This window comes from Mesoplodon mirus, assembly GCF_964341445.2.
Source record: "Mesoplodon mirus genome assembly, chromosome: 3".
Lineage (NCBI taxonomy): Eukaryota > Metazoa > Chordata > Mammalia > Artiodactyla > Ziphiidae > Mesoplodon > Mesoplodon mirus.
Genome location: NC_138978.1, coordinates 293,604 through 360,531, shown reverse-complemented (window position 1 = coordinate 360,531; position 66,928 = coordinate 293,604). Strand labels below are relative to the sequence as shown.

Below are 66,928 nucleotides of genomic sequence, written 5' to 3'. Positions count from 1 at the left end.
CTTCATGGCGCCGCCAGCCTGGTCTGAGAGGGATGTTCCCGCCGCCTGCAAGGGGGAGGTGTGAGTGGCGCGCTGGGGTCTCTGTTGAGAGGTTGGGGGCGGCTGCAGGCCGCCCCCCCAGCCCCGGCACCGTGTCCTGTGGGGGCCGTGGAGCCCAGGCTTCCTGGGACTCTGCTGTATGGAGCCCAGCTTGGCCGCAGGCACCAGTCTGTGTTCCCACCCATGTACAGGGCTCACTGAGGTGGTGACTGGTGGGACCAGACCCCCCCCCCGCCCCCGGGGCTCTCCTGACTGTCCTTCAACACCGGCCGGTCCCCCTACCCCGCCCGGCCCGGGAGGGGGCAGGTCTCACCTCCTCACCCAGACCTGCCAGGGACTGTGATGACAGAGGTCGGGGCCAGGCCCTGCTGGGGCGACAGACGGGAGACAGGAGATGAGGAGAAGAGAGACGGAGAGGACGGACAGGCTGGCCGCCCGGGGCTTCTGCGGGCAGGTGGCCAGGGCTGAAGGGCCCGCGCCCGGCGCCCGACTCCGCGCTGCCCGTCTGGCTCTTCTTCCTCCTGGTTTCCGCCCCTAATGGGAGGTCATTAACCACTTAGCTCTAATTCCCTTGGAATGTGCCGGGTCCAGCTGGGCCCTGGCGCTGGGAGAGCAGGAGCAAAGACACGGGGGGCTGGGGTGGGCGGCAGCGGCTGCTATAGGCAGGTCCAGGGGCACGAACTGGGGCGGCCCTCAAAGACGCAGGCTGTGCTGCCAATGCGGACAAGCGGCCAGTGCAGGGTGAAGCCCCCAAAGGCCCCGCCCTGGACCCAGCAGCATCATTTTCTCTCAGCCCCGTCATCTCCTGGAGCCGGACCCAAACTGGGGTGTTTGCTAAGCTCCCTGGGCCCTGGGCCCTTACAGTCACACCCACCCAGTCTGAGCAGGGGCTCCTGGGGTGGGTTGTAGCAGCTCTTGCCCCTCAGGCTCACCGGGGGTTCCGGGTTGGGGGCCTGGGGATGGGGCTCTTTTCCCCGTCCTGGACTCTGGGTTTGGAGCTGGGCTTTGGGGTGGCCAGCACAGCGCTGGGAGACCTCAGCTTGAGCCCTGACCCCGAGCCCTGCTCTGAAGCAGCGGCAGGTGCTGGGCTGACCCCGTTGGCCCTTCTAGGCTCACTTCCCAGAACCTCTGGCTGACCCTTCTGCTTGCGGCCGGGCCTGGGGACTTGCTGTGCTGGGGGCTCCCGGGAGGGAGGACGCTTCCTCCTGGGAGCACTCCAGCCCTGGCTTCCCAAGCCCTGGTCCCCGGCCATAGCCGGGCTGCTGCTGACTGCCCCTCCCGGCCCTGAGGCTGAGGCAGCCCTGGGGTGCTGAGAGCAGGTGTGTCCAAGTTGGGCCAGAGCCAGGTCAGCACCCTCGGCCTGCTGTCCAGTTTCAGTGCAGACGAGAATGTGGGTCTCTGGCTCAGGGCAGTTCGAAGTTCTCTCAGGTCCGGGAGCAGCTGCCGGCCCCCCCTTTCCCCCCACTCCGCCCCGCAGGAGCTGGCAGGGGCAGGGATGGTCCCTGGTCCCCTCTGCGGGCTGCGGATGGGACAGGGGAGGGGTGAGGCCAGCAGGACAGGCTGCCCACCTGGCCTGGGCTGGGGCTCCGGGGAGGGTGAGGCCCTCAGGGTGCGGCCAGGACACGCCGGCCCTCTGCAGCCTTTTGTGGCTGTCTGTGGCCAGTGCCCAGCTTTGGGTGTGACTCCGTCCTCTCAGGTTGGGCCTGGGCTGGGCACAGGGATCTGCTCCAAGGGCCCCTTGGGCTGCCTCTCCCCACCGGGGCCCCTGTCCTTAGCCAGCCCAGACCCTCTGACTCCTGTGACCTGGGCCAGGACCCAAAACGGCCTGAGGGTGTGTGGGTGTGGGGAGTGCAGGGGGCCCGTTGGGACCTGGGTGGATGTGTCCTCTGTGTGGCTGTGCACCTCTCCCTGGGTCTGCATGTACCTGGGCCCGCCGTGCTGACCCCGCGTGTCCCAGTGGTGGCTGTGGTGGTGACTCTGGGAGCTCCGCCCTGACCTGTGGTCCAAGTGGAGCTGCCCGTGGTCCTTGGTGTCTGGGTGACACGTGTGGGGGTCTCTGTGTGTCCTCTCTCTCCACCCTGCGGCCTGCCTGGGCTTTCTTGGCAGAGCTGAATCACCAGGACCCTCGGGAGCAAATACAGAGCAGGTGTCCAGGCCTCGGTGGCTGGAGACCCTGGCTGACCAGTCCCTGAGCTCAGGAACAGCCATGGTCAGGGTCCTTGACACTGGGGAGACCCGCTGGCATTGGTCCAGCTGGGGAGGCTGTCGTGCTGGACAGTCGGGCTGGTGGCCGCACAGCCATGGACGCCGGGTGGGGAAGGGCCACTGCCCAGGGACTGGAGCTGGACTCACTGGGACGGCCGGGGACTCTGGGTGATGGGGGAGGGGAGAGGGGCTCCCGGCCCCTGTCCTGGGGCAGAAGCTCCTTGCGGGCAGCAGGGAGCCTTATCTCATCCGAGGCCTCCAGCCTGCACTCAGTGCTCTGACCTGGGACCTGGCTGCACCCGGGGGGCCCTCGCTCGCTGACTGGGCTCGGCCAGCGTGCCCTCTGGGCTCCGTGTTCAGGCCACGCCAAGCCCTGCATGACCTCGGGGCCCTGACCCAGGTCATCGAGGTGCTGGGTCTCCGGCCCAGGGTGCCTGAGCTCACCCAGGAGCTGACGCCTCCAGCAGCCTAGGGCCTCCCCCGGCCCAGCCCTGGAGCCGGGTGGACACAGGCTGGGGAGCCCGCCTGGGTATTGGCAACTCCCACACCTGGGCCTGTGCAGGCCGCCATCAGCGCGCCCGCCCCTCGGTGCATCTGCCGGCGTGTCTTGTGGTGCACGCGGGCAGGCCTGGCGGGGGCCGGGGCCTGGGGACCAAGGGCCTCTGTTCGGGAGGATTTGGGCGCAGCCCTGCCATTGGGCAGTGACTCATGGGCTCCTCTGGCACGATGACATTGGTGTTGCAACAGCTGGCGTCACACGCACACCTGGGGCAGTGGGGCAGTGGCCAGGCCAGGAGAGATGGCCACCTGTGCCCGCAGCCCCTCCGGGCGGCTGGTGGGACCCGGGCGTGTGAGAACGGGACCGAACAGGAAGGGGCGTCACGGGCAGAGCTCCGCCTCTGAAGCGAAGTGTCTCCAGAAGCAGCCCCTGCTGCTGCCCTGCCGCCCTGCCGCCCGCGCCAGGCCCTGCAGCGGGATCGGCCTGGCCTTCACCGTGAAGGCTGCTCACTCTCGCCTCTGGGGCCGGAGGCGCAGGCTGGGGTCCGTCTGGGAACACAGTCAGAGGGCCGGACACGGTGACCCGGCACTGCTGGCCGGGCTCGAGCCTGGCTCTGGCCATCCGCCCGGCACTCTGCGCGGGACGGGGCGGGCGGCTGTAGCCGGGGGTGACGGGCCCCCTCGGGGGCTGGGCCGCCGAGACCCTCAGACGCCACTGGAGGGAGGGGCCGGGGCTGGGGTTTTTCCTTCTCGGGTCACCGGGCCGGGTCAGGCCCTGGGTTAGTGGGAAGTGGGAGCTGGACGAGGGCCCTCCCTGGGCGCCTGTCCCGCCGGCAGGGCTGTGGAGGTTCAGCGTTTAGAGGACAGAGTCAACCACTGTCCGGTCCCCACGGTCACCCTGGCTCCTGGCTCCTCCCCAGCCCTGAGCGTCACCCAGCACCGTGGCCAGCTGAGCCCTGCCCGGTGGACCCTGCTGGCCGGCCAGCAGGCATGACCCGGGGCCAGCGGCAATGGGGCACCAGCTGTGAGCCCAGGGCATCGTGTGGTGGGAGGGTCCCTGATGTCCTGCCGAGTGGCCAGGTCAGAGACGGCCCCCTGCTAACACCCCTGTCCCCACTGCCCAGGCCTCCTAAGGTCCAGGGTCCAGCTGCCCACCTGGCACCAGGGCCCCCTTCCCAGGGCGGGGGGTGTGCTCTCGGGTAGCTGCCATCTCTAGGCGCCAGTGGAGACCCCTCTGTAGAGACCCGTGACCCTACCACCTCCTGGGTTCCCCCCAGGCCCCCACTTCCGTCTCCTGGGCACACCCCATCAGTCGGGTGGCGTTGGCTGGACGGGGGGTGCCTGCTGGGGCTTGGGCCGGGGGCCGTACCTCTGCATGGTCTTCTGACCTGGCCGACTGAGGCTGACATCCAGAGTGGGGTCTGGCCCCGACACAGGAACTGCTCACCTTTCCTGATGTGACTCACTCCTCGCGTCCTGTTCTGGGGCTCCAGGAGCCGGGAGGGGTATCAGTGGAGACTCGGCTGTTGGCCACCGGCCTCCCCTGGGACTCCCACCAGAGCCGGGCCCTGGGCCGAGCCGGTGCTGCAGCCACGGTCTGCGGGATGTCAAGGTCACACTGAGGGTCTTGCTGGTCACTGTGGCCCGAGCAGAGGACTGAGGCTGGCTGTCTTCCCCTCCCCTCCTGCTCTCCTCTCATCACCCATCCAGGGCCCCACGGCAAGGGAGGCTCAGGGTCCTTGGGGAGGAAGGGTGGGGTGGGTTCCCGGGACCCCCAGCCGAGGAGGGACCCTGGGGACGCGTGGGGCGGCCGGTTGCTGTTTGCTCTGGGAGATCCCTGAAGCGGTCAGCGCCGTCGGAGGGGTCGCCTGGCCACAGTGTGGCCATGGTGGGCAGTGCTGCCTCTGTGTGAGGCCGTGAGGTCTGAAGGGGGCTGCTGGGGAGGGCTGGGGAGCCAGTAACACATCCACAGGTGGGGCGGGGTTGGAGGAGGGGGTGGGGGGCGGAACCGAGGTGGGGGGCCTGGGGGGCGCCCGCAGAGGCCAGGTGACAGGTGAGAGGTCTTCTTCCAGCTTCCATGGCTGTGGGGACGGTGACCGCAGGGGAGACCCAGGCCTGGGGGCCTGGACAGGTGGGCGGGGCAGCCTTTCACCGCCTCCCTGGACTCATGGTGGGAGAGAGATGTCGGCTCAGCCCAGAGCGTGTTCATAAGAAGGAAAAACAGCCCACGCCCTTCCTCAAGCCCCAGGAACCAGAGCGCAAGCACCAAGGAACGACTGGATGTGACCTTGACCTTGGGGTTCTCTGAAGTTGCTCTGGAGGGGGGCCCGCTGGGGGCCGGGCAGCTGGCCTGCTTTAGGCCTGTCTGCAGCAGCTGCTGTGGGCTCCGTGGGGCCCTGGATGGCAAGGGTCAGTGGTCTCATGATGTGGACAGGGTGCCTGGGGCAGGGGGCCCGAGAAGAGGGCTGGCCGCCCCCGTGAGACCCTACGGATACGGGGCTGCGACCCAGTCCACAGGGGCTCGGGGGGCCCGATGGATGGAGGGAACATGGGGCCAGGCAGATGAGGTACAGGCTGCGGGGATCCTGGCACAGCCACTGAGGGCCTGCCCCCAGATGGCAGGGTCTGTGCTGAGCCCTGGGAGGTGGCGGAGGCTGGGCTCAGCCAGTGGCTGAGGGCTCTGGAATGCCCCGGCAGCGCCCCACCCAGCGCCCAGAGTTGGGAGGACCGGGCAGGATGTGTCGGAGCTGTGCTTGTCCACAGGGAAATGGGGTCTCCCACAGTCTGGGGCCCGCAGCTGAAATCCAGGGCTCAGCAGACTCTGCGACTCTGGGTGGAACCCCTGCTGGCCTCCTCTGGGCCTCTGCTAGGGCTGGCCACCGGGGCACTTCTGGGCTGGCAGCTGCGTCGCTCCGGACTCTGCCAGTCGGCACAGGGCCTCCCCCTCCCTGGGTCTCTGCTTCCTCTTCCTACGAGGACACAGTCATACTACAGTAGGGCTGCACCTGCTGTCCTCATCTTAGTTACACCTGCAAAGACCCTACTACCCAATCAGGCCACACTTGAGGTCCTGGGGCCTGGGACCTGACACGTCTTCTGGGGGACACAGCACAGCCCGTAGCCGGCCCCTGAGAACCTTGACCACAGCTAAATACGGGCCCCACCCAGGCAGGTGGGTGGATGGAGAAGGTCTGAGGGGATGGGGACACGTCCTAGCAGGACCCACACGCAGCAGCACTTCGTATCCTGAGGCTGCCACCAGGGAGGCCTGGGCAGCCGCCCAGGCCCATCCAGAGGAGCCGGGGCTGGCTGGGCATGAGCCGTGGCTTCCGGGCACCCAGCAGCGCCAGGTCTGCCTCCCGGGAGGCGTCTTCCAAGCAGTTGGGCCCAGCAGGCGGCAGGCAAGGGGCTCCTGTTTCCCGGGTCAGTCTCACCCCGGGGGCAGCACAGACCCCGACACAGCCAGGTACACAGGTGGAGGCCGAGGAAGGTGCGAGGCCGGGGGAGCGGTCGGTGGGTGATCTGGACGGGCCTCCCCGAGAACGAGGAAGGGATGTTGGAGTGAGCAAGAGCTGGCGGAGGCTCAGGGCAGGAGTGAGCCTGGCTTGGAGGGCAGAGGAGACTGCAGCCAGGAGCCCAGGAGAGTAGCCTGAGTGTGGGGAGGTGACGGGGGGCAGGCAGCAGGGCCAAGCACAGCCCACGACGTGATGGCTCAGGCTCCGGGGCAGCGGCTGCAGGTCCCCCGGTGCCCTGCTGGCTTCTCTCTCTCTCTCTCTACCATCTATTTAGTTTACTTTTTGGCTGTGCCACGCGTTTTGTGGGGTCTTGGTTCCCCGCCCGGGAAGCCCTGTTGCTGGCTCCTCCTGCCCAACTGCCAGGCTGGGCATCTCCTGGGTTCCCTGTGGGCCCCCAGCAGCCCCACTGCTCAGTGGCTGGTTTGGAGGCGGTGAAGTGGAGCCAGCATCTTAGGGGCTCCTGCATCGCCCCGTCCCCATGTCTCCCTCCCAGACTCAGCAAGGGGCTTTGGGCACAGACCCCCAGGGTTATGGCTCTTCAAACACCAGAGGTCTTTGAATCTGAATGTTTTTCTTTTTTTTTTTTTTGGTACGCGGGCCTCTCACTGTTGCGGCCTCTCCCGTTGCGGAGCACAGGCTCCAGACGCGCAGGCTCAGCGGCCATGGCTCACGGGCCCAGCCGCTCCGCGGCATGTGGGATCCTCCCAGACCGGGGCACGAACCCGTGTCCCCTGCATCGGCAGGCGGACTCTCAACCACTGCGCCACCAGGGAAGCCCTGAATGTTTCTATTTTTATCATGTGCACATGAGGCTGGGGGACATTCCCAAGGCCAAAACTTACTGGCTAAACCTGGTATATACAGCAACACTGGGGGGTGGGCAGGAAAGGGAAGACACCGCCACCCCCTGGGATGTCAGGGGCTGTCTGAGCGCGTAGGGACAAGGGGACAGCTGGGCCGCTGGCTCTTCCCAGCTCCAAATTGCACACCAGCCTGCACTGTGGGGTCCGGAGGCCGGGAAGCCCCAGCACTGAGGGCAGGCGCACCTCTGGGCTCACTTGAGGGGAGCCGAGGGCCTCTTTCCATCCTAGGGTCTCTTCCGGCAGCCGTGTGTCCTGGGTGAACCCCTGGCCTCCACTGCGTCACTGGTCCTGCTAACTCAGCCACACCAGGTGGACCCAGGATTTGGGGGGTCTGGAGAGGGCCCACCTGTGGCCGTGTGGCAACCCCAGCAGTGCAGTGCCACAGACCACCCCCCACGCCTGGGCATCCTGGCAGGCACTGTGTCCTCTAGGTTCTTGGGCCCCACGTTTCTCTATTTTATTAATTAGTGATATCGTATCGTATTTTTAAATTAAACTTTGAGTTTTGGGTCCCCATGGGCTGTTCACCACTTGAGGTGTCCTGTAGCCTAAATTCCCCCAGAAAACCCAGTTCGGTGGTCCGACTTCCCATCCCCTAAGGACCTGTTGCCTCCTGAACCCGGGACGGCCTGGGCTCGGCCCCGGGTCCACAGGGCACCCATGCCCAGACGGCGTGGACTTCATGGCAAGTGCCTCAGCGGGTGGGAGGTGCAGACCAGGAGGGCTGCCTGGGAGGGGGCGCCGTGGCCGGTCCACATGCAGGGGATGGTGCCAGCGGGCAGGGAGGGTGAAGGCTTGCCCCCCCGCCCCCCCCGGCCAGAAGAACCTGCCGAAGCAGACAGGGCAGGAGCAGAGAGGCAGAGGCTGGAGGAGGGCAGACTCCTCCAGGCTGGTGGCAGGCTGGGCTTCGTGACGCCCGTGTGGCCCGTGCATGGGCTCCAGGACCACAGACGGGGTGGCTGTGGGTCCCTCTAGGAAGGGATCCTGGCCTTCAGCTCCAACACGCTGTCTGACATCTCATCAACCACAGAGTGGACAGGCACCGTCAGCCCAGGGTGTGTGAGATGTTCTGAAATTTAACGTTTTAGTTTGAACGGTATGAAATTTCCACTTTTGTAGGTCAAAACTGGTTGCATATTGGCACTTTCACATGGTTCAACTAAACGCTAAAGCTCACAAGTGCCCCAGCCCCAAGACAGGTGCCTGGAATTTTAGACTTTTTACCAGGGGGTCTTGGACGTCGGTGCCCGGCAGGGATCTGAGGATCCAGCGGCTCTGCCCTGGCCATGTGAGCCTCTGCACGTCTTCCCATCACTCGAGGCACCTTATCCTGTTCTGAGAAATGGACATGTGTGCCCACCAATTCCTCCGATAATGCCGGGGTTCAGACAAGACATCCCAGGACCATCATCCCAGACGGTCAGCAGGAACTGGGTCCTGCCGTGGTCAGCATCCCTCAGCACTCACCCAGTGGAGGGCAGGGCCCCATCCTGCTCAACCTGGTGTCCACAAACCTTCAGCCATGCAGTCAGTCCTGGCGCAAGGCCCACACCTCATAATCAGAGCCGGGTCAGAGGTTGGGGCCTCTGCTGTCCAGCCCCTGCCTTCTCAAGGCAGGAGAATTGTGGTCAGGCCACCAACCACAGGACCGCCCCCTTCTTTCTGGCCTGAGACGCAGAGTTTTTATGTATGTTTGTATGTATGTATGTATGTATGTATTTTTGGCCACCATGGGTCTTCGTTGCTGTGTGCGGGCTTTTTCCTAGTTGCAGCGAGCGTGGGCTACTCTTTGTTGTGGTGCGCGGGCTTCTCATTGCGGTGGCTTCTCTTGCTGCAGAGCACGGGCTCTAGGCACGCGGGCTTCAGTAGTTGTGGCACGCAGTCTCAGTAGTTGTGGCTCGCGGGCTCTAGAGCGCAGGCTCAGTAGTTGTGGTGCACGGGCTTAGCTGCTCCGCGGCATGTGGGATCTTCCCGGACCAGGGCTCGAACCCATGTCCTCTGCATTGGCAGGCGGATTCTAAACCACTGCACCACCAGGGAGGCCCCTGAGAGTTCTTGATAGTCTTCTACCTTTAGACAAAAATAACCAAACCTGTCACTATGGACTGACTGTGCCCCCCAAATCAGACGGAGGCCCCAATGCCCTGATGCAGTGGCGTCTGGATCAGGGTGAGGGGGCCCATGAGGGGATTAGTGCCCTGCTAAGAAGGGACAGCAGAGCGCTCGCCCTGGCTCCCCCACCACAGCACGGCAGGAAGGTGGCCCCCCGCACACCAGAACGAGGGCCTTGACAGAACCTGACCACACCGGCTCCCCGATCGCAGGCCCCCAGCCTCTAGAAGCCACAAGAAAGAGCCGTCTGATGTGTAAGCCAACTGGGCCAAGATACCGCTCCTAAAATCCACAGCCTGAGAGGGCTCGGGAATGGCAGTTAACAGGTGAGTCAGAGACTTGTGCCCTCCTGTTCCTAGTGCCCCAGAGCCTGGGCTGCAGGCAGGTGGCAGCACAGCCCGGACCCAGACAGAAAATGCAGAATTCTCACACCCCCAGCCTGAGAAGGGCTCCCCATTTCCCGGGAGCCACTTTATTTGACTTCTGCAATGACCACAGTGCTCAATTTTCACATTTAACGGGGAAAAGAGGAAGCCCCAACCTTCTGGGGATGTGCAGGGGTGCCACGAACTCCTGCTGTCCCCAAGGGGACATGCCACAGCAAGGCTGTCTCAAGACAGACTTGGGGAAACCTCGTCAATGCTTCCAGAAACACTTGCCCTGGGCGGCCGAGAGGAAGCCTTAAAGAAAAGTGTTTTTAGAGAGAGACAGTGGGATCGCCTTCCATGTAAACAGAAAGGAGGTGGAGGAGCTCTTCCATGTCTCAACTCGTAAGCAGCAATGGGTCCACAACTCAAGTTGGAAAAACTGATTAACCCACAAATTCCAAGTTCTCGTAGAAAAGTCCTCTCTTAAATACCAAAGTATATGAGACCTCTCCACTCTCAACTCAAACGCTTATCTTCGCAAATTCACAAAATTTATAAATAAATAGCAGGCAAGTTCTGAATTACACATACCACGAATTCACTCCAGACAAACATACAGACCAAAATACCATGAAAGCTGACTCACATAAAACGAAGTTAAATCCTAGACGTACATGTGACAAGGGTTACCAGCAGGAGACGCAAGAGGTGGCCTAACCGCATAAAGCAACAGTAACTTCTATAAAAGCTGTTGGGTTGCACCACATGGCGAGTCTCCAAGTGCCAGGGCCCAGTTAACAGTGGTCACAGCCCTCAGCAGATGCAGGTGGATGGTCAGTACAGTGGAGGCAGGACACGACATTGTCCCCAGCCCTGAGGGGTGGGGCATTTTTCTTTGGGGTCATGTCCTGCAAGTCCTGTCAGCTCCATCCTCTGGCTCCTCGGCGCCGGCCTGGGAGAGGACAGTGAGTGGTCAGGCCCCGCGGGGCTGCCTGCTGACTCGCCCACGTCCAGGCAAAACGCTGAAATCCAGGGACAGGACATTTCTGTCTGACAGGATGCTGGCCCCAGACGCAGAACAAGATGCTCTCCGGTACGCTGTCACGCATGGGCGCTTAGCGGAGCCGGGGCTTAGGAGCTGTCCACTGCTGCCTGGCATCTGGCCCGTGGTCACCAGGTAAATTGGGTCTTCTCGAGGGCCGGCCTCATGCTAACGACCAGCCAGAAGCTGTCAGCTTCACCAGTGGAAGGCCGGTGGGCGGCCCCCAGTGACTCGGTCCGGCCTCCACGCACCACCGCGAGCAGCAGAACGGCTGCGCAGTGTCGGGAACCGGGCGTCCCGGCCCTGCTTGGGGCGGTCAGGGGATGCCCTCCTTCCGCTGGCAGCACTGCGAGGGTGGCGCCGACCAGTCGTAGACGTAGGACAGGCGCAGCTGCACCTCCCTCTTGCACAGGCGGCCCTCGCGTGCCAGCGTCCGGTGCTTCTCTAGCATGTCCTCCAGGCTCTGCTTGTGCGTCACCAGGTACTGGTTGTTGCAGCCGCGGGACTTGTACTCGGTGTCGAAGCGCGGGTCGTGCTCGCGCTGCACGTCCACCGGCGCCAGCCAGGCGCCCAACGACACGTCCTCGCTGTGCCAGGCACGCAGGTACTCGCGGCTGAGGCGCAGGTAGCGCACGAGGTCGGCCGAGAGCACGTAGCCGCCGCCCAGCGCGTAGGGCAGGTAGTAGTCGCAGAGCTGCCAGGCGGCCTCGCGCCAGCGGCCCCCGGGCCGGACGCGGCCGCGGCCCGAGAAGAAGCCCCAGTAGAGGCGGCGGCGGCGCGCGGGGTCGCGGGCGCGCAGCTCGGCCAGCAGCGCGTCCAGGCGCGCGAACGAGTCGTCGTCTGCCTTGAGCACGAACTCGAAGGCCACGTGCTCGTCCAGCCAGGCCAGCATGGCCAACACCTTGGCCGTGAGGTTCTCGTACGCGTCACGCAGCGCGGGCAGCAGCAGCAGGTCGCCGTGCCGTGCCTGTTCGCGCTCCAGGGCGCGCCGCTCGTCGGCGCCCAACCCGCCGGTGCCCACGGCGAAGCGCGCCCACACGTCCCCGGGGCCGCCGCGCCGCGCCGCCAGCCATGTGCTGCGGACCACGCTGCGCCGCTCGGCCGCCCGCGGCGCGCTGGCCACCAGTACGGCCAGAAAAGCGGCGGCGCGCGCGGGGCCGAAGGCCGCGGGCGCGGCGGGGTCGACGGGCCCCTTGCAGCGCGCCAGGTAGAGCAGCGCGGCACCGCCCAGCGCCAAGGCGCTCAGGCCCAGCGCCGTTCGGTGCCGCCACGCGCGCCGCAGCAGCTTCATGGCGCGGGGAGCGCCGCGGACCGCGCCGTCGGGCTACGTGGACCCGCGTACGCTCCTCATTGGCCGCCCGGGAGGGTGGTGAGGCCGCTTCCGCCCGGGGGAAAGATGGCGGCGCCGGCATCGGCGCGGGGAGGTCGCACCGCTCTGGGACCCGCCTCTTCCCGGAAGAATGATGGCCGCGGCCTAAGCCGTGGCCCGTGGGAGGCGTCGCGGGCGCTCGGGTCGCGCTCGGCGGATCCTGGGTGCGGCGAGGGAGGCCGGTGAGTGAGGGTCCCAGGACGTGACAGCCCCTTCCCGGCCCTGGGGCGGCGGGAAGGGGGCGCGCCGCAGGCCGACGGGGCCTCGGGCGGCCGGCATCTGCTGCCGGCCGGGCCCCTCGGATGCCGGGGTCGGGGGTCGGTGGAGCCGGGTCGGCGGCCGCGGCCCCGCTGTTCGGGGAGTGGGGAGGGTCCGAAGTCCGGGTGAGGCCCGGGACACCCGGCTCGGCCCGGGGCAGTCGTTGCCAACGCCGTGTGCGACTCCTGAAGCCGAGGACGGAGCTTTTAGAAAAAGCGTTTGCGTTTTAAAGACAGTGTTCTTACTAGTTTCACCAGAGCGGGCACCAGGGCTGTCCAGGAGTCCGGGATGGGTCCCCCAGTCAGCGGGGCAGACCCTGCTCTGAAATCTCTTCCCCTGGGGCGGGAAGTGAGCGGCTGACTCCTGTGCTCACCACGGTACAGAAACGTTGTGAATGGAGGGGAGGAAGTGCCCGACCTTCTGATGCCTACACGGTTATTTGGGGGTTATTCTTTGTGCGAAACACCATGTAAATAACATTCCCTGTACTGCCCATCAAGATAAGCAGAATGTGGGATTGACTGTTCTTCCCAGAAGAAAAGTCCAGTCTGTTCGGTGTTTATGGCCACCAGTCAGCAGAGTGGCGTTAAGGCCAAGAGGAAGTTGTCTTGGTTTGCTCGTGGGCTTGGGGAATATACGCATCGTGGCAGAGAAGAAAGGCCTGCTGTGTGGACAGTGTGATGGGTGCTGGGGCGGTGCCCTCAGAGAGGGACAAGTGGGAGTTCCAGTAAACATGGTTCAGGGGACGGTGACCACGCAGAGATCACAGCTGGTGGGTTCTCATGGGTGTGGGGAGGGTGCAGGCCCTCACAGACACGGAAAGAGGGACGAAGGCCGCCCTTCCGTGAGAGTTGCCCCTCCAACGAATGAGCCAGCTGAGCTGGGAGAGCAGGATCTCGTCCAGGGGTCCAGAGAGCACCTGGGCCCAGAGGACCTGAAACCGACGGAACGCGTCTCGGGTGATAGTAGAGCGAAGGGTCTTCTGTCTCGGCGCAGAAGGAATTCACGGAGCAGCAGAGTGACAGGCAAGGAAAGAGTTTCTTGCTGTAGGACGCTTGTGAGAGATGCAAGCGGGCAGGCGGGGAGCTCTGCCCTGAGAACTAAGCTCCATTTTTATAGCCAAAGGAAAGTGGGCAGGGGAGAAGGCCACCTTCTTCCTCATTCTTGAGTAGACGTCACCCTTCCATCACCAGTTCCTCCTCCTTGTCGGGCGGGGGGGTTTTCTTGTCCCTGCATGGTCAAACTGGGACTGTCATGGCGCAGTGGAAATGAGCAAAAAGGCGGTAACACACACTAAAATATATGGTAAATCATCTCAGGTTTCAGTACAGCATCACCTTTTCCTTATATTTTTGTTTTTAGCTTGCCCAGAGGAGCGTGTCTTAGGAACCGTTAACTTACTGACCTTACTGGTCAGGATGAGGGTCTCATTCCACCAGTTTATTGTCCTGGGGCATGACTTGTGCTTATGTTGCCTGGTTTGTTGCTAAGCAAGCCTGCTTGGTTTTGTGGTTAAGCAAACCTGCTCTCTAGAGTGATCGTTAACCTGCAGGGGTCTCCCATACGTTTTCCTTTATTTATGATCCCTTAGTGGGATTAACTGTTTAGTCACCTGCTTTGTCCCTTTACTCTGTCCTTGTCAGACGGACTGAGGTGTCCCCCTGCCAGGGGAGGTGTTGGTCGGGAGCATGCAGGGTAGAGAAGAGGCACCAGAGAAGCAAGTGGTGGCGTCTGCCAGCCGGGGAGAACCTGTGGCCCTGGCCTTGGGCTGCGGTGCTAGCCAGCACAGGTGCCTGCTTGGCCTGATGGAGGGCACCGTGGTTCGAACCCCTCGTGCCTCACCTTGGACACCACCCTGGCTTGGGGGGCTTCCCTCTGCTGCTCCCTGTCAGGCCTGCTGGAGGGGGGCCTCCGCGGCACCTGGGAGGGCCGTCAGGTGTTTGCTGGGTGGACAAGCTCCAAGAGGAACACGTTAAGGGGCAAGAAGGTCCTGAGGAGCGCGGTGGGGAAGTGGGGCGGGGACCTGGAGGAGGAGCCGTGGTGGGGGAGGAAGGCAGGAGGCCCGGGGTTGGGGGAGCAGATGTGGGAGAGGCCGGGTGGCCGAGTGCTGGGTGTGAGCGCCTGTGGCCCTGGGGTCCCTGACGTGGACAGAGGGTGGCCTTGTTCCTTTACCGCCAAGCCCGGGCACGGCCAGGGTGACAGACTTCCTGGGCGCTCTGGCCTTCTCGGTGTTTGTGTGTGAACATGAGCAAGGACGCCTGTGTCTGTGTGCGTGTGAGCACACGTGGGCATATGTGTGTATATGTGTGTACGTGTGGATGCGTGCCTGTGTGTGTGTGCATTCGTGTATATGTGCATGAGTGCCTGTGTGTGTATGTGCGTGTACACGCTGTGTTTACGTGTGTACATGTGTGTGCACAAGGGTCGTGGAGGTGGGGAGTGGGAGGGGTGGTGCCCTGCCTGGTGGGTTTGGGCTTCGCTGGCACCAGGCCCTCACAAAGCCTTGGGGTGGGGAGGCTGAAGCTGAGGCGGGCAGGTGCCTTCGTCAAGGTCCCGGAGCTCGTGAGTGCTGAGCTGGCATCTGGAGAGTGAGTTACGGTGACTCTCGGGCCAGCCTCCAAGGACAGCCGTGCTGGGGGCAGCTGCGGTGGGGGGCAGGCTTAGCGGTACGGGCGTACCTTGAGGCTGGGCCACCTCATCGTGCTTGGACGGGGGAGTGGAAACAGGAGAAAACAGGATGCCCAGCGTCGGTCCTGGAAACCAAGGACTTCTATTTCGTGTTACAAAGTCAACGTCTCTGTAGCGAAGTGTGCGCTGGGGCTCCGTCAGCCGATGGCTCTGGAGCCTCTTCGTGGACCGTTAAGTGCTGGCTGGGACCTGGCCACCTCAGGCTGCTGGCCGCAGGCAGCTGTGCCGGCTGCAGGGCCTCCTGCGTTGCCCTGGGTGGTAGGCGGGCTGTGGTCACCGCCTCCTCACCTGCCACCCCCCTTCCCCAGCTCCTGGCCACACTCGCAGGCCATCCTGCAGCGCAGACCCCAGCAGCCATGACCTCCAGGCAGGCTCCCCTCTGCGGCCTGGCCCCTCGCTGCCTCTGGCTCCTGGGGGCTGTCCTTCTGATGGACGCGTCCGCCCGGCCCGCCAACCACTCGTCCGCTCGGGAGAGAGCGGGTAACAAGGAGGAAAACGAGATCCTGCCTCCGGACCACCTGAACGGGGTGAAGCTGGAGATGGACGGGCACCTCAACAAGGATTTCCACCAGGAGGTCTTCCTGGGCAAGGACACGGACGGCTTTGAGGAGGACGCGGAGCCCCGGCGGAGCCGGAGGAAGCTGATGGTCATCTTCTCCAAGTAGGTGCCGCTGGGGCCTGCGGGGGGGCAGGGGGGCTGGCCTCGGCCTCCTTCTCCAAGTAGGTGCTGCCGGGGCCTGCTCAGGGGCGGGGGTGGAGCTGGCCTCGGCCTCCCTCTTGGTCCAGTCCTGGCTTTGCGCGGCGCAGAGGTGACGAGGCCCCCCTCGGTGACGTGCTGTGGAGGTGGTGCTGTGACACATGCTCCTGGGAAGCTGGTAGCGTTTGAGCCGCGGGGCGTGCAGCCCTGAGCTGCGCCCTGTGTCCGGCGGGGGCTCAGAGGGCGTGGGGAGGGCTGCGTGGGGCGGAGGCGCCAGCACCCTGTTGCCCGTGGGACTGGTCGCAGTGCCAGTTAGAGGCAGAGCCCGTGGGCGCGGAGCCAACTGGCCTCACGCATGCGGAGCTGCTGCTGGGCACGGTCAGCCATTGGCTCCACACCGCCATCAGCGCTCCAGTGAGCGTGTGCAGACGGGGCTGTACTGTTTTGCTGGCCTCGAGCCACGACAGGTTGAGGTGATGGGGGGACAGGGCCCACGGGGCAGGTGGTGGGGAGGTTGAGGGGTTTGGCCTGGGGCACCAGGTGGATGGGTCTGCTCTCTGCACGCGTTGTGGGTTAGGCGCCCGCGGGCCGTGGGGTGGTCCAGGGCGCTGCCTCAGCGCTGGCCTGGCAGGTCCCAGGCTCGGTACTGGCGACACGGTGGCTGCCAGGGTCACGTGCCAGGACCCATGGTGGGTGGCTCTTGGTTCCAGAAAGGAGACTGACTCTCATGGGGGGCTGTGCGTGCATACAGGGGTCACGCGGTCGGGGAACCAGCTCAGGCAGCATCCCCGTCTGTGAAGTGGGGGACCAGGGGCGGGGGCAGTGGTCCCCCGATGCGCCTAGCCGGCGGCCTGGCCCCCTGGATGCTCCCTCTTCAGTTTGAGGCACTGATCGTTGTCAGCGACTGAAGTGACCGAAACCTCGTCCGGCGCCCAGACCTCACTGTCTCGTGAAGCCAGGAAGGAAGCTGTGAGCGGGGCCACGGGGCACGTGGCTTCTTCCAGGGATCAGGAGGGCAGCCGCGTGCACCGGGCCGAGGGGTCCCCTGGAGTGGGGAGGGGTGGTGATAGGGCCTCCCTCACAGCCGCTCTGGGGGTGGGAGTGGGGTTCACCGGGAAATGCAGAAAACCGGGCCCTGAGGGGCAGGGCGTCCTGGGGCCGTTGCAGCTGCGTTGGCTGCATCCGCCCATGTCGTGTGTCTTCCTTCTACGTCCCGTGTCTCGCAGGGTTGTCATCGGGGAGCGTCTAGCCCGTGTTCACCTTCTCAGTCAGACCCCCCCAGAGCCGTCCCACCTGGAGGTGCCACCAGGGGCCCTGTGGGGCCCCCTGCCAGCTGCTGTTGCCTCCCCTGCACCCCGCCCGGGGCAGATCAAACACGTAGCCTCAAGACCTAGTTTAGAACAAATAGAAGTAATGTTGCACAGCACTTCTTAAGTGAGGTTTTTATTCTGGAGTGGTTTAGGTTTACAGAAAGATGCAGACCGAGGCCCACTTGTGGAAACAGAGACGCGACGGTGTTCTGTTACTGTTCCCCGCGCTCCAGGCTGCAGGTCACGCGCTGCCTCAGGGTCCTCTTTCTGCCCGGGGTCCCATCCGGGAGCCTACTTTTTCGTGACCTTGACGGTTTTGAGGAGGACTGCTCAAGTGTTTTGTAGCATGTCCCTGATTTGGGGTTTGTCTGCTGGGTTTTCTCCTGGTTAGACAGGGGTTGTGGTTTTTGGAAAGAAGACCCCAGAGGTGAGGTGGCGCTCTCGTCACATCACCTCAGGGCACCTGACGTCCGCACGACATCACGGGGGCTGTCGGCCTGGTCACCTGGCTCGGGGGTATCTGCCCAGGAGTGTTGCTCCTTGTCCTGTCCTCCCGTCTCTTTGGCAGCCACTCAGAGGGGCAGCCCTCCCTCCCGGGGGTGGGAGCGAAGCTCAGGGGAAGACCACCGTGTGGTCTGGAGTCCCATAAGGAGGCTGGACTCGTGGGTGTTGTCTGCACTTTGGCGGGGACGCAGCTCTGCGCTGTTGGTCTGGCTGCTCACCTTGTTCCAGCCTTGGCCGCCAGGACCTCGTCGTTGCCGTCCCCTCCCACACCCCGCCCCTGGTTGTGAGCGCTTCCTTCCCTTCTTGCGCTGCCAGCCAGTCCAGCTTCACTTCCTCTTGTTGTGTTCCTGCCTCAGCCCTAGAGTCACCCAGTTCTCCGGAGAGCGCTGGTGCGTTTCATGGGAGACTGGGATTTAGAAACCAGGGCCCGGCAGCAGGTGTGGGCGCTGCTGGGGTGCCATTGCCTGTCGTCCTCTCCTGTGTGTGTGTGTGTGCGCCAACCCATGCATACACGTGTGTTCTGACCCACGTCCACGGGTGTGCACTAGCCATGCACACACCCACATATGCACGTGAGTGTGTGCAGAGTGTACAGCTGCCGGCACACTTGTACCTGCAGCTGTTTCTTTGTCTCACTGGCTGTGTCTGTGCTCCAGTCCTGTTACCGGGGGCTCCTCATGAGTCCCAAGTGTGTGGGTCTGTGGAGCTGGGTTGACGGTTCTCCCCGTCCTGCAGCAGCGGGGAGACTTGTTCCCCTCCCAGTGGTCCCGAGACTGATGGGGTAGTGACCCTGCCCAGCGTCCTCCCTGATTCCCCCACTGTGTCCCCCACGTCCCCCCGACTTCTCCTGCGTCACCGTTGGGTGGGCTGTGTTGCTGTTCGTGGTGGTTTTGTGGCTGCCTGCAGAACCCCTCTGGCCAGCCTTCCGTCCGTCCACCCATCTGTTGGGGTCCTGGAGGCCTCGCCTGACACGTCTCGTGGGCCCGCAGGGTGGATTTGAACACCGACAGAAGGATCAGTGCCCAGGAGATGCAGCACTGGATCATGGAGAAGACGGCCGAGCACTTCCAGGAGGCCATCGCGGAGAGCAGGGCGCACTTCCGCGCCGTGGACCCCGACGGTGACGGTACAGCCAACCTTGCCCTGACCCTGCCCTGACCCTGACGGCCTGAGGCTGCTGGCGGAGGGCGGTGCCTGGAGGTGTGTGTGGGGGGGCCGAGGGCCCAGGAACGAGCAGGTGAGAGGCAGGAGGGGCCTGCAGGTGCCGCCAGGGAGACAGACGCCAGCTTGCCATGCGGGCGGGGACCCCGGCGCTAGGCTCTGGCGTGAAGCTCGGAGCCGAGTTTTGCTGCTCCTGCCTCTACAGATGCCCTTAGCACAGGGATTTTGGATTGATGGCTTAAAGTAACTAGATACGTCTTTTTAAAAATGTCCGATGTTGTCCCCTGGCGGTCCAGTGGTTAAGACTCCTCACTTCCAACGCAAGGGGCTCGGGTTTGATCCCTGGTCGGGGTAACTAAGATCCCACGTGCCCCACAGCACGGCCAAAAAAAGAAAAAGCGTTCGTTGTTAAACCTCCTAACGCGTTGTCTTGCTCTTTCAGGCCGTGTGTCGTGGGACGAGTACAAGGTGAAGTTTTTGGCGAGCAAAGGCCACGATGAGAGAGAGGTTGCTGATAAGATAAAGAATAAGTGGGACCTGAACGTCGACGAAGAGAGTAAGGGCTCGGCCTCCCGTGGCCAGCGTGGCACGCGTGACAGCACAGATGCCGGGAGGGAATTGGCGAGGCGGGTGTGGCCACGTCTGGGTGCTCCTGCGGGGCCGCTAGGCGGAGCCCCCAGGACCCTCCAGGTGCCGTGGGTGGTTAGGTGCAGCCGGCGGCCTCAGGTGGGCTTGAGCTCCAGGGAGGAGGTGGCGGAAGCACCAGAAGCAGGTCTCGGCTGGGACGGGTCCTCCGCGCCAGACGAGGTCCGACCCCGGGAGTCGGTGAGGCCGGTGGGGGCTCCTGCCTGAGGTGCCTGGGGGCCGCAGTCCCGGCCGGCTCTCCCCTTAGCTTTTCACACATGTTCCTTTAAAAACCCGTCTCCCTGGCACAAAATTTGATGCCTTTTAGCGAAGTTCTGAAGCACCACTGAAGCGTTCTTGTGACCTTCACTGGTTACTGTCTCCAGCTCCGTGCCACCCCGTCCCTCCCGGGGGTGCGTTCGCAGCCGGGTGTCGAGTTCGGCTCGTTGGGGGCTTTGTCGGAGCGCCGTGCGCTTCCTGTGTTCTCCTGTTCGGTCTTTACTCGGCGAGTCGCCCCTGCCATTGTCATCCAGCGCGTCGTCTTCTCTCGATGGACACGTGTGTGCCGGATTTTTACGGGGACGTCTCTGTACCTGTGACGCTCCCCTGTTTGTCTCACGTCCCCCTGGCCGTCAGGGTTGTGTCGTGGCCTCCTGTTGGTGTCTGTGGCCCTTCCTGCCTCTGCTTTGTGACCGCTGCCGCTGTGTTCTTTGGTCCAGGGGTGTTCGTTACTGTTATGTCTGTGATGTGCTGTGGGCGCCACTGTTCTCTGTCAGGGTTGGTGTTTTTAGCACTGGACTCTCTTGTCTGCCATCAAGGTTGCAATCTGTGCCTTCTTTCTGTGTGCACTTGCTCTTTAGTTTTTAATTCCAAGTTTCGCTTGTTCCCTGCTGTTGTGCAGGGAAGCGATTGGCTTGTGTATGTCAGCCTTCCATCCTGTAGCCTTGCTGTGCTTGCTCAGTGGTTTCAGGAGTTTCTTGTCGACTCTTCTGGGTTTTCTACGTAGGCGATCGTGACGTCGTTGAACAAAAACGGTTCATTTCCTCCTTCGCAATCAGTGTCTCTTTTATTCCTTTTCTTGTCTTAGTGCATCAGCTGGGACTTCCCGGTGCGACGTTGAAGAGTAGTGGCGAGAAGGGCCATCCGTGCTTTAAACCTGAATTTAGTGGAAAAGCTTCCACTTTCTTACCATTATGATCTTAGCTGTAGGTTTTTTGTGGATGTTCTTTATCAAGGTGACGAGTGCCCTCTGTTCCTAGTGTGCTGAGAGTTTTCGTCATGAATGGGTGTTGGATTTTGTCAGATGCTTTTTTGCATCTATTGATACGACCACGTGATTTCTTTTCATTAGCCTGTTGATGTGAATATCAGTTGAATTTCAGTTGTTGAACCAACCTTGCCTACGTGGGATAAATCCCACTTGGTTGTAACGTGTGATTGTTTTTGTACGTCGTTGGGTTTGATCTGTTAGCGTTTTGTTGACTGTTTTTGCATTTATATTCGCGAAAGACGTTGGTCTGTAGTTTTCTTGTGACCTTCCTGCTTTTAGCGTTAGGACGTCACAGGATGAGTTAGGAAGCGTTCACTCTGTTTCTCTCCTCTGGAAGGGATTGTGGAGATTGGTATGGCCTCCGCCTCACATGTTTGGTAGAATTCACCTGTGAACCGCACTTGAGACTTGGTTTTTCCAAAGCATTTTGTTTTTTTATGGACTACGTACGTAGAGGTTAACTTTATACTGTGAGCCAGTCTGAATTTCTTGGTAATAGATGAGTTAAGCTCATTTCTGTTTCTATTGATATTTCTTTTTTTTTCCTTTCATCTTTCCCTCTGCTAGTGTGGGATTTAGAGACCCCACTTTCCTTTTCTCAGCAGTCACATGACCCTGTCTGGTGGCCTGACAGGTGTGAATGGGGTACCCAGCTTTCCAGGTGTGCCCATGGGGGCTGCCCATTGTGGGCAGGGGTTGTGTATCTTACAGCTTTACTTTTTTCTTCTCAGTCTATCGTTGACCGTCTAAGTCAAGACCATTTTATTCTGTTCTGGGTGGTATAGAGGCCTCCTTCCTAGTTCGTGTGGTGTCACCCAGGATTTTGGTTCTGCTGGATTTTATTTATTTATTTAATGTATTATTTTTGGCTGCGTTGGGTCTTCATTGCTGCGCATGGGCTTTCTCTAGTTGCCACGAGCGGGGGCTACTCTTCGTTGTGGTGCGCGGGCTTCCCATTGCGGTGGCTTCTCTTGTTGCAGAGCGCGGGCTCTAGGCGCGCGGCTTCAGTAGTTGTGGCTCGTGCGCTCAGTAGCTGTGGCTCACGCACGGGCTCCAGAGCACAGGCTCAGTAGTTGTGGCGCACGGGCTTAGTTGCTCCACGACACTTGGGATCTCCCCGGACCAGGGCTCGAACCCATGTCCCCTGCGTTGGCAGGCGGGTTCTTAACCACTGCGCCATCAGGGAAGTCCCTCTGCTGTTTTTTAAAGCCTGTAAATAAGATGTTATTTTCTTCCTGAAATGGTTGTTGGCCATTTTTATGTTTGTCTCCATTTTGTGTTTCCACTGTTTGTCCTGGGTTCAGACTGTCCCCTGAACGTGTCCTTTAGGGGTGTCTGGGGGCGGGCCCTGTCCTCCTCCTGCCAGCATTGGAGGTTGAGCACTGGCTCTTGGGGTGGCTGCCGGCCGTCTGTGCCTGCTCGTCTGTCCTCAGCGCCCTTTCCCTTGGGTGTGTGTGGGGTCGGGACGTGCTCTTCCTGGATCTAGAGTTCATGGTGTCTCTGTCCGCCCGGCCCTCACCTCACTCCCGTGTGTTCATGAGTCTGGGGTTGGGGGTGAGCAGCTCTGGGGGATCAGAAATGAAAAGCAGCTGTCGAGGGCCCCAGAGGGGGAGAGCGTGGGGGGAGGGCTGAGCTCGTGTGGGCCCCCCGGGCCTGCCGTCCCCAGCGCCTCAGACGGGGTCCCTCCAGGCCGCCTCCGGCTTCTGGTGCTGCCGGCGTCCCTGCTGGTGGCCACTGCTCTCCAATCTCATCTCCTCTTACACAGGACACCTGGGCTTAGGGCCCACCTGAATCCCAGGTGGTCTCGTCTCAAGATCCTTTACTAATTTCACCTGCCAAGACCTTTTTTCCAGATCAGGTCGTGTTCGCACGGCAAGGCAAGCCTGTGCCCGTCCCGCCACTCCTGTCCCCGTGGCCGGGCAGGTAGGCAGTGGGCGAACCTGTAGTTGCCACGGCTCTTCTGTCAGAAGGCACGAGGTGTGAGGCCACAGGCGTGTGGGGTTCTCCCTGTCGCGACTGGGCCGGGCCCAGGCGTCCCTGTTCCCAGCCGGAAGCTGGAGTTGGGCCCCGGGTGAGGGTGCGGAGTGCTGCGCCGGCTTCTCCCCACTCCCTGGCTGGACACCCAGCTCGTCACCAACCACCGGCCCTAGGGGCCCCACGCCGGGCCTTCCCACAGTGGCAGGGGTAGCAGGGATCGCGCAGGGGATGCGTGAGTCATATCTGGAAACTGAGTTTTCCTTCAGAGCCCTGCCCGGTGGACAGTGCACGGGCGGAGACGGAAGGGAAGCAGGTCGAGCCTTTGTTCCCACAGAGCCGGTGGCCTGCTTCCCGGGAGCGAGCGGGGCCGGGGCTGTGTCTGAGGGGGTCTGTGTCCGGGCTGGGGGGGTCTGTTTCGGTTGAGGGTCTGTGCCTGCATCTTGGGGCGTCTGTGTATCTGCCCCCCGGGGCTGAGGACCCCTCCGAGGGCCAGGCCCTTGGCCCCGGGTGCCACCACATCCCGAGCCGGCCCCCGCTGCACTCGGGCTGCGTGTCTCGGAACTTTCTGGATGCGTGCAGGGGTCCCGTGTGCGCGGGTCCTCACGGATGTGCCTCTCTCAGCACAGGAAGTCCTGGAGAACCTGAAAGACCGCTGGTATCAGGCGGACAACCCGCCCCCGGACCTGCTGCTGACGGAGAGCGAGTTCCTGTCGTTCCTGCACCCCGAGCACAGCCGCGGCATGCTGCAGTTCATGGTCAAGGAGATCATCCGGGACCTGGGTGAGGCCCGGCCGCGGAGCTCAGCACGGGCCGGTCCTGGGCTGGGTGGCCCGCGGGGGCTGTACGGCCGCTGTTTGGGGTCAGGCCGAAACCGCACAAGCTGCAGACCTGGCAGCAAAGCCCCGTCAGTTGAGTTCTCTCCTGAGGGGCCTCGGCGGTCCCGCGCCCCCGCTGGAGTCTGACGTCTGCCCCCGTGTCCCGCAGACCAGGACGGTGACAAGAAGCTCTCGCTGTCCGAGTTCATCTCTCTGCCCGTGGGCACCGTGGAGAACCAGCAGGGCCAGGACGTGGACGACGGCTGGGTGCGAGACAGGAAGAGAGAGTTCGAGGAGCTGATCGATGCCAACCGCGACGGGATCGTGACCGCGGCGGAGCTGGAGGTGGGTGTGGGGCCCGCTGCTCTGGGAAGGGGGGTCGGCCTGGCCAGACGCTGGGGTGGGAAGGCCGCACACTGCTGGACCCGCCTCCTGCCTCAGGAGTGTCTTCACTGGTGTCGTGTGTAGGTGCTGCGTGGGGCTTGCTTTTCCCCCTTGCTGGATGAGTCATTTCATTTTAGCCGGAGTTCTCTGATCCCTGCTGATAGCTGGCGACCCCTGGTTCGGGAGCTCCTTCCCCTCAGTACTGCCATCCCGGCGGCCGAGCCGGTCCGTGTGCGTGTGCCCCGCTCCAGGGCCAGCCTTCTCCCTGTCCTGCCCTTCCGTGGGCGGGGAGCTACCCCTGCCGGTGAAGGCTGCCTGGCCCTGAGCCACTTCCGGCCTGGCACCCCCCGTCCAGAACATTCTAGAACACTCCCACCTCCCTGCCCCGCAGCTTTTGTCCTACCAGCTCACGGGGTATTTCCAACAAGGCCTCACCTCCTGTAGCTGGTTGTGGTGTCACAGCCCCGCTGAGGCAGGGGTGCCAGCCCGCATGGGGCGTCCTCCGGGCAGGGGGTCTCGGCCGCATGGCCGGGTGCGGGCTGAACGTGAGGAGATGCCTCCGGCCCGGGGCAGCATGGGGTGTGGCGGGGCTGAGCCGGGGCCCTTGCAGGACTACATGGACCCCATGAACGAGTTCAGCGCCCTCAACGAGGCCAAGCAGATGATCGCCATTGCCGACGAGAACCAGAACCACTGCCTGGAGCCCGAGGAGGTGCTCAAGTACAGCGAGTTCTTCACGGGCAGCAAGCTGGTGGACTACGCCCGCAGCGTGCACGAGGAGTTCTGAGCCGCGGCCGTGCCCGCCCCGTCCCCCAGCCCCGCCCCGGTCCCTCCTGCGGCGCCTCGCAGGCTGGCTGTGCTTCGATTCCCGCGCACTCGCCGCATCCTGCTTCTGAGAGCTGGGAGCCCTTCTGCCGAAGGCACTGACCACATCAGGGCCTGCGGGCTCGCCACACTGTGGGAAATAACGCAGCTCCTGCCCGTTTCCTTGAAAACTGAAAGATGAAGGCTTTGCTGGAAACCAGCAGCCGGCGGCTGGGGGGTCGGGAAGGGGCCGTGAGACCGTGGCGTTCAGTCTCCGAGGAAACGCTAATACTGGTGACAGGAATCACATTAATTTACTTTAAAATATAGTTGCCTTTTTCTCCCAGCTTCATTTTTTTGGTGGGAAAAAAAACACGTAGACGATACTTCGGATGTTTGTGGCCAGGTGGCTTCCACTTGAAGCTTTGTGGTGGGCGGTTTGGTTAGAGCAGGGGCTTGCTAGCGCTGGTGGTCACCTGCGACACGGGGGAGGATGACACGGGGCCGCCAGGTGGGACGGCGTCCTGATGGGGGACGGGGAGGGGCTGCCTGCAGGGCGGGAGTTGGGGGTCCGGGCTGCAGATTTAAAGTCAGGAGCTGGAGTCCAGGTTTGGGTGAGGCCACCTGGGAGGGGCTGGGAGGAAACGGGAGTTTGGGGTGGGGTGGGGCTCTGAGGACGAGCCCTGGGCCCCCAGGGTGCGGGGCTGGGGGCAGAGAATTGGGGGAGTCCCCAAGACCCGCCCAGAGTCCTGGCCTGGGGCGTGGTGGGGGGACGGGGAGGGGCGGCCTGGGGGGTCAGGAGCCTCTGGCGGGAGGGGCGAAACCTAGTCCCCCCTGCCGCGGTCCCACCACCACACCGGGCCCTTCCCCCGGGGTTGGCATGCCCGCTGGCTTGGCTGGGGTGCGGGCTGGGGGGGTGTGGGCAGTGAGGGTTAAATGACAAGGGAGGGTCTCCACTCTACGTACCCACGAACCTGGCCCCCTGCCAGGCCCCCCTCAGAGCCCCTGAGCCGTGGCCCATGGTGCTTCAGTGGACGGCTCACCTGGCCAGGGGGTCCACACGGGCCTTTGAAGGCCCTGCTGGGGTTGGAGGCTTGGGTCGGGTGGGCAGAGAGGCTGCCCTGAGCTGCCCACGTGACCTGCTTCCGAGCAGTGTGGGGAGGGGCCGCCGCAGAATCTGGGCCGGTTTCCAGACAAACAAGAGGAAAGACTGTTTTCAGAACTGAGACCAGAAGGCGAGGTGGGAGGGCGGGGCCCGTGGCTCTGGCGTGTGGTCGGGTGGCCACCAGCAGGTGGGACGCTGGGACAGAGGTGCCGCTGGCCCCGTGCACGGCCCGGAGTCGGGGCCTTGGGCAGGGGGCGGGCGGCTTCCCCCGCCATGGCCCCCGTAAGGCGTGGGGTGCTGCCCACCAGGCCCCGAGTTACCTTCACCTCGGCAGCTATGGTTTGTCTTAAAATAATTTTTCTCACCGTCAGTGGGAGACGGGACACAACCCGCGCACGCACAAGTGTGCACGGCAGGCTGCCTGGCGCTTTGCCCCTCCCCCATGGACCCTCCCCCTCTTTGGAGGCTGAGGGCTGTGACCCTACAGTGGCCCCTGCCCGCAGGCGGAGCTGGCTGGCGGAATTTCCCGCAGGTGGGCAGGGAGCCCCACATCCTACCTGTGCCCCCAGGAGGAGGGGGGTTTCCAGCCACTGCGGGAGCCCCCCTCCCCCCCGCCCCGCCGCCTGAAACTTCAGGTTAACCATTAAGCAGATAATCCTGTCTCGTGGTTCAGATTTAAAAGCACCAAAGACACACTACGGCCTCCCTGCCTTGGGCCACCAGGATCAGAGCTTTGCATGAGAGGGAGCATGTGCACACGTGTGTGCGTGCACGTGTGCATGTGTGTGCGTGGGCACCTGTGCTCCTCCCTCGTGCCCCACGGGGGGCCGGCACGGAGGCCCTCCCCACCTGTCCTGAGGACACGGGAGCTCGCTTTCCTGTCCCAGTGGTGCTGCAGGAACACCCCAAACCTAGGGTGGATGTGGCGCAGGGAGAGCCTGGCATGGCCTCCAGAGTTTTTGGGGAGACACAGCCCCTGCCCGGCCAGAGGGCAGAGCAGAGGGCCCGTCTGCAGGGGACACCCCGCCCCAGGCACATGCCCAGGTGCTCATGGGAGCAGCACACACACATCCCGGCACGTGGAGCCAGCGCCACATACGCGTGCTGCACACACGGCTGGCGCACCCTCCCAGGCACACGCCACCCCCAGGGCACCGGCCAGGGCTTGCCCAGCAGCACGTGTTCGGTCTGCTCGGGTGGCTTGCAGCACAGACGTTTACCCTCTTCTAGTCCTGGAGGCTGGATGTCCAGAGACCCGGGAGTGGGCAGGGTTGGTGTTTGCTGAGGCCTTTTTCCTCCCTGTGTCCTCACGTGGTCGTGCCCTGTGCGTGTCTGTGCCCTGACCTCCTCCTCTGTAGGGACACAAGTCACACTGGATCAGGCCCACCCTGTGACCCCACCCAGCCTTTATGGCCTCCTAAGAGGCCCCGGTCTCCCAGTACAGCTGCACGGGGATCAAGCTTCCACATGCAGGTTTAGGGCACTAGTGTGAATCCAGTCCCTGATGCCTGCTGTGTTCAAGGAAGCTCAGCTGCCCTCTCTCACACCAGCACACATCCTCACATGCTTGCACACTCACCGTGGGCACTGGTCACGAGGCATCTGACCCACCAGAGCTGCTGACGTTGGTCCGAGCTAGTTTTGGACACTTGGGCCAGTGACCATCTCTGGAGCCCTGGACTCGCCCAGCCCTCCCGCTGCCCCTGATGCCTGACCCAGTGTGCTGCCCTGGCTCACCCATGTGCTCTGGGCACCCTTTTGTGGAGCAGGGTGAGGATTGGCATCAGTGTGGGCCCCCCGCTCCTCTTTAGGGGTCTGCCCTGCAGGGAGAGGGGTGGCCCAGAAGGAGTGAGCCAGGTGGAGGGATCCCAAGACCACCCCAGTCTGGGCAGCTTGGCCAGGCTGGGCAGGGCAGGGGGACAGCCAGGATGCCTGACCGAAGGGGCTCCAGCTCCCCATGAGACGAGTGGGAGGGGTCCAGTGGGAGGGGTCACCGCAGACCAGCTGGGCTGGAGGACCTGGCCCGGTGGCCCTGGCAGGGGTCAGGGGGCTGCGGGTCCTCACTCAGGCCCCGGATCTGCACACTGCAGCTGCTGGCTGGGCCAAGCCTGAGGCCCACGGCTATTACTGCGGGGTTGGGGGCCTTGGCGCCCAGGGCAGAAGAGAAGCCCAGGGCCGGGAGACAGGCTGCCTTCCAGCGCTTCCTGGGGCCTCCTTCCTCCTGGTCCCCTCCTCCTGCCCTCCCCACCCCTCCCCCGCAGCCCTTATAGCCACATCCTGCAAGGAAAAACCCCAGACTCCTGAGCTGTGGGGCTGAGAGCGGCTGAGAATGCGCGTGGGAGCCCAGCCACCCAGGGCACCGGGCTCAGCCTTCCTGCTCCTGGGGCTCACGCTGGGCGCTGCGGCCCAGCTCAGCTGTGTTGGGGACACCTACCCCAGTGGCAGCAGGTGCTGTCAGGAGTGCCAGCCAGGTGAGTGGCCTGGACGTGGAGTGGGGGAGGGGCGCCTGCAGGGGCCCAGGATGAGGAGACGGGGTCAGGGGACACAGGGACCTACAGATGGGGTCACGTGGGGCAGGCACCGTGGGGCGGGTGGACTTAGGGTGAGTGGGCGGCCTGGAGCCACGCCTGGGGTGGTGGGCCAGCCAGAGGCGGTCGGGGGCTGCTGCGGGGAAGGCCAGGCCGTGGGGAGCTCTGAGCCCGGCCTCCCGCAGCAGGTTATGGGATGGAGAGCCGCTGCACCCACGCCCGGGACACCGTGTGCCGTCCGTGTGAGCCCGGCTTCTACAACGAGGCGGTCAACTACGAGGCCTGCAAGCCCTGCACACAGTGCAACCAGAGTGAGCGCCGCCAGGCGCCGGCCCCGCCGGTGCCCACGGCACACGGGGCCTCGGGGCAAACCCCAGACCACGCCGGGGCCTGCCCTCCCCTGCCCCAGGCGTCCCACAGTCAGCTGAGGTCACCCACGGGGCACCTCCCCCTCCCAGAGGGCCAGGGCCACGTGGCTGGGTGGGTGAGACCCAGAGTCGAGGACCACAGAGGGTCCTGAGGCTGGAGGGGGGGTGGGAGGGGTGGGCAGAGCTGCCGCGGGGTGACCCCTGGGGCCGTGTGGCCAAGAGGGACGTGGCATCCGGGATGGGAGAGGACCAGAGGCCAGCCGGCTGCGAGGGGGCTGCTGGCCTGGGGCAGACAGCTGCAGACCCTCAGCCTCGGTCCTCCAGCCTCTGCTCCGTGGCTCTGGCCTCCCCACTGACTGCGCCCACCCTACCCGACCCCCAGGAAGCGGGAGCGAGCCCAAGCAGAGATGCACACCCACGAGAGACACGGTCTGCGGCTGCAGGCCGGGCACCCAGCCCCAGGACGGCTACGGCTACAAGCGCGGAGTTGGTGAGGGGGGGCCCTGGAACCATGTGGAAGGAGCATGTCCCTCACACGCTGTCACCTCCCCTCAGCACCCCGACCCCAGGCTTGGCCGAACGCCCTCTTCCCCCAGCAGGTCAGGCCAAGACGGGGGCTGGGGGGCTCCCGGGTCGTGGCCAGTGGATGGCATGTAGGCAGAGAGGGGCTGCTGGAGGCCCTGGGGGCTGAGCGTCTGGGCCCCCCAGGGCCGGCAGATGGGCAGAGCCTGCTGACTCTGTTGCAGACTGTGCCCCGTGCCCACCAGGACACTTCTCCCTGGGCAACGACCAGGCCTGCAAGCCCTGGACTAAGTGAGTGTCCCCGGGGCTGCAGGGTTTGGGCGGCCTGGGGTCTGGGAGCCAGGGGTCAGGTCTGGTAGTAGGAAGCTGCTGGGTGGGAGCTCCGGGGCCCAGCACCCCGTGGCCCCTTCGCCCCCATGATAGGCACCCCCAGCGTTGGTCCCTGCCCCGCCCCCATGACCCCTGCTCGGCCCTGGCCCAGCCTCCTCCCACTGGCCTCTCTGCTGGGCTGGAGTGGGGAGGCCGTGAGACCCCAGCCCAGGCCCGGGAGGGTGTGAGACCCTCACTCATGCACAGCTGAGAGGTCCCCGTCCTTGTTGAGCTGACCTGGTGGGAGCGGGAGAAGAGCAGGCAGGGGTTTGGGAGAGAGGGGGGCGCAGGTGGGAACGGGTCAGGGGAGCGGGGTGGGAAGCAGGCTGAGCAAGGGGGGGAGGCCGGGGGAGGCCCAGGCTCCCGGGGGAGGGCAGGGTCCTTGGCCTCTCTCCTCGCCGCCTTTGGGCTGGACTCTGGTGCTGCCTGAGTGACCCGCTGCGGACCCCTGTCGCCCCTCACATCTCCCTGGTCCTGCCCCAGTTCTCGGCCCGTCCCACTGGTGGGGGACGAGCGGGGTCGGGGGCTCTGGCCTGATCAGCACCCTTGCCCCGCTCAGCTGCACCTCGTTAGGAAAGCGAACACTGCGGGCGGCCAGCAACAGCTCGGACGCCGTCTGTGAGGACAGGAGCCCCCGACTCACACCAGCCTGGGAGACCCAGGGCCCCGCAGCCCGGTCCACCCCCGCTCAGCCCACCACTACCTGGCCGAGGGCCTCACAGGGGCCCTCCACGCCCCATGCAGAGCCCCCCAAGGGTAAGGGGGCCTGGCCTCGCCCCAGCAGGGCCCTCCCCCAACCCAAGGGGGGTGGGGTGGGGGGTGAGGGTGGGTGGAGCTGCCCTCTGGCCTCGGTGTGGCCCTCCTGTGGTGGGTTCCTTCCCTGGTGGACCCCACGTCAGCGGACCCTGCCTCCCCGCAGGCCCTGAGCTGGCCGCTGTCCTGGGCCTGGGCCTGGGCCTGGGCCTGCTCGCCCCCGTGGCTGCCGCGCTGGCCCTGCTCCTGCACCACAGGGCCTGGAGGCTGACGCCCAACGCCCCCAAGCCCCCTGGTGAGTGCTCGTAGTGGGCCCCAGAGCACGCTGCCTGCGGGAGGCGTGGGACCCCTGCCCACCTCCTGCCTCCCACCTCCCACCCCTCACCCCTTCCTCCTCCCCAGGGGCAAACAGCTTCCGGACCCCCATCCAAGAGGAGCATGCCGATGCCAACTCCAGCCTGGCCAAGATCTGAGCAACATCCGCTGGCGTAGGAGCCAGCGCCCCTCCCCAGGCTGGGGCCCCAGAGGGGCAGTGGGGGCCCCCAGACGCAGGCCGCCCCACCCTGTCACCCCTGCACCCTGTCCCCCCGCCCTGTGCCGTTTTAGGTGCTCCTGGGCTGGCACCCTGGGCCCTGCTACGTATGCTGTGCATACTCTCCGCCCAGGGAGGGCCCCCAATAAACGACGTTGGCAAATGTGGGCCTCTGACTGGGCACCAGTGGTCTGAGGGCTGCACACCACGGGGGCTGGCTGTGGGGTAGGAGCGTGGCAGCCAAAATCAGTGCACTGGGGAGTCACGAGCCCTGCCTGTCAAGCGCGATGCTAACCCAGCCTGATGGACCCCAGGCACCCACTCTGGGGCTACCTGGAAGGGGCCGGCAGGGGCTGCTGGGCTGGGTGCTAATGGGGGTGGGAGGGAGCCCTGAGGAGGCCCTGGTCCCAAAGGGGGTTTTAGGACAACCCCTCAGGGTCTCTGGGGCCCCTCCCAGGAGAGGGCACAAGTGTCTGTTTCTTCTCAAACCCCACGCCCTGTTAGACCCGAGTGTGTGGTGACCCTGGGACCCCCACGGATGCCTGCAGGGCCCCCGAGTCCCCTGAGGCCAGCTCTGTGCCCACAGGGAAACTGGAGGCTTCTGACTGGGCTGACCCTTCGTCCACCCTGGGCGCGAACAAAATGTGCAGCTTTATGTGAAAAGGTTCCCAGGTGGGAAACCCAAGCGTCTGTGGGCACCAGGGTGGGCTGTACAAGGCCGAGTGGTCGGACAGGCCCGCTGGCTGGCACTGGGGGCAGTCCCTGCTCTGGCAGCTGCGCAGACTTGGGGCTGAGCCCGCCCCGAGGGCACAGGACTGAGCTGTGGGCTGTGACCCGCCAACCACCCCCCCCACAGCGCCCCTCCGTGCAGGCGAGGTGGACAGGTTAAACGGCTCATCTGAGCGCCGGGAGCCCCGGGCCAGCGAGGAAACGCTCCACAGCCCATAGTTTGCGCCCTCGGGGTTTGTGATAGATTTAAGAGCTACTACGAACGGAAATAAAAAACCACCGAGGTGCTGGGTTGGGGGTCGGGCGTGGGGTGGGGTGGGTGGTGGGAGCAGAGAAATGCGACAGCCCGAGGCCCCCCGCTGGTGGACCTGGCAAAGATGCACACCTCTGAGCTCCCAGCGTGCTCCCTCCCTTCACCCACCTGCGGGCCAGGACTGGGCATCATCCCACAGGCCAGCGCCCTCACAGCAGCCAAAGGTCCGCCCCAGACACCTGTGCTGCCCCCCGCCCCCCAGTTTCTCAGGCTGGCTTTCTCCGCAGAGCTGCCCTGGAGGCCCTCCCACCTCTCCTCAAACCTCTGACCCCTGGCTGGTCCCTCGGACCTCCTGGGGGCAAAGGGAAGACTGAACCATCCACGTGTTCTTGGAAAGATCTCGGGTTGCAGCGGCGAACACGATACGTCCTCTCTGCCCTGGAAACGGGCAGCAAATAGGCACCACTGGCCTGGGGCCTGTGGTCCCTGGGCAGTGTGCAGGCCGTGCAGAGAGGCTAAGGGACCTGATGGAGGGGCCTGGGGGAGGGGCCAGGTCCTCGGGGAATGGAAGGTCGAAGGTCGTGGGCTTCCTCCCCAAACTCCCCGGCTGCGCGAGCCCCCCACCTTGCCGCCAGCCTGGTGGCTCCACCTCTGAACAGCTGACAGGCGGGTGGGGGGGGTTGGTCACCTTCACTTTCCTTGGTTGCTGCCGCTCAGCACGCTCTCCACTCCCTGTCTCTGCTGACAACCACCCCTCCCGTGTGAAACCCCGCCAGGGCTCCCCCCACCCCCCGAGGGGCCCACAGGCACCCACCCCGGCCCCTCCCTGCTCCAGGGCCCCACCTGGCTCCCCATCCTCCCCCCACAGCCCCCCAGGTTAACCCCTGGACTCTGCTTGGGACCCTCTGCCCCGTGAACGCGCGTCACTTGTGTGAGCTGAGACAAATGATGAAAAATGTGACGAGCTGCTCAAAGAGTATAGGAAAATACGCGAGCAGATAGAAATCATCTCCCCCGCAGTGCCTGGTTACAGAAGCTCCGCAGTAACCCTGTGTCTGTGTGGGAGGGGCCTTCCGGAGCCTCAGGGGCAGGAGGCTTGACGCAGGCCCCCATCCCCGACGGCCTCTTGTTACACACAACCCTGCCTCTGGTTTCCTGCTGCTGCGGGTGGCAGTCCCCCTCGGGCAGACAGCTGCCCCCTGGTGCCTGATGGGCTGGCCCAGCTTCCAGAAGGGCCAACAGATATGACCTTGTCGGACAAGCGTCATTTGTAGGGGATTTATCATATTTTTTCAGGCGCTTACCAGAATTGGGGTGATGCCATCCTGGTACAGACCGGACTGCTCAGGCCTTTAACACGAGCAGAAGGTCCAGGACTGCCGAGTTCTCCACTCCTCACCTTTCCCTGGGGTCCAGGGATGGCTCAGACCCTCTTCCCCAACTAGGAGCTGAGCTGAGGTCTGGGGGGGTGGTCCTCAGACAGGGTGGCCTCACCTTACCCCCTAGCAGCCGGAGCTGTCCTGGAGACCCCTCCCTCTTCTGCAGGGCCCAGCTGCTTCTCTGAGGAGGGCCCTGCGCATCCTGGGACTTGAAAACAATAGTTGAGTCACAAAACTGCTCATCCCTGTCATTTCCCTCTGAAAAGGACAGCTGCCCCGTCAGGTGAGGCGGCCGCTGCAGGTCTCAAAGGGCCTCAAACCAAGTCTTCTGGGTCTGCCCAGGTCACCAGGTCACAGCCGGCAACACACCTCCAGCCCGTGGGCGCCACCAGAATCACATTCCGGGCACCCCACTGCCCACCCCTGCAGCGTTCCCAGAGGTCTCCACCCGCTGCCCCCGTACCAAGCCTCAACTGGAGGGCCAAGCAATCTGGGGAGGCTTCCTAGGGGAGCCCGGGCCCCCAAGCCCTTTGGTGCCAGGCGGGGAAACTGAGGCTCAGACAGACAAGAGACAGTCTCACGGTGAGTTGGAGGCTGAGTTCTCTGTGGCTCAAGAGCTCCGTCGGGGCCGTCCGTCCACATCCTCCAGGATGACTGGATTTGTGTGGGGAGATCTGGGTTGACATCTGCCCAGCAGAGTTGCAGCCTGGGCAGCCCCCTCCTCCCCGAGCGTCAGGGTCCAAGCAGTGCCCTGGTCTCTCCTTGCCAGCTCTTCCCAGCAGGCATCAGCGAGGCTGCTGCCCACAGGTGTGTGTGTGGCTATGGGGGGGCTTGCATGTCAAGAGCCTGGCCAGGCCCAGTTGGCCAATTTGGGGCGGGGTGGGGGGGGAGCTTGTTCTAATCTCCAGAAAGCGGGGGCAGGGGACTTGTCCTGATCCCTGGATGGGTTCTGAGGCTGCTCAGTGCTGGGATTCAAGGACTTCTGGTAGGTGTGGGGTCTGGGGTCTGGAGGCTTCACAGGACAAAGTGCCTCATCCCACCTGCTCTGGGTGTCAGGGAAGATCTTTAAAAGCCCGTGGGGTCCCCCTGAAGAAGCTGGAGGTGGGGAGGGGGCTCAGCCAGGAATGGTCCCTGCTGAGTTCACCCTTGTTGGGGGTGCACCCCACCCCCAATCACTCAGGGCACCGTCTGCCACCCCGCATCCGGTGCCCACACACACTCCAGTTCCAGTTCCAGGCCCGGCAGCCACAAGTTTTACATAGAAAACATTTCTGACCCCCTCCCCCCCACCCCCCCCACGATGTGGCTGCGGATACGTGCGGTGTTTCCCCCGGCAAGGCACACACACATCTGGGTCATATTTAGTTTCCGGATAAGAATGCCTGGGCCAAAGGCATGATCACTTAGGAATCCCCCAAGGCCACCCCCCACCACGTGGGTCTCCCGCATGCCCCCTCCTCCGTGGTCAGGGGCTCTGCAGGCTGTGATGGGACCTTCTCTTCTCCCTTGGGGTCCCTCTGGGCATGCCAGATCTTAGTTCCCTGACCAGGGATTGAACCCGGGCCCATGGCAGTGAAAGCGCCGAGTCCCAACCCCTGGACCACCAGGGAATTCCCATCCCTTGAATTTTTTTAAAAAAGAATTTATCTTTTATAGCAGTTTTAGGTTCAGGGCAACAGTGAGGGGAAGCCTGCCCCCCATAAATATCCCCGAAGAGTGTGCATTTGTTACACACGACGAACCTGCACTGACAGGTCATGTCACCCAGAGTCCCTAGTTGACACCAGGGTCCCTCCGTGCGGTGCGTCCCTGGATTTGGACAGACGTGTGATGACACGTGCCCGCCGCTGGAATCTCCAGAGCAGTCTCACTGCCCCAAACCGCTGCCCATGCCCTGGATTTTGAGTCGCAGAGTCTTGGGGGTCCCCCATGGGAACAATTCCTCGGGCCCCCTTGGGGAGTGGCCGAGGCGGGGCGGCCTGCGGGGCGGGGTCTGGGCGTGTCCGGGAGGGGCCGGCCTCCTAAAACCGCGGAGCCGCGCGCGCGGCCATGGGTGCCGCGGGTGCCATGGGGGCGAGGGTCGCGCGCGCGGCCCTGTGCGGCGTCGCGCTGCTCTGCGCGCTGGGCCTGGCCCAGCACCCCCCCGGGGGTCTGAGCTGCGGCCCCGGCCGCCATCTGTATGGGACGGGGACCAGCGCGCGCTGCTGCCGCTCGTGCACCCCAGGTAAGGCGAGCTGGGAGCCCCTGCGCGGAGGGCAGAGCGCGGCGCCCCGTCGCCCCGTGCTCAGGGCGAGTTTTCCGAGTCCAGAGCCCTGATCCCAGCGCAATCCGGGGAGGCGGAAGCGGCCCAGACCGGGCCAGTGGCCTGGGGGGTGGGGGGTGGGGGCAAGGGGTGTAGGAGCCGCAAGCCAGGTCTGGCATCCCAAGGTGGAGGAGGGCTGTCCCCGTGCCTTCCGAGTGGGAAGAGAGCCCTTGGTCATCACTCAGGCCACTTCCTGCCCAGTTTGGGGTTGCACCCCTCTTTCTCCCAGCTCCCTGCCTCAGACCTGCATCTATGGGTGAGGGGCAGGAGGAATGGGTGAGTTTGGGGACAGATATTGCAGGGAAAACGCCCAGAGTGTCCCCCTCCCAGGACCTGGGGAGTGGGAAGGGGGCTCTGAGAGGCCAGGTCTCAGTGTGGCGGAGCCATGGACGGCGGTCAGGGAGGGACGGGCGGGCTGCCTCAAGAGTCCTGGCAGCTGAGGGCAGTGCAGGACCCGGACAGGGGAGAGGGAGTAGGTCTCCCAGGCGACCCCCTTATCGGCAGGAACGGCTCAGGGTCACATGCCGAGTCATGGCCACCCTGGGTGGGAGCAGCTTGGGACAGTTGGGGGATGCAGCCAGGCCTGGTGGGTGGAGGAGCTGGGTGCCCAGGAGGGAGGGACACAGCTGGGCCGAGCCAGGGTCCTGGCTTCCAGGCAGGTGTGCTGCCCGCTGGGGCTGCCCCGCCACCCCCATTTCCCTGGAGGCCCAGGACGGGGGCGCCCTGGGGAGGGCGGCTCGGCCCAGCTGCTGAGAGGGCTGCTTGTCCCCTGCCCAGCTGAGGGGGTCTGTCCTGAGCTGGACTGCCAGTGTATCCAGCCTGAGTTCCACTGTGGAGACCCCCAGTGTAAGAGCTGCAAGTTCTACTCCTGTCCGCCTGGCCAGGGGGCGAGGCCTGTAGGTAAGTGGCAGGTGGGGGTGGCCCGGGCAGGCCAGGTGTGCAAGGAGGCTCGCAAGTGGGGGGTACGGACACGTCCTCCGGGCAGGCGGGCGCCAGCGCTGGGGGTCTTGCAGCGCCCTGGCGGGGTAGGGAGGCGCTCTCTGGCTTTAGCATCTCAGCCCACATTGGGGTCACAGTGCTTCCTGTTGGTGTGGCTCTGGGAGCCCTTCCTTCTCTCTCTTGACCTGAGCTTTTCCATCCAGAGACGATGCCCCTAAGCGCTGGTTGTGAGGAACAGTGCGGGTATCCAGAGGCTGTCTGGCCCTTAGGCCCTGGCTCTGACTACGCCCAGGTCCTGCACTCACCCTGACCCGATGTTGGGGGGGGCCTGGCTGAGCACATGTGGGCCGGGGGAGTGAGGGCGGAGGGGGGGCTGTGTGAGGTTGGCGGCGCCGGGCCTAGAGGCAACTGGGGTAGAGCCTCACCCCTCTCTCCGGGACCCTCCCCGGTCTCCCGCCCTACGGCCTCCGGAGCAAGCGAAGGCCCAGCCTGGCTCTTGCCTGGCCTCGGCTTCCACCTCTTCCTCCCACCACATACCCTCCAGCCTCTGCAGGCAGGTCCCTCCCCTCCCCCATATCCCCTCAGGGACCCTCCACTCAGCCCAGAGTCATGGCCTGCCCTGGAAAGGGGCACACGGAGGACCTGATTTATCCCAGGCCCCGGTCCTGTGGCCACCAGGGGCCCCTGTCAAACAGATGAGGTGGGGATCCCTGTGCTGTGGACCCGGACACCAGGTGGGTCTCACCTCGGCCACACCAGCCGCCCTCGCAGCCTGTGTCTGTCTGTCCGTCTGTCTCCAGGGAAGTTCAACTTCGGCTTTGAGTGCATCGACTGTGCCGCGGGGACCTTCTCTGGGGTCCGCGAGGGCCGCTGCAAACCTTGGGCAGAGTGAGTCCTGGTGGGGACTTCCGGTGGCCGGGTGGTCCAGGCGGGCTCGAGGGTGGGGCCTCTGCTGTCCCTTCTGGCGCAGTGACCCCCAGACGGCTCGGAGGGCAGCAGCCTTGCTGAGGGGCTGCTCAGGTGGCCGAGGGCTGACCGAGAGCTCTGTGTCCGTGCGTCCCAGCTGCTCCAAGCTTGGGTTTCCCACCGTGTTCCCCGGGAACAAGACGCACAATGCCGTGTGCAGCCCAGGGCTGTCGCCCATGGAGCCGCACGGCCTGCTGACCACCGTCCTCCTCGGCCTGGCCGCCTGCATCCTGGCCCTGACCGTGACCCAGCTCAGCCTGCACATCTGGCAGTTGAGGAGGCAGAGAGTGCGGCCCCCAGGTCAGTTGTGCCCTGGGGACGGGGAGGGGTGCCCCTGCCTGCCTGCTAACCGCAGCCCCTCTGCAGAGACACAGCTGCTCCTAGAGGTTCCGCCACCCCCGCCCGAGGACGCCTACAGCTGCCAGTTCCCTGAGGAGGAGTGGGGCGAGCCGCTGTCGGAGAACAAGGGCCGCCTGGAGAACCTGTGGGTGTGAGGCCCACAGGGCCCGTGCCAGACCCTCCCGGAGCTGGCCCAGGCTGGCCCGCAGGGGCAAGGGCTCAGGGCCCTGCCGTGGGGCCCCAGCTCTGGGCCCGGCCCTGCTCCCCTCAATGGTGGAAACAGGTGGGGGATGGTGACAGTGACCCGTGCCCCGGATCATGCCCCGGATCACGCAGAAGAGGCGGCAGCTGCGGCTGGACCCCGGGGGGACAGAGGTGCACCGTGGCTGTCTGTCTTGCCGGCCCCGCTGGGGTGGGGCCCATGGGTCCTTGGCTCCCAGGACAGGAGGCTGTGGGACCACAGGCCCTGGCTGCAGGCGGCACTCAATAAACGCTTGTCCGGTGGTCTGAGTGGTCGTGTGCTGGGAGTGGGGAGGGGACAGGCTCCGGGGTCTCCCCGGCCAGTGCTCACAGCCCCCTCCCAGCCTAGGTGGGAGAGGGGGTGGGGCAGAAGCTAGGGCCATTCCAGTCCTAGACACAAGCCCTCAGCCGAGACCATGGGGAGGCCTGCTGTGCTGCACACCTGCCCTCTGTGCCGCTGGGCTGCCCTGTCCAACCCTTGTCCTCCAGTGGCCTGCCTGGCACTTGTTAGGACACTGGGGTCCTTGGTGTGTGTCTGGTCTCTGGGCCACCGCTGCACCGGCTTCTGGTTCCGGGCTGGCTGCACATCCTGCTGGCCCCTGTGGGGCACAGGCCCTTGCGTCACTGGGGTCCCCAACCCGGGGCAAGGTCAGTTTCTATACCCAACACTTCCTGGCGGATGTGGACAGCCTCAGAATGGCCTGGTTCGTTTGGCATGGCTCCCGCCCTCTCTCCAAGCCCTCCTACTGGCCTCCATCACCTCACGGGACCCTCTCCCTCGGGGCACGGTCCTGGGGTCCTGCCCAGCAGAGGCTAGTAGTAGTTTTTCAGCCTCCTGACAGGGCTGACGCCTGGGGGGTCTGATAAGGACTCTGTGGCATCCAGGGCGTGGCAGGCGGGCCAGTGGAGGCTGGTCTCAGCAGCGGCACTCTCCAGGTGCCAGCACACCTGGCCACCTGTCTGTCTGTGGCCCCAGTGTTCCAGCACAGCACCTCCCCCACCTACCATGCCCTCCCCTCCCACCTGCACACTGCCCAGGAGAGCCCCTTGACCCCAACCCAGTCCCAGTGGGCAGGTGGGCCCAGCTCACAGCAGGCAGGTGGAGGAGAGAGGGCTCTGCGTCGCCCTCCATCCCCCACCGCGTGGGGCACTGCCCACTTCCACCCCTGGAAGGAGGCGGGAGGCTCTGGGACCACCCACAGGGGAAGGACCCCTCCCTCAGTCCCTTCTCCTGGCTCTGGGCAGCCCCTGGGGCCAAGTGAGCGACCTCAGGGGAGACAGCCAGGTGTTCCAGGACCTGCCTGCCACACCCCTTGGCCCCTCCGTCCCCAGGCCAGATCTCCTGTCCTGCCAACCCCTCCCCCCCACCTCTGGGTCCCTTGACTGCCCCACTCCCACGTATGGGAAAGGGGTCCCCAGCCCTGGCCCAGCCCCCTGCTGAGACTGTGAGTCAGGTGTCAGCGCGTTCTGCTGACGCAGCGCGGAAAGTCCTCGCGGGTGGCTTGCGTGGGACAAGCTCCCGGAACGTCATTGAGGGGGCAGCGGGGTGAGGCGAGCGGGCGGGGGATTCCTGCCCCGTGGGGGGCGGGGACGGTGGGACTCGCCCAGCCCAGTGGAGGGACTGGGAGAGTGAGGCCAGGCCCGTGGGGGGCCGGGAGGGGGTTCTGCCCAGGGAGCTCAGCGCTCCGGAAGGGCCCCGGGAAGCAACTGCCACCGGAGCCGCCACCTCCCTCCACGCTGGCCGCCTGTCAGCAGGCCTCTGCCCCGCCAGGCCTGCCCGGACCCTGGTCACCCCCGCTGCGTCTGCTCACTCCCCTCTCCTTGCTGGACTCACCTCCCTCCCCAGCTGGGATCCCACAGAGCAGGGAGGGGCTCGCTTAGGGGCCAAGGCTGGAGGCTCCGCTGGGGTACCCAGGCCTGGTGTGCACAGGCTGCCACCAGGCACTTTGGTAGGGGAGGCCTGAGCAGGTCCGGGCTGGGGGGAGGGAGACCCCCCCCAGGGCGGCAGGAGGCGCAGGGGACTCAAGGGTGCCCATGTGCGGGGTACGGAGGGTGCCAGTGAGTGGGGGATGGAGGGTGCTGGTGCTGTGAGGGGCTGCCCCCCCCACTCAGCCCAGCTTCCTGGAATGGGGGCAGATATGTGCCCACCTGGGTCACCAAGCCCAAGAGGGACCCCAAGATGAGACTCTGCCCACGCCAGCTCCAGACCCCTCGCTGTTCCCCACGGGAACCCCCCCCCCCAACCAGAGGGGCTCTCCAGCTGCTCCGGAAAACCACAACTCCTCCCCCTGGGGTCGGAATCCAGTGTCTGTTCAGCCTCCGATAAGGGCCTAGAAGCCATCCTCTGTTCCCAGAAGTGCTTCCGCCGCAGCCACACCGCCTCACCTGGCTGGAAAATGCCCCTGACCCTCCCTCTACTGAGATCTGGACTCAGCCATTGTGAGACACGGCCCCTCCCCAAGCGGACCGAGACACCCCTGGGGGACATAGGGAGGGAACCCACTCTCGCAGAACTGGATGCCAGCCCCTCCCAGCCCCAGTCCTAGGGCAGCTTCAGGGGACCTTCCAAGGGCAGGTGGTCCCTGGCTGCCCCCAGGTGCTGGGATGCGAACCCATAGATCAGATAGGTCCATGGTGCTAAGTCTGGCCATTCAAGGGCCCTGACCAGGACCTGGGGCCATCAGTCCTGCCCCCTCCCCCACCACGGTTTCAGCAGCAGGGCCACTCCTCCAGCAGCTGGGCTGAGCTCCCACCCCGCTGTGGTTTGCAGGGCCTTGGACCCCCCCCAACTTCCCACCAAGAAGTAGCCATGCCTAGGTGGAGAGGCAGACATCTTCGCAGGACGCTTTGGGGCTGAGGTGCTTTCCAGAGACAGTGATTCGGGCCATGGCTGTTCCAGACCCCTCTTTTTGGAGACACGTTCCAGGGAAGAGGGGTTTGAGGGGGGTCCTCTGAGTCCTCAGGGCTCCGTGGGCTCTTTGGCCAGGGCAGAACCCTGCCAGGCGCTGAGGGCCTCCAGTGGGGGCTGCAGGGATGGTGGGGGTCCCTGGGTGGTGCTGGGTCAAAGCAGGTAGACAAGGGGGAGGGGAGGCAGAGGCCCTCAGCTTTCACCTTGGATTACAAGCTCCAGCCGCAGTGCTGGGCAGCCCCGTCCCAGGCACTAGGAGCGCCCCCCCCACCTCCCCGCTGCTGACGCTGCTCCTCAAGCTGCTGCAGGGGGCCCAGCACATCGTTTGAATATTGGGGCGCACCTTGTACCTCCAGATGCCCAGGTGCCCCATAGCCGACAACACTCCAGACTCAGTTCCCTGCCCGCCTCTCCCTGGCCGCCCTCACAGTTCTGGCAAGGACACTTTGGAGCCCGACTGTGGGCTGCGTGGGGCTAGGAGAGGGTCCAGATGGGGGTGTGAGGGTGTGGCCATCACCCCTGGGGATGAATGAGTAGGAAGGAAACCTCATTTATTGAACTCCAGGCTCTCGGGGTACCAGGCGCCCAAGAGCATCAGACAGTCCAGGGCTTTGGGGGAGCCCGGGGACGGAGGCCCAGTCAGGACGTGCACTTCTTAGCCCATCACGGCCCCTGTGGCCCACTGCACCCACTCAGGGCCCAGGGATGACGGAGGCGGCGGGGACAGCTGCTCCCCGAGGATCGGGTCGCCTCCGTGGACACCGCCTTGACCAGCAGGGGAACAGTCCCGCCGAGGCTGGAGGAGAGCTGGAAGGTCCTGGGGCAACACTGCTGCTACCACGGGCCACATCGTGAGCCACAGGACAGCGTGGGCAGAGGCCCCGTGGGCAGGATGTGAGGAGGGGGTGGGAGATGCCTCAGAGATGAGACATGGGGTATAGAGGCCCCTCGGGCGAGTTAAGGGGGTGACCCCGGGGTGACACGGCTGTGTAGTGTCCTGGATGCAAGGAAAGTGGTCCTGACCCCGAAGACACAGGCGTGGGTTTTACAAAAACCTGGGTGTGCTCCACCCACCCAGGAGGCCACCTCTCCCTGATGGAGACTGGTCTTTGGGCACAGAGCTGGCCAGCAGGCTGCAGAGGACGCAGTGCCGAGCTTGACCCCTCATGGAGAGACCACCAGACAAACTGGGAGGGGGCTCAGTGTTCCCGGACCCCAGTCACCCAGTGACAAGTGTGCTCCTGGCCTGGGGACCCCACACTCCGGGCCACAGCAGCAGGACGACGAGGGGGTGCAGTGGTGGTGGGAGGGTGGGTGGGCTGTGAGTGACAGGGCAGGTGAGTCCTGGCCTGGGCCGCTCACTGGCTCTGTGGCCTGGGAGGACTGACTCTACCTCTCTGAGCCCCGCTTTCCATCTGGCTCTTCTCTCCCTGGCTCCCTGGCTGCACACCTCCAGTGGGCTGGCCAGAGGCTCGGCTGTCAGTGCCCGCCACCCTCTAGCGGTACTGTGGCCGTTGCATCCCTGGGAAAGGAGTCGGGGGGCAGCGGAGGAGGACAGGTCGTTGCCCCTCAGGTCCCACCAGCACGCCAATGCAGGGCACAGCAGGGGTCCCGGCGGCCCCTCCCACCTTGGTGGAGCCCGCTGAGGTACTGAGCGAGGGTGCGCAGGGCAGGAGGAGGGCATGTGACTTGGCGGTGGCCGTTTGGAGAGGTGAGGGCAGGGCACGTGAAAGGGAATGCGGGGGGATGGTGTGACAGCTGGGGTGGGCCTAGGGATGGGGCTGCCCAGACCCTGGGGTCTGGACTGGGGGTGGGGTGGGGAAAGCCAGGGTGGAGAGGGGATTATGGCTGCCCCAGGACGCTTGGTGGCAGGGGTGTGGACACGAGAGGCCCTGAATCTCCTAGTAGCCTCGAGGCTGGGCCCACAGGGCACACAGGGACCTGCTGGCTCGGCACTGCCCTCAGGGCGCTGTCCTGCCACGACCATACGCCCGTCACCCACAGCCTGGGTCCTCCCGGCCTCTGCAGGGCTCTGCCTGCTGTAGAGTCCGGCGCCGCAGGTGGAGGAGAGCTCAGGGCGCTGGTGCTCCGAAGGCCCAGAGAGGAGCTGAGCCTGGGCAGGGCGGGGACCGCAGCTCGGAGGCACGTGCTGGGTGTGAGGAAGCCTTCCTATGGGAATCGAGAGGGGTCCGTGAGGCTCTAGACCCTTGACTGGGGGACACTGGGCGCCTTTCCTGGGGACCACCGACCCAGGCAGTAGAGGTCAGGTGGGTTGTGAGATTGCAGGGCGGGTGGACGAGGGCCGTAGGTGATGGGGCCCAGGAACTGGAAGCAGCCCACGGTGGGCAGAGTCAGGGGCGCGGGGGGCCTCATCTCCCTTTCCTGCCGGGCAGACACCCCCATCCCTCGACCCTCGTGTCCCCCCAAGCACGGGCCCCAGCAGTGGAGTAGCGGCTCACGGGGCGCAGGGAGGCTGCCGGAGGGGGTCTCGGGGCCCGGTGTGCGGGGAACCCGCGGACCAGACGCAGAGGTCGCATTTGAAACAAAGCAGCTTTTATAGGTCCCCGCGAGGGCGCCAGTGGCCCGCCCGCTAGGAGCCGAGGTGGCCCGCGTTCTTGCGTTCCTCCTCCGACGACCCCGGGGAAGGCTCCCGCGCCGGCTACCCGCCGCCCACTCGCGACCGCCCGCCGCCCGGGGCCTCGGGGTCCCCGCCCTGGGCGCCGTCGGGGCCGGGGGTCGGAGGCCGGGGGCGCCGCTGTGCGGAGGAGGGCGGCCCGGGCGCGCCGCTGGGGCCCCGACGTGGCGCGGGCCTGCGCGCGCCCGGCCTGCCGGCGGCGCGGAGAGCGGGGGGCGCGGCGGGCGCGGCATCCCAGGCGGGCCGGGGCGGCGGCGGCCGCGACGGCGGGCGGGGGACGCTGCGGGAGCCCCCCGGGCGCGGCCACAGGTCTGCCTCGCCGTTGTGCAGGAGCACGAAGCGGCGCTGGGACAGCAGCGGCAGCATCTTCTGGCTGCGCAGGCTCTTCTGGAAGGTCTCGAGTGCCAGGTCTGGGAGGAGTTGGGGGTGAGCCCGGCTGGGGCGGAGGAGGCGTGGGGGGAAGGGAGGGACGGGCACCCAGCCTCTCCGGCATCGCGTTCCCGGGGCTGGAGTTTACGGGGGTGAGGGGTGGGACCGGGCTTGGGGTGAGGTGTGGGCGGGCATCACCTTGGCTGGGAGGTGGGGGCATGAGCAGAGGGTGGGGTTGCCATGCAGCCTTTCAGGGGCTGGAGAGCTAGGTTTGTGGATGTCTGAACTTGGGGAGAGGGTGGGCAGGCAGAGGGGTCGGTTTGAGGGTCCTGGGGGCTGGGTAGGGGCCTCACCCAGGGTCTCCATGACCACGCCGGGAATCACCTCTTTCAGGACTTCACAGTTGGTGTGCAGGGCGGGGTTGGAGTTCATCTCCAGCAGCCACACCTGGGCCCAACACTGCTCAGCATCCCTCTCCACCTACCACTTGGCCAGCACCAGGCTGAGGCCCTTGTCCTCATTAAGCCAGGTGACCGGGCAGGTCACTTCTTTTCCATGGCCTCACTCCCCCATTTGCCCAAGGAGCTAAGACTCTGAGGGTCTGAGAGTCTGGCCTTGGGGGCTGCCCCAGCTGCAGGAAGAGCGAAGCCTTGTGGACACACCACCCCCAGGACTAGGGAGGGTGCATAACTGCCTGCTCCAGGGGCCCGCCTGAGTGGTCAGGGTGTGCACAGAGGGCCCCTGCCTGCTGCACCTGCCTGCTGGGCACCCCCCCCCGCCCCCCGGGACGCCTCAGCAGCACCTTGAAGTTTTCATCGATCAAGAAGTCACAACCAATGAGGTCAAAGTAGCCCAGCTTGCACTTGAGCTTGGATTTGACAGACAGGAAGCAGTGGGCCATGATCTGCTGCATCCGCTTCTGTGGGTGGCGCGGGGGAGGGGGGGGTGGAGACAGGACGTCACCTGTGGGCCCTGATTACACCCTCCAGGCCTGAACAGCCACAGCCCCATCCCTCACCTGTGCACCCACCAGTGCCCGCACTTTCACATTCTCAGGGTCACAGGCTCACAGCCAGAAACTCCTTCACTCTCATTTTACTCATTTCACAAACGTGTGGACCTCCTATCGCGTGGCAGGTACTGGGGTCGAGAGTAGACAGAGCTTACGAGGAGTCTCTGCCCTTGAGCAGCTCACTCACAGGAGAGAGAGAGAGACAACCGTTGTGATGTGTAAATCATTATGCACTCTGCACAGCACATGAAGCCACACATGCTGATGGAGAAGATGAAGCAGGGTGAGAGGTGGGACGTTCTGGGTGGTGTGGAAAGGGGTCTGATCTGGGTGGGCCAGAGAGTGAGCAATGGGTGAAGACTGCAGGGGAGAGCTGTGGGGTGGGGATGGGACACCTGGGTAGAGCAACGGCTGTAAGTGGGAGCATGCCCAAGGCGTTGGAGGAACAGAGTGAGGCTGCTGTGGCTCGAGCGAGCTAGGAGGGCAGTGGGAGATGAGACCAGAGTGGCAGCGGTCACATCTCGGGGGAAGACATTGCCTTTCACCCTGAGGTCAGAGCTGTTGGAGGGTGGAGCACAGGAGGGCATATCTGACCCGTGCCCTAATAGGGTCCTCTGGCTGCTATGCTGAGAGAGACTGAAGGGCCCTGTTGCAAAGATCCAGGTGAGAAATGTGGGTGGCTTGTGTAAGCCGAGGTGGTGGGATGGATGCTGGGTCTGTGTTGGGGTAGAGCCAACCTGGCTGACTGAAGGAAGGATGGTGAGCCGTGGAAACAGGAATGCAGGGTTATCCCTAGGTGTTTGGTCTGAGACTCTGGAAGGATGGAGCCCCCACCAACGGAGAGGGAGAGGAGGCCCATGGAGTCTGAGACATCTGTGGGCTTACAGATGGGGTGCTGATAGGCCATGGTTCAAGTTCAGGGGAGAGGTCAGGGCCGGATGTTTCATGTGGAGTCTTGAGCACATAGATGGAATTTAAACTCAGGCGATGTCTGATAAAGACAGAGTAGATACCAGTGGGTACAGCAGACAAAGAGTAGAGGCAGGCTGAGCCCTGGGCCTCCTGAGCAGCGGTGCGGAGCCGAGGGGCCAGCACGGGGCGGGGGGGTGGTGGTGGACACGGTCCTGGAAGCCATGGGGAGTGAGGAGCTGTGTCCAAAGTTGGCTGACAGGTCAGGGAGAAGAGGCTGGACTGACCCCTGGGTTTGACAGCATAGAGGTCACTCCAGCGAGCATTTCAGCGAAACAACAGGGAGAAGCTTTGCTGAGCAGGTTCAAGAGAGACAACATAAAAACAGCCCAAACTGGCCAAATTTGTCAGAATTAACCTTCTCAAAATGAAATTAACCAAAGGCGTCCAGCAACCTGAAGAGTGTTTACTCAAGTAAAATCTTGAATCTTGGTAAGAACAGCAAGCTTTGTAGCATTTTAACTTGCCCTGGTTTTATCCCTGGCATCCCAGCTCAGTGCCTTGAAAAAAGCCTGTGCTCTCGGTACTGCAGATAGCAGAATAGACCTGTCTGGCAAAGAACTGGAGTCACTTGTTGTGACGTGTCTGATGGTTCCATGGCAGACCTCACTTGAACTAAAGGAAAATACAAGAACAATGTCTTACCAAATAGAGAATGCCAGTGAAGAGATAGAAATTATAAAAGGGAGCTGAATAGAAATTCTGGAGTTGAAAATTATAGGAACTGAAATAAAAAATCACTACAGGGGTTCAACAGTCCATTGGAGTTGTTCAAAGATAGGTTAATTGAGATTATCCAGTCTAAGGAACAGAAAGTCAAAGGAATGAAGAAAAATAAAGCTACAGAGACCTGTGGGACACCGTCAAGCAGACCAAAATGCATAAGGAGATCCAGAAATAGCAGAGGAAGAGTCAGGAAGAACATCTAAAGAAATAATGGCAGTTGGACTTCTCAAATTTGATGAAAAGTAATCTACACGTTCAGGAAGGCCAGTGAGCTTCAAGTAGGATAAACTCAAAAAGATCCACCACATCATAAGCAAACTTTCAAAAGACAAACAGAGGATGTTGAAATCAGCAAAGAGAAGTGACTCATCATGAGGGCTCCTCGATAAGACCAACAACCAATTTCTCATTAAAAACCATGGAAATGTCCATCAACGGATGAATGGATAAAGAAGATGTGGCACATACAATGGAATATTACTCAGCCGTAAAAAGACATGAAATTGAGTTATTTGTAGTGAGGTGGATGGACCTACAGTCTGTCATACAGAGTGAAGTAAGTCGGAAAGAGAAAAACAAATACTGCATGCTAACGCATATATATGGAATCTAAAAAAAGTGGTACTGATGAACTTAGTGGCAGGGCAGGAATAAAGACGCAGACATAGAGAATGGACTTGAGGACATGGGGTCGGGGGAAGGGGAAGCTGGGGCGAAGTGAGAGAGTGGCATGGGCATATATACACTACCAAATGTAAAACAGATAGCTAGTGGGAAGCAGCCGCATAGCACAGGGAGATCAGCTCGGTGCTTTGTGACCACCTAGACGGGTGGGATAGGGAGGGTGGGAGGGAGGCTCAAGAGGGAGGGGATATGGGGACATATGTATGCATATGGCTGATTCACTTTGTTGTACAACAGAAACTAACACAGCATTGTGAAACAGTTATACTCCAATAAAGATGTATTAAAAAACAAAACAAACAAACAAACCAACCCATGGAGTCCAGAAGGCAGTGGGATGACAAATGCAAAATGCTGAAAGGAAAAAAAACCAAAATAAAACCGTCAACCAAGAGTTGTATATATAGCAAAATCATCCTTCAAAAATGAAAAAGAGGGCTTCCCTGGTGGCACAGTGGTTGAGAGTCCGCCTGCCGATGCAGGGGACGCGGGTTCGTGCCCCAGTCCGGGAGGATCCCGCGTGCCGCAGAGTGGCTGGGCCCATGGGCCGTGGCTGCTGGGCCTGCATGTCCGGAGCCTGTGCTCCGTGGCGGGAGAGGCCACAGCAGTGAGAGGTCCGCGTACCGCAAAAAAAAAAAAAAAGAAAAGAAAAGAAAAAGAAAAAGAAATTAAGACAGTCCCAAATTTAAAAAACATAGATTAGGGCCTCCCCGGTGGCACAATGGTTAAGAATCCGCCTGCCAATGCAGGGGACATGGGTTCGAGCCCCAGTTTGGGGAGATCCCATATGTTGCGGAGTAACTAAGCCCATGTGCCACAACAACTGAGCCTGTGCTCTAGAGCCTGTGAGCCACAACTACTAAGCCTGCGTGCCACAACTACTGAAGCCCGTGCACCTAGAGCCTGTGCTCTGCAACAAGAGAAGCCACTGCAGTGAGAAGCCCACTCACTGCAATGAAGAGTAGCCCCCGCTCGCTGACCGCACGCAGCAACGAAGACCCAACGCAGCCAAGATAAATAAATAAAATAAATAAATTTATATTTTAAAACCCCCATAGATTATCAAGATTATTAGTAGAACTTCCCTACAGTCCTTCAGGCTGAAATGAAAGGACGCTAGACAATAATTCAAATTCACATGAAGAAATCAAGAGCACCCATGAAGTAACTACACAGTTAAATATAAAAGACAGTACACATTCATTTTTTGGTAATTGCTTTTTTTCCCTTCTATCTTATTTAAAAGACAATTGTGTAAAGCAATAATTATAAATCTATGTTGATGGACACACAATTTATAGAGTTGTAATTTGTGACAGTAACAGCATAAAGGGAGAGACAGAGCTATATAGGAACAATTAAAAAATACTATTGAACTTAACTTAGTATTAATCCAAACTAGATCATTATAAATTAAGACGTCAATGGTAATCCCAAGGGCAGCTACTAAGAGAATAACTCAAAAATATATAGTAAAAGAAATGACACTAGAAATGGTACACTAGAAAATATTTAACACAAAAGGAGGCAGTAATGGAGGAATTGAGAAACAAAATGATATAAGACATATAACCAAAGCAATCTTGAAAAAGAAAAACGGAGCTGGAGGAATCAGGCTCCTAGATTTCAGACTATACTACAAAGCTACAGTAATCAAGACAGTATGGAACTGGCACAAAAACAGAAATATAGATCCATGGAACAGGATAGAAAGCCCAGAGATAAACCCATGCACATATGGTCACCTTATCTTTGATAAAGGAGGCAAGAATATACAATGGAGAAAAGACAGCCTCTTCAATTAGTGGTGCTGGGAAAACTGGAGAGCTACATGCAAAAGAATGAAATTAGAACACTCCCTAACACCATACACAAAAATAAACTCAAAATGGATTAGAGACCTAAATGTAAGACTGGACACTATAAAACTCTTAGAGGAAAACATAGGAAGAACACTCTTTGACGTAAATCACAGCAAGATCTTTGTTGATCCACCTCCTAGAGTAATGGAAATAAAACCAAAAGTAAAGAAATGGGACCTAATGAAACTTAAAAGCTTTTGCAAAGCAAAGGAAACTACAAATAAGACTAAAAGACAACCCTCAGAATGGGAGAAAATATTTGCAAACGAATTAATGGACAAAGGATTAATCTCCAAAATATATAAACAGCTCATGTAGCTCAATATTAAAAAAACAAACAACCCAATAAAAAAATGGGCAGAAGGGGCTTCCCTGGTGGCGCAGTGGTTGAGAGTCCGCCTGCCGATGCAGGGGACACAGGTTCGTGCCCCAGTCCGGGACGATCCCACATGCCGTGGAGTAGCTGGGCCTGTGAGCCACGGACACTGAGCCTGCGTGTCCGGAGCCTGTGCTCTGCAACGGGAGAGGCCACAACGATGAGAGGCCCGCGTGACGCAAAAAAAAAAAGGGCAGAAGACCTAAACAGACATTTCTCCAAAGAAGACATGCAGATGGCCAAGAAGCACATGAAAAGCTGCTCAACATCACTAATTATTAGAGAAACAAATCAAAACTACAACGAGGTACCACCTCACACCAGTCAGAATGGGCATCATCAGAAAATCTACAGGGCTTCCCTGGTGGCGCAGTGGTTGAGAATCTGCCTGCTAATGCAGGGGGTGAGGGTTTGAGCCCTGGTCTGGGAGGATCCCACATGCCGCAGAGCAACTAGGCCCGTGAGCCATAACTACTGAGCCTGCACAGCTGGAGCCTGTGCTCTGCAACAAGAGAGGCCAAGATAGTGAGAGGCCCGCGCACCATGATGAAGAGTGGCCCCCACTTGCCACAACTAGAGAAAGCCCTCACACAGAAACGAAGACCCAAGACAGCAAAAATAAATAAATTAATTAATAAACTCCTACCCCCAACATCGTCTAAAAAAAAAAAAAAAGAAAATCTACAAACAACAAATGCTGGAGAGGGTGTGAAGAAAAGGGAACCCTCTTGCACTGTTGGTGGGAATATAAATTGATACAGCCACTATGGAGAACAGTGTGGAGGTTCCTTAAAAAACTAAAAATAGAATTACCATATGACCCAGCAATCCCACTACTGGGCATATACCCAGAGAAAACCATAATTCAAAAAGACACATACACCCCAGTGTTCATTGCAGCACTATTTACAATAGCCAGGTCATGGAAGCAACCTAAGTGTCCATCGACAGAGGAATGGATAAAGAAGATGTGGTACATATGTACAATGGAATATTACTCAGCCATAAGAAAGAACGAAATTGGGTCATTTGTAGAGATGTGGATGGACCTAGAGACTGTCATACAGAGTGAAGTAAATCAGAAAGAGAAAAACAAATATTGTATATTAATGCATATATGTGGCACCTAGAAAAATGGTACAGATGAACCAGTTTGCAGGGCAGAAATAGAGACACAGATGTAGAGAACAAACGTATGGACACCAAGGGGGGAAAGTGGCAGGGGTGGTGGTGGTGTGATGAATTGGGAGATTGGAATCGACATGTATACACTAATATGTATAAAATGGATAACTAATAAGAACCTGCTGTATAAAAACTACATAAAATAAAATTCAAAAATTCAAAAAAAAAGAAAACAAATAGCAAAATAGCAGATGTAAATCGTAACTTATCAGTAATTATATTAAATATAAATGGAGTAAGCTTTCCAATTAAAAGATGGAGATTGTCAGGATGCATTCCCCTCCCCCCCCATACGCTATCTATGAGACTTACTTTAGATTCAAAGACACAGATAGGTTGAAAGTAAAAGGATAAAAAAAAAGATATATCAGGGCTTCCCTGGTGGTGCAGTGGTTAAGAATCCGCCTGCTGGGCTTCCCTGGTGGCGCAGTGGTTGAGGGTCCACCTGCCGATGGAGGGGGCGCAGGTTCGTGCCCCGGTCTGGGAGGATCCCGCATGCCGCGGAGCGGCTTGGCCCGTGCGTCCGGAGCCTGTGCTCCGCGATGGGAGAGGCCACAGCAGTGAGAGGCCCGCGTACTGCAAAAAAAAAAAAAAAAAAAGAATCTGCCTGCTAATGCAGGGGACACAGTCTTGAGCCCTGGTCTGGGAAGATCCCACAAGCCGCAGAGCAACTAAGCTCATGCGCCACAACTACTGAGCCTGAGCTCTAGAGCCCCTGAGCCACAACTACTGAGCCTGCATGCCATGACTACTGAAGCCCACGTGCCTAGAGCCCATGCTCTGCAACAAGAGAAGCCACTGCAATGAGAAGTCTGCACACGGCAATGAAGAGTAGCCCCCGCTTGCTGCAACTAGAGAAAGCCCATGCACAGCAATGAAGACCGAACACGGCCATAAATAAATAAATAAATAAATAAAATAAAAATATATATATATATCAGGCAAACAGAAACCAAAAGAGAGCTAGAATATCTATACTGATAGCAGATAAAATAGAGTTTAAGACAAAAATTGAGGACATTAAGAAAAAATAGGACATATTCTAATAAGTCAATAATATGTAATAATTATAAACATACATATACTTAACAACAGAACCTAAAATTGCATGAAGCAAAAACTGACAGAATTGAAAGGAGAAATAGACAATTCAGTAATAATAGTTGGAGACTTCAGTATCCCATTTTCAATGATAGAACAACTAGACAAAAGATCAACAAGTAAATAGAAGACTTGAACAACACTATAAACCAACTAGACCTAAAAGACATCTATAGAACACTCCACCCAACAGTAGAATACACATTATTTTCAAGTGTGCATGGAACATTTTTCAGGATAGACAATGTGTTAGAACATAAAACAAGTTTCAATACTTTTTTTTTTTTTTTTTTGCGGTACGTGGGCCTCTCACTGTTGTGGCCTCTCCCATTGCAGAGCACAGGTTCCAGACGCGCAGGCTCAGCAGCCATGGCTCACGGGCCCAGCCACTCCGTGGCATGTGGGATCTTCCCGGACCGGGGCACGAACCTGTGTCCCCTGCATCGGCAGGTGGACTCTTAACCACTGCGCCACCAGGGAAGCCCCCAATACTTTTTAAAGGGTTGAAATCATACAAAGTATGTTTTCTGACCACAATGGAATGAAATTAGAAATCAATAAGAGAAAGAAAATTAGAACATCCACAAATATGTGGAAATTAACACACTCTTAATCAACAAATGAAAACAGAACACACAAAATCTTATGGGATGCAGTGAAAACGGTGCTCACAGGGAAATTTATGGCTGTAAACACCTACATTAAACAGGAAGAAAGATCTCAAATCAATAACCCAAACTTCAACCTTAAGAAACCAGAAGAAAAAAAACCAAAAACAAACAAAAAACCCAAACCAAACCAAACCAAAACTAAACCCAAAGCCAGAAGGAGGGAAATAATAAAGATTAGAGTGGATGTTAATGGAATACAGAATAGAAAGCAACAGAGAAAATCAATGAAACCAAAAACTGGCTCTTTGAAAAGATCAACAAAACTGACAAGGCTTTAGCTAAATGGACCAAGATAAAGGGGAGAAAAGACTCCAATTACTAAAATCAAGAAAGAAAGACTTACACAGAGATGAAAATGATTATGAAAATGATTATAATTGTTCACAAAATACCATGAGTACCTGTATTCGAAACAAATTAGACAACTTAGGAGAAATAGAGAAATTCCTAGAAAGACAAACTAATAAGCCTGACCCAAGAAGGAATAGATAATCTGAATAACCTCTAACAAATAAAGGTTGAGTTAGTAATAATAATAAAAATAACAATTCTTCCCACAAAGGAAAAGTCCACAATAAGGTAGCCTCACTGGTGAATTCTTCCAAATATTTAAAGAATTAACACTAACCCTTCACACACTCTCCAAAAATAGAAGAGAAGGGAACATGTCAAAAACCAGACAGACGTACAAGCAAATAATGCTGTGGGCCATATTACTTATGAGGGTAGACACATAAATCCTCAGTGAAGTACCAGCAAACCCAATCCAGCAGCATATGTAAAGGACAGTATGCTGTATCTGAGTGAGATGTATCCCGGAAGTGCAAGAGTGATTCAACACATGATAATCAATTTATGTAATACAGCACATTAAGAGAAGGAAGCTACAGCAACCAAAACAGTGTAGCGCCGGCTTAAGGACAGATATACACACCAATGAAATAGAATTGAGAGTCCAGAAATAAACACATACATATCTGGTCAATTGATTTTCAAAACTGCGCCAAGAACAGTCTCTCTGACAAATGGTCCTGGGACAACAGGATAGCCAAATGCAAAAGGCTGAAGTTGGACCCTTACCTCACACCATACACAATCATTAACTCAAAACGAGCTAAAACTATAAAACTTTTAGAAGAAAACATAGATGTAAATCTTTACAACCTTGGATTTGGCAATGGATTCTTAGATATGACATCAAAGCATGAATAACCAAAGAAAAAAATTGATAAATTGGACTTCATAAAAATCTATGCAAAAAAGGACATTATGGGGAATTCCCTGGCAGTCCAGTGGTTAGGACTCTGCACTTCCATTGCAGGGGGTTCAATCCCTGGTCAGGGAACTAAAACCCCTCAAGCTGAGGGGCACGGCCAAAACAAAACAAAACAAATAAACAAAGGACATTATCAAGAAAGTGAAAAGAGAATTCACAGAATGGGAGAAAATATTTGCAAATCACACATCTGATAAGGGTCTAGCATTCAGAATATATAAAGAGCTCTACAGCCTAAGAAGGAAGAGTGAACAAAGGATCTAAACAGAAGTTTCTCTAAAGAAGATACAAAAATGGCCGACAAATACGTAAAAAGATGCTCAATATCATTATCATTAGGAAAATGCAAATCAACTCCACAATGAGATACCACTTTACACCCACTGGATGACTATTAAACAAAAAAAGAAAAATACCAAGTGTTGGCAAGGATATAGAGAAATTGGAACCATCATACATTGCTGGTGGGAATGGGAGACCTTGTAGCTACTGTGGAAAATGGTTTGGCAGTTCCTCAGAAAGTTCAGCCTGAGTTACCCTACGACCATGCAATTCCCTTCCTAGACCTATACCCAAGAGAACTGAAAATATCTGTTCATGTACGTGAATATTCATAGCAACGTTACTCATAATAGACAAAAAGTAAAAACAACCCAAACGTCTATCAACTGACGAATGTTTATCCAAATAAATCGTGGTCCATTTACACAATGAAATAGTTTTCAGTCATAAAAAGAAACGAAGGGAATCTTGAAAATGTTATGCTCAGTGAAAGAAGCCTGGAAAACCCACATATTGTGTGATCCCATTGACATGAAATGTCCAGAACAGGGAAATGCATGGGGACGGCAAATGGATTAGCAGTTGCCAGGGGCTGGGCAGGGGGCAGTGGGTACCGAGTTTCTTTCTGCGGAGGTGACAGTGTTCTGGAATTAGAGAGTGGTGGTCATCCTGCAACTCTGAGAATCCACTAAAAACCACTGAACTGTACTTTCACGGAGTGACTTTTGTGTCGTGTGAATGATGTTTCAGAAAGAGGGAGAGGAGAGGGTCCCTGGAACCCACCGCAGCGCGCACGCGCAACGGCAGCCCCGCCCAGGGACGGACGTGCCTGGAGCCCAGAGCCCCCTGCCTTCAGGCCCTCCGGTCCTGACCCCTGGCCCCTCCCAACGCCGGGTGGGCGGGGCGCGCACGCACCGTGAAGGTGGTGAAGACCCAGTCCCGGGGGAGGCGCTTGGCCTTGTGGAACTTGTCGTTGATGTAGCGGTTAAGGTGCTCCATGCTCCACACCGTGTCGTCCTTGAGTAGCAGGTACAGGGGGCTCTTCTTCTGCATGAACTGGGAGGCAGGGTAGCGCCTGGAGGCCCTGCCCCCACGGGGGGCCCCGACAAGGGCCTCACCCCGACGCGGCCACCAGAGACCCCACAGGGGTCCCGCTCCTCCAGGACACTGAGCCCCTCCCCCAGCACCTCCTGCCCCTGAGAAGTACCCCCAGATCCTCCCGGAGGGCCACCGCCCAGACAACTCCCATTGAGACCCTTCCATGGAGACCTCTGCCCACAGCATCCCTGCACTGAGGTCCTCACGGAGGCCCTTGCCCTTGGCTCCCACCCCTGCTGGGCCTGATCCACACCCAGAGGGAGTTGAGCTGGGGGTCGGGGCCACAGCTCTCAGTCTTTTCACCAGGATGCCCAGCTGAGGCTGAAGGTGAGAGGCAGTGCTGGCTGCACGCAGGGGCAGCCCAGGCCACCTCGGGGGTCTGGGCCATGTCACAGTTGGATTCTTTTCCCATTCTTGAGCAGTGATTTTTGTCCAAGGCTGCAGGGAGGGCCCTCACCTGTGGGGGGGGGGGCATTTACCTGGTTGGTTAAATGGCCACCGAGGTCGCTGGAATGGGGATCGTAAAGGCCGAGGGTGAGGCGAGCGTAGCCGTGACCGAAGAAGACCATGAAGGGCATGGCGCAGGCAATGAGCAGGTAGGAGCGCACATCGAACTTCTTCCCATCCAGCAGCAGCGGGTTCTGGATGTACCTGGGGAGGCGTGGTTAGCCTGGCCCCTGCCCCCACCTGGGCCTGCCAGTTCCTCAGCAACCCTGCCACCTGTCTCAGCTGTGAGCTGTGGGTCCCCTACCCTGGCTGGGTGCAGTGTCCACTGGTCAGGGGACATTTCCGAGCCTGAACGCGTCAGGGAATTGGGAAGGAGGGCCTGGCCCCTAGAGCTCAGCCCACTGGTGTGTGTCGAGGCAGAAGCAGACTGGGCCCTATGGGCTGGGAAGACTGCCTGGAGGAGGAGGGAGGGGTGACCTTGGGCCTTGAAGGGCAGGTGGCTTTGGAGAGGCAGGGAGGGGACATCCCAGTGGAGAGAGCTGTAGGTCTAGAGACCCAGCGGCTGGGAGCAGCTGCTTGGGGTGGCAGACAGCAGTTGTGGCAGGAGTGCGGTCCGCGTTGGCAGACAGGGAAGTCCGAGGGGACCTTTCTCAGGCTAGACGGTGCCCCCTGGTGTGAGGCTGAGGGTCTGGACCCCTGCCAGAGGCAGAGGGAGCAAGGCAGGGTGGTCAGCTCTGCCTGTGGGCCTGAAGGCTGCAGCTGGATGGGTGGGGGATGGGGGAGAAGCCGGGCTTCCTGCAGGTCAGAGGGCGCAGGACCCAGGCTGGGGCACAAGCTGACCAAGCCCTCCCTGCCCCACACCATCCAGGAGCCTCCTGTGTTTGGGGGTGGGGGGAGGGAGGGTATATCCTCTGAGATCCTGACTGGATGTGAAAACTCCACCTCTTCTGGCTACACAGGGGCCCAGCTGGGGGCACCGCAGCCTTCCACCGCCAAGGACTCCTCTGTGGGCCCCGCGACGCCCACGATCCTCACAGGCACCAGCGGGCCTGTGTCAGCCCCACCCGGCCGACGCCCCTCGGGGTGCCCACGCGCAAAACCTCTGCACGACCCGCGCCTGAGGCGCCCGGAAGGGCATCTTGCGGTAGATGGGGTCGTCCTCGATGCTCTGGGTCTTGGCTTGGAGGGCGGCGACTTCCTCCTGGTTCCGGAGCAGAAAGATGCCTTTGCCCTGGTTGGAGGCGGTGGGCTTGCAGATCCACATCTGGGTTTCTGCGGAGAGAGCTACCCGAGCCAGGGAGCCTGCCTCGCCCCGCCCATCCCTGCCAAAGCCCCGCCTTGGCCCCAGCCCCGCCCTGACCGCTCCCAGCCACGGCCCCGCCCCTGCAGGCTTTGGCCTCCACTAAGGTCCGGCCATGAGCCTCCCCAGCATTGCCTCAGCACCAGCCCTGACCTCACCCACCCTGGCTCCACCTTTCCACTCCCTGACCACGCCCCAACTCGGCCTCGCCAGGGCCTTGGCCCCGCCCTAATCACGCTCCCACCTTGGTCCAGCCCTGCACTGGTCTCCCCAGAGCGGGCCTGGCGTCCAGGGGCCTCTCACCATCAAAGACGGTGAAGAAAGCCTCTCTCTCGTCCCTGATGTCCAGACGGTAGGTCTCTGGGAAAAAGTCTTCCATTTTCAGGATCCTGGGGAAGCAGGGAGGTGGGGAAGACACTGGGAGGGTTGTCCCCCTCCCCCAGCTTGGCCAGCCATTCTGGGGGTCTGACCTGGGGTAGGCTGGAGGGAGAGTGTCTGCTAGGAAGCTGGGCTGGGCTCCGGGCCCTCCTGCCCCCTTTGGTTTCCTCTGAAACACCCCCCACCCCCGGCCCCCAGCCGTTTCCTCTGCAGAACCTTTGCACCTTCTGTTCCCTGGCCAGGAGCACGCTCTTCCGGCTCTGCACACCTGGCCTCTCTGCAGGCTGCCTCATCCACCTCCCAACCCCTCCCACCTCCCTGCTCTTCCCCCTGCTGCTCTCGGGCCTTCGGGAGTGGTCAGTTCAGAGCTGGGTCTCCAGGCCAGGGCAGTGCCCAGCCTGCAGTGAGCGGTCGGCATGGATCCCCTGGCCTGGGATGCCCTTTAACCCCTTTCACCGACCACGAGGCCATCCTTCAGTTTAGGGCAGAATGGCTGGGGGCATCTACCTCTGGGGCCCAAGGAGTCCTGGGCCGCTCCACATGAGCTCTTCTGGGCCGGGTGTCGTGTCCTTTCCAGATCTGTACCCCAGGAGGACACAGGCCCTGGCCTGAGTGGCTACTCAGTGTGTGGAGAATGGATGGAGGGCGTTGAGAGGGGGGGAGTGGGTGGGGGCTTGGCGGTAGACTGGTGGTGTGTGGATAAGTGGATTTTGGATGGAAGTAGGTGGATGGGCAAATGGTCTGGTGGGTAGACGGATGCCTGGAGGGTGTTGCACCAGAACTGCTGGCAGAATTGGGTGGTGTTGTGGATGACCAGGTAGTGGGTGGCTGCCTGCCTGGTGGGGGGTGGACGGGGGAGGCAGATGGTAGGTGGTTGTTTGGATGGGCGGGCAGACGTGTGAACGGCCGGGCAGTGAGTGGAAGAGGAGTGGGCACATCGAGTGGGTCGGGCACGGCTCTGAGTGGGGGGGGCGGGCCAAGGAGCAGGAATAGGTGTGCAATGGACGGCAGTGGGTGTGGTAGGCAGTGGTGACTGAATGCAGAACACCAGTGGGCGGCTCTGTGGCGAGCGTGTGAGGACCGCTGGTGGGCCGTGGGCTGGGTGGCTGGAATGGTGGCCGGTACTACGGGTGGAGACGGATGGGTGATACGCGGCTGGGTCAGTGGGAAGGCGGGTAAGCGGACGGACTTGGTGGAGGGCAGTCAGGAGCAGCGACTGACGCGTCGGGTGCGGGGCGTGCCGCCGGGGTGGGGGGCCAGGGCATCCTCACTTGGCCTGCGCGCAGGGGGCCGGCTTGCTGGTCTTGCTGAGGACCCGCGCGTGCTCCCTCAGGGCGCTGAGAAGCCCGATCTTGGTGGTGAGGAGCTGGTTGTTGGGGAGCTGGTACAGCAGCTGCTCGCCTGGCGCGACAGAGCCCGGGCAGCGTGCGACCGCGCATGCGCGCGTGGAGGGCCGCCCGCTGAGCCCGGCCCCGCCCCTACCTTCCCGGAAGCTGCAGTAGGTGTCCCTGCACTTGACCTCGCACCACTTGAGCTTGTAGTCTTCCCGCCGGCTGTCCTGGATGCGCTGCCAGCCCTTGCTTTTGCAGTAGGAGCTGATTCTGCAGGGGCGAGGGGCGGCGGTGACCTGGGGGCCGCGGGGCTGTGGGCCGCGGAGCGAGGCTGGGCCGGGGCCTGCAGGCGGTGGGGCCCGACCCAGCCTGAGGCCCCACTCACATTGAGGCCCCGTTGGTGCCTCCGATGTAGAAGAAGGGGCCCTGCCCGGTGCCGGGCGGCTGCTTCTCCCCCTCCAGCGGGTGCTTCTCCAGGAGGGCGGCCCGGGGCCTGGCAGTGTCAGCATCGTCCAGCTCTGCGGGCAGAGTGGGTGGTCAGAGGCTCTGGCCCCGCTGGTGGCTTTTCTGCCCCTCCCTGGGCCCTGCCCGAGCCCACCTGCATCTTGGTCCAGCTGGCTTAGCTGACGTAGGAGCCCATCCTCTCCGTGGCTCCCCCTTGATCTCTCATGGGCCCAGCCTGTGAACGAGGTGGGGTCGGACAGGGGGCGTCCACTCAGAAGCTGACCGGAGCCCCTGGGCAGTCCCCCCAGCCGTCTCGGCCCATCTCAGCCCAGTCTCAGGCGCAATCAGAGGGCCTCTTAGGAGAAAGGGGGCAGGGGCTTTGTGTGGGGCAGAGGCTGAGGTGTGAGGCTGGAGCTGGGGGCAGACATGATGCAGGGACATGCCCAGAGGGCGGGGGTCACGATGTCCATCATAACGTCATGGGTGACCCACAGCAGTGAGGGGAGACCCCTCTCTGCCTGTTTAGACCCCGACTCTGCTGTCCTCTGCCCTACTCGGCTGGCCCAGATCCCACACCCGGCACATGGTTTCCTGCTGGCCCCTCTCCCAGGGCATGGCTGTGTGGTCCCCCCGTGAGAAGGCCTTCCTGGGGATGGGGTGCCTGTCCCTGGGGAGGCCCTGGCTGCATTCACCTGTTGCCCGGGGGCGGCTCCGCTGGACCCCTGCCATCCTTGACCGCTTGCCTCTCTTTGTGCCAACCTGGGTCCGAGGAGGCGGTCCCTGGCGGTGGAGGAAGTGGGTGTGGCTGCGGGCCGCAGGTGCTGGGGCACTGGGGCGGGGGCACCTCTGGGAAGACGCAGCCCCCACCCCTCTGCGGGCCCTTCGGGCAGCCCGTGGTCCTAGCCCTTGAACTGGGCATGCAGTCAGGCCCGCCCTGCCCGGGGAGGGGTGCCGCCCAGCGTCCTGGATTTGGGCTTCCTCTTGTGGGTGGCTCCCGTCTCTGTGGTGACTGTGGGGCCTGCAGGGACTGTCCATCTGGTGTCGGCATCTCTGTGCTTGGCCTCCCTGCCCGCTGTAAGGAGGGCTACTGTCAGGCCTGCGGGTTGAGCAGGCCCCGCCCAGAGTCAGGGCGGAGCCGTGAGGAGGCCCTGCCTCGAGGATGACGCCTCCCTAGGGCTCCTTTCCTGTGTGGCTAATTCGGGAACATTTTAGGGAATTTTAGCCATTCCTTGACAGGTCCTTCCCAGTTTGGGGGCTGCTTGGGAGGCTAGGATTTTCCGAAAGATTGAAGAAACACAAGCAGTAGAAAGGCCAGTACCCTGGGAGCTGGCAGGCAGAGAGGGGCTCCTGCATCTGCATACCAGGAGCTGGCAGATTGCCCTCCAAAGAGGACAGTCGCTTTGCAAACAAACCAGCTGGTCACCCAAAAGATGCTGGCCAAGACCTTTGTCCCCACTTAGGACAGAAGAGGGTAAACTGGGAACAGCTGTCAACACGGTTACAGGGCGTGGGCGTGGGGCGGGGCGCGGGGAGGGTCTCACCCCCTTGCCAAGGGCCTGGGTGTGGGCCGGGGCGCGGGGTGGGGGTGGGGTCTCACCCCCCTGCCAAGGGTGGGCCGAGCCAGGAGGAAGACCTGGAGTCTCCTCCCCAGCCCTGCCCCACCCAGAACGGGAGGGCTCCTCTGTGGCGGCTGGACCCCGTCCAGCATGACTTTGGGGATAGGAGCCTGCTGAGCACAGGGAGGGTGCGTGTGCGTGCGTCTCCGCGTTGCCTGGGAGACCCGCACCTTGCTGGGGATGGGGGCCCCCAAGGAGGATGACGGTCAGTACTCTCCCCCAGCACTCCCACGTGAGTGGCCACTGAGTCAACAGACATCTGACGGAGGCCCCCAGGTAGGTCAACACCCAGAGACAGAGAAACAGGGCCCTGCGAGGAGGGGGCGGGGTGTGGGGGTGGTGGCGGAGCCGGAGGCAGGGGACGCAGCCCTGGGAATACGCTGGGGCAGGACCAAGAGTCCTCACCCGAGAAGAGGGCTGGACGGTTAGAACAAAGGGACAGACAAGGTGGACGAGCTCATGGAAATACGCGGTACAGCCTTGTGAGAAGTTCAAGGCAAGGAAGTGTGCTGGAAAGGAGAATGTAAAGAAGGAAAGGCACCCAGCAGGAGCCCGCGGAGACAACTCAGAGCCTGAGGCAAGGCTCCTGTGACCCGCCCAGCATGGTAGGAGGTCTCTAGACACCCCCCTCAGGGAATTCCCGAGTTGAGCGGGACCTGGGAAAGGAAGCTGGGGCTGTGGTGTGGATCAGCTCTGTGCCTCGGTTTCCCCACCTGCAGAGTGGGCTGGGAGTACCAGTGGCCTGTATGACACATGCACACAGCTGCCTGGTCACCCATGTTGGAGGAGGGCCTGTGTGACGAAGGTGAGGCTGGAGAGGGCAGGGCGGTGACCCGCCTGCAAGGAGCGTTACTGGGGGTTACAGTGTGAATGTGGGGGGTGGGAGGGAGCCCCTGGCCCCCACAGCCCAGCGAAGGGTAACTTCTTCGGGGTAACCCGGACCCAGCAGCGGGCGCTCCCGGAAACGGGAGCCGGGAGGTGGGCGCTGAGTTGCCGGGTTTCAGAACAAGCCTTGTAAGCCTGTGCCTCTGTTTGCCTGTCTTAACTCTGTATATCTTATTTCTTCCACGAAGAATTAAACAGGCCATGAATGACCATTTCTTGTCATTCAAGTTAACAAAAATTAAGAAAAAGAATCCCTACCCTGGGCGTGCACGCGTGTGGTGGCGAACGCGGTGCCCCGGGCTGTAGGACATGGTGGCCTGCGGGGCTGCAGGGGTGGGGGGTCAGGGGTCAGAGCCTTTGCCAAGCAATTGCCTTTCTCAGAGTCTCTCTGACGGACTAATTCTAAATAGAAAGCTTTGTGTTGAAAGGTGTTCCCGAACTGTTATCTATGGTGGTGAAGCTCGGGTTGCAGTGGCCCTGCCACGGGGGTGGGGGGGGTGATGGCACCAGGCCCTCCGCGAGGACTGCAGGGTGGGGTCGGTGGAAACAACTTTATTACGAATTTTTTTTTTTTTTTTTTTTTTTTGCTGTACGCGGGCCTCTCACTGTTGTGGCCTCTCCCGTTGCGGAGCACAGGCTCCGGACGCGCAGGCTCAGCGGCCATGGCTCACGGGCCCAGCCACTCCGCGGCATGTGGGATCCTCCCAGACCGGGGCACGAACCCGTGTCCCCTGCATCGGCAGGCGGACTCTCAACCACTGCGCCACCAGGGAAGCCCTATTACGAATTTTTAAATCAACTTTTTACCTGGTCAGGTAAAAAGACTGGTGGGAAATGGCGCTCCGGTGTGATGAATGGAAGACCCTTGTGAACCTGAAGGAAACATCCAAGAAAACGCGATGACACCCGTGTCCTGCCAGGTCCTTCCTCCAGATACACGTTCGGTGATGTGGGGTGCTCAGGAGGTGCTGACATTGCTCGTCGGGCTGGTGCCTTCTGGCCAGGGCTGAGCTGTCTGCGGGGACGTGGGTCCCCGCAGATTTTAGGAGGCCGTCCCTTCTGGGGGTCAGTCCTAGGAGACAGACCTGGTCCTGAGCAAAGGAGCTGGTCCTGAGGGGCCGCCACGCCTGGAGGCCTGCCCTGCTCAGCCCGGCCTGGGGGTCTCTGCCCAGCCAGGCACCCCTCCGCTCCCCTCGCTCGCCTCCCTCACGCTCCTGGGCAGAGTCCCGAGAGGACCCACAGAGCTCCTGGGGCCGGGGGGCTGGGCAGGGCAAGGGACGGCAGGCCCCAGCCCTCAGGGCCAGCCAGGACCCCCGCTGGTGGCCCGCCTGCCCCTCTTACCTGCCCGACAAGGTGGTGTGAGCCCTGTGCCAGGGAAACAGCAGTGGTGACCAGGCAACTGTCTCCTAGCAACCATGACTCAGCGGCCCAGAGGTGAGCAGGTGGATGGGGAAGGGCAGGAGGCCGGGCACCAGGGGGAGCGGCCAAGGCTGGAGGAGGGGTGGCACATGGGCACAGCCCCCACCTGGGCCCTCCGTCCTCCCGAGACCTTCCTGAGCCTTCTCAGGATCCCCAGATCTGTGCCAGGACCCCAGACCTGACCCATTATGTTTTTGCGCTCAGTGTGCTTTACCTGCACTATTTCATCTCCCCTTACCACGGCCTCTTTACAGAACAGAAAGTGGGCACTCAGCAAACCCATGCCTCCCCAAGGGGTTGAGAGGGGCTCACACCCAGGCCTGGGAGGCCAGGGCCTGTGGGAGGGCCGCTGGCTGCCCTGCAGGCCCCCGGCTGCCCTGCAGGCCCCCTGCCTCTGTCCTCCAGGGTGTCTCTCCTTAGGGAGCCTTCACTTGCTTCTTGTAGGGTGGATGGTGGACCCCGTGCCATGTGTGTCCACGTCCTAAGGCCCAGAAAGTGCGGTGTGACCTTACTTGGAAAAATCGTCTTTGCAGATGTGATTATCTGATGGGCCCTAAATCCAGCGACCAGTGGCCTCGGGAGAGGGAGGGAGCTCGGAGGAGACACAGAGGGGAGAAGCCAGCTGAAGACGCGGCAGCGGCCGGAGGGATGCGGCCACAAGCTCCCGGACGCCTGGAGCCCCAGAGGCCAGGAGAGGCAGGAAGGACCTGCCCCAGAGCCTCCGGAGGGAGCTGGTGGCCTCCAGGACCGTGAGAGAATACATTTCCACCATGTGGGCACCGAGTTTGTGTAATTTGCTGTGGCCGCCCCAGAAAATTAATGCACCCCTTAAGCGCCCCCTCACTTTGAGGGCCCCAGGTGGCATTCCCCACTGTGGGGAGGCCTCCCTGACCCTGCTCAGAGGCTGACGCACTCCCAGCTGTGTGCCTGCCTGCGCCAGGTGTTGGGGGCCTGCAGGGCTCCATTCTGCTGGACTGTGGTCTGACACCCCTTTGCCCGAGGGTAGCTGTCGGTTAGTCTGGAGGGGCGGAGAGCTCCTCCAGCCAAGTCCTGGACTGGGGCAGACAGTCTGACCTCAGGAGCTGGTGGCCCCCTGCCTGGGCCTAATGGGTGCAGCACCCGGGGGCGGGCAGTGGGGCCCCTGGTCACCTGCAGGCCACTTGTCTTACCCTTGGTCTGAGCACAGACTTTCAGAACCCCCAGGTTGTCCTCCCCCGGAGCCCGCGCCCCACTCCCCATCCCTTCTAGAGGCCCATACCCCTAGGAGCTGGGTCAGCCCACCACCCTGCTGCCCTATGACTCCCCATGGGTTCTGGGGAGGCGGCCCACTGCCCACATGGTGACAGCGAGAGCTCAAACTCAAAAACTGCTGCATAACCCAAAAAGCTGGTGCGGGTGCCAGCCCGGGGGCAGCCTTTCCCACGATGGCCTGGGACTGGGCCATCAGGCGCATCTACAGCCCCGGGCAAGGCAGCCAATCGTTAACCGGCCAGCCCTGCAGGGCAGGGCGGATGCCTCGCCCTGGGTGCCACAGGGCTTGGCCGGGCTTGGCCCGAGTGCCTGGAGGCAGAAGGGGCTGTCCAGCCCGGCTGGGTAAAGGCCCAGCACCCCTCCTGCAGCTGTGGTGCGGGTCTCCCAGGCAGCTCAGGCCCTGGCTTCCCGCGGGGAGTTGGTGCCTTTGCCAGGGCTGGAACAGGAAGGCCTCCTCACCGGCCCCTGTGCGGCCTCTGGGGCCCTCTGCTGGGCTCCTGCATGGTTCCCGCTTGGCCACCTGCTCAGAGAGACCTTCCTGGGTCGTCCTCACCCCACCCCCACCCTGCTGCCCCCTCTACTGCCCTGGCTTCTGCAGCACCGGCAGCCCCTGCAGCCGACTCGTCCTGCGTGGAGCCTCCTTGCTGCCTGTGACCCCCTCTCAGGGACATCCCTCCTCCCGCCCACCCCCAACCCCCAGTGTCTGGAACTGCACCGGCTCCCAGAGGGCGCTCAGGAAAGAGTGGGTGCTGAGGAGGGAGGGAAGGCAGGGAGGAGGGACGGGCCCCTGTGCCCTGGCTCTGGCTGCAGAGCCCTGGGTCGGAGGCATCAGCCAGTCCTTTGCGAAGCCGTGGGTTGGGACCCTAGGACCTCCTCCCACGAGGCCGGGGGTGGGACCAGCATCCGGAGGTTTGGTTTGGGAGGCAGCTGTAGATAGAGGACGTCTTGCTGAGCCTCTGTGGGTACAAGGGAGCGGGCAGGGGCTGCCAGGCCTTCTGCCCAGCATGCATGGGTGACAGCCTGGCCCGGCACCTGGAGAGTCCCCCGACTGCCCAGGCCCTGAGTCGGGCCTGTGGGGACCCAGGGGGAGGAAGAAGAGGGGTCTCACCTGTGGGGTCTCCACACCTAGCACCCTCCAGGGTCCTGGTGCCACCTGGGGTTGGGGAGAGGGCATCTTGGGGCATCTGTTGGGGCACTGCCAGCCACAGGCACCCTTCCACGGCCTGGGCTGGGGGTTTAGGGGGCCGGGGCTGCTTCTGTCCTGTCTTCCTTACCCACCCCCCTGCCTGGTATGGGTGGGGGGTGGCAAGGGATGAGGGCACCTTCTTGGAGAGGCTCCTGGGGGGCTCCAGGGGTGCGGCTGCCTGCGGCCCAGTGGCAGTGCCAGCAGCATGGGGGCTGCACCGACTGCCGCCAGCCTTCGGCGGGGGGCCCACTGCCCGTGGCCCCACTATAACACCAACAACCTGTTGCGTCTGCAACAGAAATCCCCCGTGGGACGCCACAGGGCTCCCCCAGTCAGGGACACGGGGGCTGTGGGTGGTCGGGCGTGGCCTGTGCCCTGAGGGCACACGAGGGCTCGCGCCTGGGCAGGAGTGTACAGCCGGCTCAGGCCCACTGCTGGAACCCACGGACCCCGGCCTCCCCTCCACCAGGCATTCGGTGAGCAGCCCCTCCTCCAGTGGCGATCAGGCCATGGATGGACGGCATTACCAGACAGTATTAGACAGAAAGACCAGATCTAACCGTGTCTGGTAAGACGCCCATCGGCAGGCTGTGGTGCGGCCGGTCTCATCGGCGGCCCTTCTGGAGGGCCTGGGGCTTCCCCTGCCACCCGTCCCGCCGCACCGTGAGGAAGAGGGAGGGTTCAGCGGCAAGACCCCCAGAGCCTCCTAGTCCGTGGAGCGGCCCCAGAGCCCTGGTGGCCTGGCCCAGGGCTGCTCCGAGGAGGGCTTTCCTGTAGACCCCGTCTGAGCAGCAGCCTAAACACGTGTTTGTGGGCGCAGCTGGGGAGCAGTCTGGCTTCCCTGCTCTTGATCCCGGGTCAAGGTGGCTGTGGCACCCTCGCAGCTTTCTGAACGGCCCTTGGCCGGTTAATGAGTAACAGCCGGGCCAGGGGCAGAGCCTCCTCCTGTGGGAGAGCCACTGGGGCCCAGGGCAGAAGGGTCACCCCTGTGCCTACACCGGCAGGTCTGGGGGCTGGTGTCCTGGCTTCAGATCAAAAAGATAAAACAAAAGACCGTCCCGGCCTTGATGGTTTGGGACAATGTTCCCAGTCTCGCCTACGACACTGCGGGGGCTGAGGGCGGGGAGAGCGGCACGGAACGTCCACTGCTCCAGGCACCCGGACACACCCTTGTCCCCCCGCGTCCCCAGTGGACCGAGGGAGTAAGAGAGGTGACCGCCCACGGCCCCAGCTGGCTGGGACCTCTAAGGGCAGGGCCACCTCCCAGCAGTGAGCTGGGGTGCCCCGGACAGCCGTAGTGGACATCTGACCCTGTGTGGTGGACGGGAGGGCCCGGGAAGGGAAGGTGAGGGCTGCCTGCTGCCAGCCCTGTTCCAGCCAGAAGGCGTGTTTCTCTGTGTGGCTGCTGACAGGCCACCGGCCACTCCGTGGGGAGAACCCAGGCCCAGCCACAGCGGGTGCGCAGGAGCCTGCCTGCAGGCTGGCGGCCCTTCTCAGGCCCTAGCATCCCGAGTCCCTTGGGGAGCACCGAGGGCCCCGATGTGGCAGAACCGGCCCCACAGCAGTCGGCAGAGGCCTCCCTGGTTGGGCCGGGCTGCAGAGCTGAGACAGGCCGTCTGCCCGTCTCCCAGCTGGCCCGGGGCTCGGCCCAGCTCTGGAGTCCAGGAGCTCAGGACCGCGTGTCCTCGGG

The 66,928-nt window shown here is 61.6% G+C and overlaps 5 protein-coding genes across 8 annotated transcripts; 3 read left to right on the top strand and 2 right to left on the bottom strand.

Moving 5' to 3' along the window:
* Positions 1 to 9,676: 9,676 nt before the first annotated feature.
* On the bottom strand, positions 9,677 to 11,970 carry B3GALT6 (beta-1,3-galactosyltransferase 6). Its single transcript, XM_082615512.1, has one exon. It carries the CDS (start codon positions 11,931 to 11,933, stop codon positions 10,959 to 10,961), a length of 975 nt encoding a protein of 324 aa, XP_082471638.1. The 5' UTR covers positions 11,934 to 11,970; the 3' UTR covers positions 9,677 to 10,958.
* Positions 11,971 to 12,067: 97 nt separating this feature from the next.
* Positions 12,068 to 24,849, top strand: SDF4 (stromal cell derived factor 4). Its single transcript, XM_082612998.1, has 7 exons — positions 12,068 to 12,193; positions 15,266 to 15,618; positions 18,458 to 18,594; positions 19,072 to 19,185; positions 23,122 to 23,280; positions 23,485 to 23,660; positions 24,310 to 24,849. The coding sequence occupies exons 2-7, from the start codon at positions 15,314 to 15,316 to the stop codon at positions 24,484 to 24,486; spliced, it is 1,068 nt and encodes a 355-aa protein (XP_082469124.1). The 5' UTR covers positions 12,068 to 12,193; positions 15,266 to 15,313; the 3' UTR covers positions 24,487 to 24,849.
* A 2,957-nt stretch (positions 24,850 to 27,806) lies between these two features.
* On the top strand, positions 27,807 to 30,787 carry TNFRSF4 (TNF receptor superfamily member 4). The gene is made up of 7 exons (XM_082613855.1): positions 27,807 to 28,079; positions 28,325 to 28,447; positions 28,887 to 28,994; positions 29,251 to 29,317; positions 29,955 to 30,151; positions 30,315 to 30,443; positions 30,551 to 30,787. The coding sequence occupies exons 1-7, from the start codon at positions 27,938 to 27,940 to the stop codon at positions 30,619 to 30,621; spliced, it is 837 nt and encodes a 278-aa protein (XP_082469981.1). The 5' UTR covers positions 27,807 to 27,937; the 3' UTR covers positions 30,622 to 30,787.
* Positions 30,788 to 35,108: 4,321 nt separating this feature from the next.
* Positions 35,109 to 38,091, top strand: TNFRSF18 (TNF receptor superfamily member 18; the record flags this gene model as incomplete). Of its 4 annotated transcripts, XM_082612871.1 has the most annotated exons (5): positions 35,109 to 35,265; positions 36,121 to 36,243; positions 37,083 to 37,170; positions 37,346 to 37,548; positions 37,615 to 38,091. In XM_082612871.1, the coding sequence occupies 5 exons, from the start codon at positions 35,109 to 35,111 to the stop codon at positions 37,740 to 37,742; spliced, it is 699 nt and encodes a 232-aa protein (XP_082468997.1). In that variant the 3' UTR covers positions 37,743 to 38,091. The 4 variants fall into 4 exon arrangements, with proteins under 4 accessions (XP_082468997.1, XP_082468996.1, XP_082468998.1 ...); XM_082612870.1 differs by having other exon boundaries at positions 37,346 to 38,091; XM_082612872.1 differs by lacking the exon at positions 36,121 to 36,243 and having other exon boundaries at positions 37,346 to 38,091.
* Positions 38,092 to 43,325: 5,234 nt separating this feature from the next.
* TTLL10 (tubulin tyrosine ligase like 10) lies at positions 43,326 to 62,799 on the bottom strand (the record flags this gene model as incomplete). Its single annotated transcript, XM_082612511.1, has 16 exons — positions 43,326 to 43,394; positions 43,515 to 43,780; positions 44,093 to 44,186; positions 44,542 to 44,658; positions 54,799 to 54,939; positions 55,461 to 55,632; positions 56,529 to 56,700; positions 57,032 to 57,117; positions 57,614 to 57,685; positions 58,378 to 58,507; positions 58,589 to 58,707; positions 58,823 to 58,955; positions 59,036 to 59,116; positions 59,574 to 59,953; positions 62,190 to 62,454; positions 62,724 to 62,799. The coding sequence occupies 16 exons, from the start codon at positions 62,797 to 62,799 to the stop codon at positions 43,326 to 43,328; spliced, it is 2,373 nt and encodes a 790-aa protein (XP_082468637.1).
* Between the last annotated feature and the right edge of the window lie 4,129 nt (positions 62,800 to 66,928).

Bases quoted from the DNA above. Each gene is read 5' to 3' on its own strand.
- B3GALT6 (XM_082615512.1), bottom strand. From the start codon at position 11,933: ATGAAGCTGCTGCGGCGCGCGTGGCGGCACCGAACGGCGCTGGGCCTG.
- SDF4 (XM_082612998.1), top strand. From the start codon at position 15,314: ATGACCTCCAGGCAGGCTCCCCTCTGCGGCCTGGCCCCTCGCTGCCTC. The intron at 23,281-23,484 runs GTGAGGCCCGGC...CGTGTCCCGCAG, and splicing joins GGAGATCATCCGGGACCTGG to ACCAGGACGGTGACAAGAAG. The intron at 23,661-24,309 runs GTGGGTGTGGGG...GGGCCCTTGCAG, and splicing joins TGACCGCGGCGGAGCTGGAG to GACTACATGGACCCCATGAA.
- TNFRSF4 (XM_082613855.1), top strand. From the start codon at position 27,938: ATGCGCGTGGGAGCCCAGCCACCCAGGGCACCGGGCTCAGCCTTCCTG. The intron at 28,080-28,324 runs GTGAGTGGCCTG...CTCCCGCAGCAG, and splicing joins CTGTCAGGAGTGCCAGCCAG to GTTATGGGATGGAGAGCCGC. The intron at 28,448-28,886 runs GTGAGCGCCGCC...CCCGACCCCCAG, and splicing joins CTGCACACAGTGCAACCAGA to GAAGCGGGAGCGAGCCCAAG.